General features: G+C 37.4%; 1 protein-coding gene across 8 annotated transcripts; it reads left to right on the plus strand.

The window, feature by feature from the left end:
• The first annotated feature begins 9251 nt into the window (after positions 1–9251).
• ZMAT1 (zinc finger matrin-type 1) lies at positions 9252–43470 on the plus strand. Of its 8 annotated transcripts, none has more exons than XM_027608996.1 (6): positions 9252–9560; positions 25117–25223; positions 29063–29237; positions 30962–31246; positions 39095–39194; positions 40922–43470. In XM_027608996.1, the coding sequence occupies exons 1-6, from the start codon at positions 9284–9286 to the stop codon at positions 42243–42245; spliced, it is 2268 nt and encodes a 755-aa protein (XP_027464797.1). In that variant the 5' UTR covers positions 9252–9283; the 3' UTR covers positions 42246–43470. The 8 variants fall into 8 exon arrangements, with proteins under 8 accessions (XP_027464797.1, XP_027464798.1, XP_027464800.1 ...); XM_027608997.2 differs by having other exon boundaries at positions 30965–31246; XM_027608999.1 differs by having other exon boundaries at positions 30965–31030.
• Positions 43471–62189: the final 18719 nt, after the last annotated feature.

Below are 62189 nucleotides of genomic sequence, written 5' to 3' on the forward strand. Positions count from 1 at the left end.
ACAGAATATGATCAAATATGATCAGGCTAGTGCATAGATCAGTGCCACACCCTAGATTTTGGGCATATTTTGGTCTGTTAGAAAAAAGTGCCTCCTAAAATTTTAAAGGAAGAAAGACATATATGTACAAAATAATGGTTGATACAACGAAGGGATGGAAAATGATTGTAAAGATGAAAATTATAAAAGATTTTATAAAGGAATTGATAAGATAAGAAGTTGTTTGAAAAGAGAAAGAAGAAGATTTTTAAAAAAAAAAGAAAAAAAAGGGAGAGAATGTGATCAGGCTGGAGAGTAGAACAAAGCCATACACTAGTGATTTAGGGTATATTTTGATCTGTTAGAAGAAACTGTATCTCAAAATTTTAAAGAGAGAACAACTTATATATATATATGCCAAAAATAAGGGTGACTACTACAAAGGGATAAAATATGACTCTAAAAATGAAAAATAAAAAATGTTTTTTTAAAAAAGGGATGGATAAGATCTTGGTTGAAAAAGGGAAAAATAAAAAATCAAAAAACAGTTAAAAAATTACCTTTGAAAAACTAATGAATCATGGTATAAAAGCCATGAATTCTATGTGCAGTATTCCCCTAGCGCTGGAGTTCTCCCATTCTTCTTGATCGGTAAACTTGGTCTTGGGTTGCTGGCTGTTCATGCTGATCTTCTAGGGGAGGGGCCTGTTGCCGTGGTTCCCAAATGTCTTTGCCGGAGGTGGAATTGCCCCGCCCTTGTCGGTCTGGGCTAAGCAAGCTGCTCACGTTTGCTCTCAGGAGCTTTTGTTCCCTGCAAGCTCTCAGTATAGCTTTGGAGAACCAGGGTGAAAATGGTGGCCTCCCAATCTCCACCTGGAGGAGCTGAGAACTCGGGGCCCCACTCCTCAGTGCGCCCCCAGAGAAAAGCAGTCACTCCCGTCTCCCTGGTCTCCAGCCACACTCTGTGCTCACCCGGCCGGTGACCGAGCTTTTCTATCTCTGGCACCCGACCCCGGGTGGAGTCTCCAAACCCAGCAGATTCCTGCGGTGCGCTCCTGTGCCGCTCCTCCTGGGGGAGGAAGGGGAGTTTCCCCAGCTCTGCCGTTTGTTGGGTCCCTGCTGGAGGAGCAGTGGCCCGACTGTCGCCGATCACAGTTTATGGCAATCCCAAGCTGAGAGCCCACGCTTCGGCTCCGTCTTTGCAGCCGGCTTCCCTGCTCCGATACCTGGGAGCTCTGCTGCACTCGGGCACCCCCGGTTTTTCTGTGACCCCGAGGGTCCTGAGACCACACTGTCCCGTGAGGGTTCCACTCTCCGCTTAGCCACTGGAGTGACGTCCCTCAGCGGAGCTGACTTCTAAATGTTCCGATTTTGTGCTCTGCGGCTCTATCACTTGCCAGAAGTGGCCGACGGAGGCCCCCTCCCCCGCCGTCTATCCTCCCGAATATCGCCTCGGATTCACTTCTCCGCACGTCCTACCTTCCAGTAAGTGGTCGCTTCTCTGTTCAGAGAGTTGTTGCTACTCTCTTCTTCAATCTCCTGTTGAGTTCATAAGTGTTCAGAATGGTTTGATCCCTATTCAGCTGAATTCCTGAGACCAGACGAAATCCAGGTCTCCTACTCCTCTGCCATCTTGCTCCGCCCCCTCATTCTCAAATCCATTCTTTATTAATTTTCCCCCCTCCACATTTTAGTTATATAGTTTCATATTTTACAACCTTTTACTTTGTGAATCTCTTGACTTATTTTTACATGAATACTTATTTTTACTACTTTTGTGTTTCCTACCGTGCATACTCCCACTTATGGTCTTTCCTTTCCCCTCAAAGTTTCCCCTTTAATATTTCTTTTAGGGGTGGGTTAGTGGTTATGATCTCTATTTTTTGTTTGTCTGGGAAACTCTTATCTCCCTTTATATTCTGGATGATAGCCTTGCTGGATAGAGTATTCTTGGCTGCCCATTTTTTCCTTTCAGCACTTCATATATACCATTCCACTCTCTTCTTGCCTGTAAAGGTTTTGCTGTAAAATCAGCAAATAGACTTATGGGGTTTTCCTTGTATGTAGCTGGCATCTTTTCTCTTGCTGCTTTTAAAATTACCTCTTTAGCACCAGTTTTTACCACTTTAATTATTATGTGTCTTTGTATGGACCTCCTGGGGTTGGTTTTCTTGGGGGAATCTCTGCCCCTCCTGGATCTGGATATCTGCTTCCTTCCCCAAATTAGGTACATTTTCAGCTATTATTTCTTCAAATAAATTTTCTGCCCCCTTTTCTCTCTGTTCTTCTGGGATCCCTAAAAGTGAATGTTATTATGCTTAATGGAGTCACTGAGTTCCCTAAGTCTATTCTCATTTTGCATAATTTTTTTTGTCTCACCTTCTCAGCTTGATTACTTTCCATTATTCTGTCCTCTAGGTCGCTAATTCATTCCTCTGCTTCTTCTAGCTTGCTATTTATTCCACCCAGTGTATTTTTAATATCATTTATTGTGCTCTTTATCTCTAACTGGTTCTTTTTAATCTCTTTGCTAAGGATCTCACTGATGTCCTTCACTTTTTTCTCAAGTCCAGTGAGTGTCTTTATATTATTTTAAATTCTCTATCAGGCATGTTACTTATTTTATCCATTTCACTTAGGTTTCTTGCTGTGGTTTTGTTCTATTCTTCCATTTGTGCCATATTCTTCTGTCTCCTCAATTTGCCTAACTCTCTGTGTCTGTTTCTCTGTGTTAGGAAAGGCAGCTATGTCTCTTGCTCCTGAAAGAGAGGGCAGGACCTGTACTTTTAACTATGTGGCACTGGTCCTCCTCCACAGGAAACACATAGCCATCAGGGAGACCTGGGCCAGCTGGGACCACTCCACAAAGCAAGCACAGGTGGGCAGGTGGGAGCACATTGCCACAAGCTGTGTGCACCGGTCTTCCTCCACTAGGGAATGCACAGCTGCTGTGGAGACCAGGATGGTACGATGGAGCTATTTTAGAGAAAATCTTTCCTGAAGAAAAGACTTTTGATGAGTGACTCCACTGAAAAGAATTTTAAGAACCTGGATCTGGGGGCACCTGGGTGGCTCAGTTGGTTAAGCGTCCAACTCTTGGTTTCAGCTTGAGTCATGATCTCAGAGTCTTGAGATCAAGCCCTATGTTGGGCTCTGTGCTCAGTGGGGAGTCTGCTTGTGATTCTTTCTCTCCCTCTCCCCAACACTCCCCCTGCTCTCTTTCTCTCTCAAATAAATAAATTAAATATTTTTTAAAAACTGGATCTGGTTTATTCAGCACACACACAAACTCATGCACACATGCACCCCAGTATCAAACTAAATTCTCAGACCCTACTTGTAGCATAAAATCTTGTGTTCTATAATCATGCTAAATTTTTTGAAATGCCCATGTGAAGTAATACTCTTTAGCAGTAAAAAAAAATTGGCTACAGTGGCTTTTATTCTCACCTTCCATACATCCAGAAAATAATTATTAGCTGGGTGGTAAAATTTGTTCTAAAATTTAAAAATCTTCTAATGCACACTGTTACTTGTGCAATTACATGTATTTAACTTCATTGTCACTTGAATGCAGGGAACAGTCTCTAGCTGAAAGAACAACTCTAGATGAGACCTAAGCTGATGTCTCTTAAAGCAAGAGCTGCATGGTGATATAAAGAGAATGGACAGCACAACATATAAAAATCAGACGTCAGGGGAGCACATGAAACAAGACAGAATGAGGTGCTGAAACCGTTGCATGACTCCACACTCCATTGGGTGATTAAATAACAAATACCTAAACGTATTCTTCCCCTAACCAATCATATAAAATAAATTTATATTATGGAAAACACTTCCCTATAGTTCTCAAGCAGTGAGAACTTTCTGGAACTTTCTAGTATTTATGTAGCATAGGAACCATTAAAGTGATTTTGGTAGAGGTCTGGATGCTAAATCACATCTAGGATGTTCCCTTCAGACTCTCTCTAGACTAACAAGAAAGTTATTTGTGTGTTTGTGATGGAGTTGGGGAGCAGAGAACAAGAAAGAGAGTATATGAAGGTGTATACCGAGATAAATACATTAGGCATACACAGATATATTTTCTGTACAAGCTCTGTATAATCTCCTTTTCACACATATATATATATATCATGTCAATAAAATATATTTTTATTGACAACTTTTCATGTCAATAAAAATATACTTCCAAAACAGCAGTTACCAATCAGATACATCCTATGCTATCATACTTTTATCTGTAACTATTACTGCTTAAATAATGGAGAAATATATAAATCATCTTATATTTTCATCATAACCCTGATTTGCCATATGCTCTCTACTCTTAGTATTTTTTAATATATTCTCCAGATATATTTTATGTGTGTTTGAATATAATTTAAATGCTATATATTCATATGTAAATATGTTTATTTAAAACTAGGTAACATTAGGGGTGCCTGGCTGGCTCAGTCAGTTAAGCACCCAACTCCCCTTTTTTTGGCTCAGGTCATGATCTCAGGGTCATGAGCTTGAGCCCTGCATCAGGCTCTGGACTCCGTGGGGAGTCTGCTTCTCTTTCTCTCTCTCTCCCTCTCCCTCTGCCCCTCCTGACACTCATGCTCTCTCTCAAATAAATAAATCCTTTAAAAAATAAATAAAGCTAAGTAACATTATATATACTATTTTATGCATTTCTTATTTGTATATCGCAATCCATTTGCTTTTCTTTAACTTCAGTGTTGTTCAACAACTTTGGATATTTGATTGCCATTGTTTTTCAACTTTGATTTATTTGTTAATAAAACTGAACATCACTGTTCTACTTAGATTCGTTTTTATGTCAGTTATATTACTTATATGCCACTATATTATGTTTTAATTATTTCTTTCATTTTCTGATGGCTTTAAGTGTATTGTGTTTGGTGATATTAAAATTTTAATTTCCCCTCATTATTCCAAACAAAGTATATCATATTTCACGGTAAAAATAGTGAAAGGAGCACTGGTATACCTTTTTTATTTTTTTTAGTGATTTCTCAAATATGCAGATATATTCCTTCATTTCTTTTTGGTATCTATGACCTCCACCTTAACCTTTTACACATGCCGTTATCTGCATTTTCTTTCTATGATTTGGTGAGTTGGTAATTAAAGCTTAGTTGAGGCAATGCAGTGTCCTCCCTGTAGCCCAGTGATGTAAACAGATTATTTCAATCACTAAATTAAAATCCAGGGAATAGTTAGTGACATCAACAAGGTTCCATTTACATTCTTTAAATGGGATTAATGAGCCCAATATAACATCACTGTTGTGAGAAGACAAAAATTATGGAAAACATCCAGTCCGTGGCAGGGTTTTGTCAATTGTTACTTTCTGCCACATCCCACTTCCTCTCTCCTGTGAAAGAAATTACTCTAGCATTCTCTTAGTAGCATTACTGTCATAGAGGCAATGATAAGTGTAAAAGGAAGAAAGGAAAGTATGTGCTCATTGTCATAATGTATGACTGAGATTTGGTGGCATTTTTTTGTGTTATGACACATCACCAAATGGAGCTGGGGAATGAAGAGAAAATTAACTACTTTCTTTTATTTCATGCATTATCCTCTTCCCCTTTTTACTGTTTGATTGAACAGCAGGGACATAATTTTCCATGGAGCTTAAGAGGGCAGAATTAATTCCATAATTTAATAAATATTTGTTGGTGCACTGTTGGGGAGAATGCAAACTGGTGCAGACATTGTGGAAAACAGTATGAAGTTTCCCCAGAAAGTTAAAAATAGAACTACCTTATGATCCAGCAATCGCACTACTGGGTATTTACCCAAAGGATACAAGAATACTAATTTAAAGGGATACATGCACCCTTATGTTTATAGCAGCATTATTTACAATATCCAAATATGGGAGGACCCCCAAGTGTCCACTGATGGAGGAATGGATAGAGAATATGTAGTATATATACAATGGAATACTTGGCCATAAAAAAATAATGAAATCTTGCCATTTGCAATGACATGGATAGAGCTAGAGAGTATAATGCTAAGCAAAATAAGTCCTTCAGAGAAAGACAAATACCATATGAATTCACTCATATGTGGGATTTAAGACACAAAACAAAACAAGCAAAGGGAAAAAATAAGAAAGAGAGAGAGAGGCAAATCAAGAAAAAGACTCTTGACTATACAGAAGAAACTGATGGTTACCAAAGGGGAGGTGGGTGGGGAGATGGGTTTAATAGGTGATGGGGATGAAGGAGTACACTTGTGATGAGCACAGGAAGTGTTGAATCACTATATTGTACACCTAAAACTAATATAAAACTGTATGATAAGTAACTAGAATAACAATAAAAACTTAATATTTATTGAATGCTATAGTCCAAAGACAGGAAATTATAACTACCACACAGAGGTCAGGGGACTGCAGAAAACTATTGTTAATCTTACATGTCCTCCAGAGCCTTTGGGTATAAGACTTGTGGGAGAATGCTAAAGTCACCACAAAAATTCATGTTTTATATCTTTTGGAATCCATATAAAGAATGGCTTTTATCCCCATTCTATTTTAAAATGTCATACAAATGTATATCATCAGTAGGACCTAAACCATATTCAGAATCCTGCTGGCCAAGAAATCTGAGAAATGTAATTCATAGGCTTCTAGCTTCTGCAATACAGGGGAGCACATAGAAGGGGGTACAAAGACTTCCCAGTGTTAGCTGACAATAATTGGAAAAGTCCTCTGAGTTTTATTCCTCTAACATTTCTGATGATTTTTTAAACATACCAGATTTCCTATATTAAATATTTTCTGTTTAAAATACCTAGTGCAACTGGGTATTTACCCCAAAGATACAAATGTAGGGATCCGAAGGGGTACATGCACCCCAATGTTTATAGCAGCAATGTCCACAATAGCCAAACTGTGGAAAGAGCCAAGATGTCCATCGACAGACGAATGGATAAAGAAGATGTGGTATATATACACAATGGAATATTATGCAGCCATCAAAAGGAATGAAATCTTGCCATTTGCAACGACGTGGATGGAACTGGAGGGTGTTATGCTGAGGGAAATAAGTCAGTCAGAGAAAGACATGTATCATATGACCTCACTGATATGAGGAATTCTTAATCTCAGGAAACAAACTGAGGGTTGCTGGAGCGGTGGTGGGTGGGGTGGCTGGGTGATAGAGATTGGTGATGGTATGTGCTATAGTGAGTGCTGTGAATTGTGCAAGACTGTTGAATCACAGATCTGTATCTCTGAAACAAATAATACATTATATGTTAAAAAGAAGAAGAAGAAGAAGATAGCAGGAGGGGAACAATGAAGGGGGAGAAATCGGAGGGGGAGATGAACCATGAGAGACGATGGACTCTGAAAAACAAACTGAGGGTTCTAGAGGGGAGGGGTGTGGGAGGATGGGTTAGCCTGGTGATGGGTACTAAAGAGGGCACGTTCTGAATGGAGCACTGGGTGTTATACGCAAATAATGAATCATGGAACACTACATCAAAAACTAATGATGTAATGTATGGTGACTAACATAACATAATAAAAAAATAAATAAAAAAATAAAATAAAATACCTAGCGCAGTTTCTCTTTTGCTGACTAAATCCTGAGTGATGTACACTCCCCAAAGATTTTGACTGAATAGTTTTTATACAAGCAGATGGTGATTCATATTTTGAGAAGCCATGTTTTTGAGGGATTTCCTCCCCCCCACACACACAATTTTGGAAGGGATAAAATTACATTCCCTCTTTAGGCTTACCTTGTCCTATTGGCTATTTCAGTGCCAAATTTTCAAATGCTTTTAAGAAACTTTTTCTTGATATGAAATGACCCTTTCAAATATTGACAAGGAAGTAATAAACAATTTTACTGTTAATCAAAACATATCTGTGTGCCAGACCTAGGGACTTAGGGACCTAGCCCTAGGAACCATTGGTTCATGACTTTGGCTCTAGGACTTTACTGTGCTGGAGCAGAAGGATTCAAAAATAAAACAAATTGTCTTTTGTATCAAAATGTTTCCAGGCTATGGAGAAGAAAGGTACACAATACTAATATGCACGGGATATGGGGGCAGCACAGAGGAGGGTGGAATTAAGTCTAAGTAGGACAAAACAGGCTACTGGAGGAAGTGATGTATTATCTGGGTTTCAAGGGGTGTGTATAAGGGCTCATTAGACATGTGCCTAATGTGGGGAAAAGGGCATTTCAGGAAGAGAGAACAATATATACAATACTGCATAATGAAATGAGTCTTCATAGGAATCTGTAATTAATTTAATATTGCTGAATCATAAAATAAGAGTGGTGATGTGGGGGCAGTGGAAGGGATTGAGATCAGAGGAAAGGAGACCAGTAAGAAGCCATAGTTCTGACAAGAGATGATGACTTGAAATAGGGTAATGGAAATGAGACTGGGAAGGAGAGCATACCCAAGAGAAACCTTTGCACAGAAGCACCAGGACACATATCCATCAACAGGGAAATGAATGGGATATTATACAGCATTAAAAGTGAATGAACTACAGCTACATGGATGAATCTTAGAAACAAAATGTTTAGCAAAAGAAAAACGTCTCAAAATGCTACCTAGAAAAAGATACACAATGCTGTGAAATTTAAAACAAAAGTAAAAAACATTGTTCAGGCATACACGTATGTGATAAGAATATAGGTAACAAGAGCATGGAAATAATAAAAATAAATCAGGATATTGGTTTCTTTAGGGCAGTTGGGGGAAAATGTTGAGAAGTTTTAAATTATCAGTAATATTCTAGTTCTTTGGTTGGGTACCAGATTCACAGGTTTTTACTGTAATTAAAAAGGTAGATGGATATATAAGTAGTCGTTTACGGCCCCATGACGAAAATCATGACCGAGTATTCTGTTTATTTCTGTTCTCTGTACAAGAAAGAGATATTTGGGGGGTGAAATCAGTTGGTTTCCAGACATTTCTTTTTAACCTAAAATTGGTTTTAGATCAGCTCCTCCAAAGGAAGATGCCTCACTGTGTGAGGCCCACGTGCTTTTACATCCCGCGCTTTTTGCCCTTTGCCCTTGGCCATCATCGCTTCCCCTCCAAAGGGAAGCGGGTGACGACAAGCAGTGGGAGAAGGGGGAGGGGCAGCCCGCGGGTCTAAAGCGTTCCTATTGGTGGGGAGAAGGAGCGAGAACGAGGCTCAAGCTGAAGCGTGGAAAAGAGGGGCGAAGGGGCGGGGCTAAACGGGAGGCGGGGCTAAAAGGGCTTAACGGGAGCGAGGCGCAAGTGCAATTGTCCGCGCTTCGCTGCGATGGCGGCGGCGCCGAGCACAGTCGCACCGCTGGCGGCGGAGTCTTCCCCTCAGGAAGCTACCGTCTCTGCCGCCTCCTCCTCCTACACCGCCTGCGCGGCGGCGGCGGTGGCGGCGGCAGTGATTGTGCCTGCCTCCTCCGCCACCTCCACCCCTGCCAGCCCGCCTGCCGGTGGCTGTGGCGACGGCGGCGGCGGCTTTGGCGGCTCCACTATGGCGGCGGCGGGGAGGGGGGGCAGTAGTTTTAAAGTAGACACCCGCCCTTTCCTCAGAGAAGGTGAGTTCCCGTCCCGGGGTGTGGGGGCGGCCCCATCTCCTTCGCTGCCTCTCTTCAGCCCGTCCGAGATCGGACTGGGCGCGGTTCGCCACCGCCCCACCCCCCACCTGCTGTGGCGCAGTAAAGGCCAAGCTCGCCCCGCCCCGCCCTGCCGTAGTAGTCCCGAGTGTGCAAGATGGACTGAAGCAGAGAGGGGCTTCCCTACTTCTCCCCCTCAAAAGGATGGGGGGTGCCCAGGAAAAGGAGCTGCAGGTATTCACAAGGCAGGAGTTTAAAGGGAAGAAAAATACCACATAGTTTTTCTCCCAGCCAGGGTGCCTCAGTATGGTCTACGAAGCTGAGGTGTGAGTTGGTAAAAAGAGGAGGCAAGGTAGAAGTGCTGTGGAGCTGGAGGGTCAGGGAAAGGGAAGGGGGACTGACGGAGAAAGGGGGCAGAGATAGAAAAGGCCGAAGAAACAAGAAACAATTTCACCCGTTTGGTGAAATTCAGCATCCTGCAGTGTAGAAACTTGGAGTAGGATATTTAAAGAGAGATGAGGTTAGGAATTTGGGGAGGTTAGAATGTATACTGGAGCTTTAAAGTAGGAGCTGTTAGATTTTAGGATCATAGGGTCTGGTGGAGGGGGTTGTACAAGGAAAAGAATAAAGGAAGAGAGTGTGGTAGAAGCACAGATTTCAGAAATCACTTTGGAGAGTTTTCTTTGGCTATTTGAGGGTGTGACCTTGTAGAGCAAGGTTTAGGGGCCCATCTTTGAGATGATTTTGATTTTAATAAGTGCTGTTGTACCTACCAACACATACTACTCCTAACATAGAAGAGATATTTCTTGACGATTTCAGTAATAAGTGGTTTCTAGTTCACACAGAATACTATATACTAGTAAACAGCCTACTAATAGCAAACTGTAAAATTTGCCATTGAAATGTGTTTTAAAGCAGTGTTTGGAAATGCCTCTTAGATTGTTGAGACCGATTCCACTACAGAAGAGTTCAGTAAAGCATTTTGCCATCGTTAATTTCGTAATTAATTTCCAGTATTTGTGTGTTACCTTATGTTGCTAACTTGCCTCCAAAGTGAAAGACGTGGACACTAAAATGGAGTAGAATAATTTAAGTTCCTTTTTCTTAGGAGAACACCCCATTAAAATTACCCCATAAAAATGATTTTCTCTTCACATTCTTAAATGGTACATCCCTCTGTGCTATTTCATAACTTTTCACACCTTTCACTTTGGAGGAATGGCAAAGCAGTAAAAAAAAAATCCTTTACAATATTGGTCATAGGCACATTACATAAATGCCACTTACTGAATATGGAAGTTAGAAATACACTGTGATATGGTGATGTCTTTTTATTTATTAGCTCTCTTACTGAAGGCAACTTTTGAAAGACTAGTGTCTTTAGTCAGCCTGGATTTGTACAGTTGTTTCAGGATGAAAATATGAAATCTGGAATTTTTTGTTTTTATACCAAACTATGTATAACTAGAAAGGAGAGAACAGATTTTAGAGGTGGTCGAGATCACAGTTCAATCTCGCTGTCGTGGCCTTTCCACAGTAAGTTTTAGGACCAGTATCTCATGGGTATCTCATGGAGCAAATGGCTTTTTGCCTGTCTCTGTGACTGGCTTGGTTATAGTATCTTTGAATTTATGTAGGTATTGAAGGCTTTAAGAGATAGAAATTCATAAAGTAGCAGCAATACCCTGTATATACTATTACTAGCTGGCAAAATGAGGAGAGCTCTAGCAGAGGAGTCTGGTGCAGTGAACTTAGGTTCTGTTGTTTATCTGCTAGATTTTGTGACCCTGAACAGATCACAGACTTCTTGGATTTGGGTTTTGACATTTCTGAAATAGAGGTATTGGACCAGACGTACTCCAAGGTTGATTTCAGATTTGAAAGTATGAACCATGATTTTGCAGTTCTGCATTGATACTCTCGATGGCATTTCCGTGGCTGTGCATTAGGACAGTAATTCATAAACCATGAGAAACTTTGACCATAGTTATCATTTGACATTCAGTGAGTGATGAAATCTGTGTTGTTAGTGTTGAGACCATTTACTAGGATATGAAAAACCAAATATAATTGCTACCTAAAAATGATCTCTTACCATTTCATTTTAGGTAAATATCCTTCGTTAACTGTTCACTCCAAACCAAAACTCTCTTACCTTTCCACCTAACAACAGATAAATATGTGATATATAGTACACTGTCCAAAACATTAGGTCAGAAAAATATTTTTGTTTAGATATTTATAAAGACTATAAATGATTGCCAGTTGTATGATAGTAGATAAAGGAGAAGAGAGAAAAATATTGCTTGATGGTGTGCCAGTATCTTTTGCTTGTTTGTTTTTTAAGCCCGGGTTAGGAAATTGGTCTAAATAGTGACAAAGAATTGTCAAGATTCCAGTTATTCCAAGTCCACTCCAGATAGGACCATTAAAAGTGGTTTGATCAAGTATTTGCTGAACTATTTTCAACTATAGCCAACATCTTTCTTAGGGTTGGTAATGAGCAGATGTCAGTGGAGATTAGAAATTGGCAAGCAGGGGAGATTAGAAGCTTTTGAGGTTACAAATGGGAAATTGGGTAATAAAAACAAAACAACAAACAAAAGAAATGCCATATAAATGGACATATGACAAAACACATACCTACCCAGAATTCATGGAAAGGAGAGTCATGAGATTTTGTAGGACACTTCGTATTTCATTCAGTAACATTTTCAAAAATGTTTAATGGCTCAAAAATGAATTTTCACCCAGTATTAATGTTCCAGTGTAATCATAGTAAAAATCAGAACAAAAACAAATCCCTTTTATTTACCTCTTCTTTTTAAGAAAAATAAATTAAGGGGATTGTTTTAGATTGGAGGACACGCTGGCTTTTTATTTAGTTAATTATCCATTTGCATAGCAATTACCTAACAATTACCTTTGTCTCCATATTATTCGGTAAAGTTTCAAGTCCACCATAAGAAAACCTAGTTAATGGCCTTTCCTTCATTTACTCAGGAATCATTTATTGAACACCTGTATGTGTGTGTGCCAGGCACTATGCTCAGTGATGAGGATATAGATGAATTAGACACAGCTATATTAAAGAGCTCAATAGTAGTGCTTGGTAGTAAAATTATAAAATGAACAAATAAATAACTGGGAAAAATACAATTTTAAATATCACTTGTCAAACTCTTAAACTATCAGGACTGCCTCATTGTTTATTATAAACCTGTATTCTACCCATGGTGTCTTATATACTACAGGCACACTAAAACACATTATATTATAAATGTGGTATCTAAGAAGGAATAATTAGCAAACTGTTAGAATTAATTTTTAATTCTTTACATTTGGCGGGGTGGGGATGTCTGGAGAGAGGTTAATGACCACTGGTTAGTTTCTGACCCTCTGTCTTTAATTAGGTGTCAATATGTGATAATATTGACTAAGCATGCCCCTTCCTATATTCATCACATATCTGTTAGGGTATGAACTTTGATTCTTTTCCACCTGAAACCAGTCTTGTAGATCCATTCACATTTACTAATCTGTTGGAATGAATGGCATGGTGGCTTTCTGACACCAAGTAGGTATGGGATCAAGTAAATTAATGGATATACACAGTACTTGAATTCATTTTATAACTTCACAAGCAGACAGGACTCCAGAGCTAACTAGCCACAGAGTACTTATATTATGAAGGTCAGGGACTTAGTTTAAATAAAGACAAAGTAAATATTAAACATATAACTAGTATTCCCAGTTATTTTATTAATTACATTTTATTTTGGAATTAATATGCTATAGGAAAGCCTTTATTATATTTTTTTGTAACAATCTGTGTAAAATAGCCAAAACTTGCCAAACTTATAGGTCAGGTACTAATTTTATAAACTGAGAAAGTAAGGATACTAGATAGCATTATAACTGAGTGTTCATAACGGTCACAGGTACAAATCTGCATTTCTGGAACAAATAATATTTCTGAAAATTCCTTAAATGGGTTGTGACATTTAGGGGGCAAAAAGAGTTAAAACACCTTGGCAAGGTTAACATGATCCATTTTCCACTATAACTTAGTGTTGAGCTCTATTTTTCTTTCCTTTATATGATGCCATTAAAAAATTGCAAAGGTCAAGTCAGCTATTAAAAAATCCTTTTAAATCAAAATGTTTGAGGGAGGCTATCTCAAAAGGTGTAATCATGGAGAATATAGCACATATGCTCTTTGCAGAATTAAGATGATGATTTTTCTGGTTTATTGACTTTATATTAACCTGACTTTATATCTGTGACTGGTTTATTAATTTGACTTTATATTAACCTGACTTTAAATCTGTGACTAAGAGTGAGATTTATGTTTATATGATTGCAGCCAACTCTTCTGAGGTTTGCTCCATTCTTGTCACTTCATTAAAATAGGATGCAAAGAGTTTTTTTACAATGCTATTTTTTTTTTTTTGCATCAAGATCAGTTGGACTGTGAAATTCCCACTTCAACAAAGCATTAAAACAGTTAATAGCTAGTTATTGCTATAAACATCTGATGGGTTGTCTTGAAGAAATTTGGTCTTTTGTACAACTAAATCTAATTGTCATGCAACAAATAGAAGTCAGATTCATTTTGTTAATTATAGCCATTTATATACAGAATCATCTACTTTGAATAAGCTTAAACTTCTTATCAAGATAACCGAAGAACATTTAATTGGAGTGAACAGAGAAAGTTCTCATACTTAGAACTGAAGGGATGTTACAATCTTCCTTTCCTCAGAGATCCTGTATGGTTGATTTTGGGGGTTTGTTTGTTTTTGAGAGAGAGATAGCCTGTGCATGTATGGTGCCTGGGGAGGGGGGTAGAGGGAGAGTGAGGGAGAGAATCTTAAGGAGGTAACCCTGCCCAGTGCAGAGCCCAACACAGGGTTCGATCTCAGGACCCTGAGATCATGACCTGAGCCAAAATCAAGAGTCAGACACTTAACTGACTGAGACATGCAGGCACCCCAGATCCTGTATGGTTTTTAATTTCATTAGTGAGAGTGGACCAAATTGTGGGCATAGATTCATTATTTTTTTTCTGACTCATGCCATAAATGTTTTTCTTTTATTACAAAAATCTTTTATCCTAAATTGTCTGGTGTTACCTAGTAGTACTAGAAGAAAGTTTCAAATAGGATTTGGATTTCACACTCAATTGCATTTTTGGATACAGAAGTTAATGGTATTTTACTTTAGCATAATAATGCAGCTATTTGGAGGAGGTACAATCCAACAAAGGTCTCTAAAAATGAGTTTCTGAGAAGCGAATCCCCTTTGCTTTTTATATCATCAAAGGCAGATACTCGAACAAGCTGAATTGAATATTTTTATATCAACATAAGGGATTCTAATCCACAGAATGTTAATTATTTGTACTCACATTTGTATTTCACTTAAGAACATCCCTCAGCTATTACTAATGCCTCTCCTCAGACTTCTGGAACTTTTTCATAGTCCAAATCCACCATTTATAAATGGCAAATCCAAATGAATCTGGAATCATATATTTTAACTTCCACAATCCTTTGTTTCCTATGACCTCTTTGGGCTTGCTTCCTTATTTTGAAATGAGAACATTAGACTAAATCAGCTATAAACTAGAAGCAATTTTGCCCCACAAGGGACATGTGTCAATGTTTGGAGATATTTTTGTTTGTCACAACTGGGGAGTGCTGCCAACTTCTAGCTGGTAGAGTGCTGCTAAATGTCTTACCATGCATAGAATAGCCCCTCACAACAATGAATTATCTGGCCCAAAGTGACAATAGTGCTAAGATTCAGAAACATTGGACTAAATGATCTCTAAAATTACTCTGATCTGATAAAAAGTTTTATTATATATAATATTAAGTAAAACTTTCAGCTACTGAATTAGTAAACAAGCATACTTTATCAAGTGATAACGTGTGTTAAACATTTTTTTTTAATTTTGTTTCATTTAATAGTCACCATGTTCTGGGAGAGACATTGTGTTTCTGTACTTTTTAGATAAAAAAAAAAAACTGGCTCAGAGTGGTTAAATAATTTGCTCAAGGGTATAACAGAGGTAGAGAGAGGATTTGAATCTGTTTGACCAACTCAAAAGCTTATTCTTTTTTCCTACTACCCAGTGCTGTAGGTCATAATTTTTCCCCCATTCCAAATTGTTATGAAAGGTTTGCTTTCTCAAGTCATGTAAACACTCCTGTAGGAAAGAAATAAAAAGACTAAACACTTGGGACACCTGGGTGGTTCAGTCGGTGAAGCTTCTGCCTTCGGTCAGGTCATGATCCTAGGGTCCTGGGATTGAATCCTGCATCGGGCTCCTTGCTCAGTGGGGAGCCTGCTTCTCCCTCTGCCTGCTGCTCCCCTCTGCTTGTGCTCTCTCTCTCTGACTAGTAAATAAATAAAATTTTAAAAAAGACTAAACACTTTCATTAATAGAAAATTAGTTGATTCTTCCTCTCACCAACGGCTAAGGCCACACAAAAATATAGTCAAATTGTAGGAGCACCAAATACATGAATTTTCTTATCAGATCCCATTTATGGTTTGTCAAAAAACCACTCTTTCATTTAAAATAACCCTTATGAAAATTAACCCTTATAATTGTTATTCAAGAGAGGATCACTTATGTGATAATAGCAAAACAAAGGTTTATTACTTGCTCATGCATTTTCCTCTGGGTGATAAGTTGACTGCAGGGGAACTGCCTGCCCTTCATGCTGTGGTTGAGGGAGAAGAAGTTGCTTTTGTCTTTTATTTTAACTTTTTTTCAGTATTTTATTACATTTCTTATTGTAGCCAAATATACATAACATAAAACTGCCATTTTAAGCATTTTTAAGTGTGCAACTCAGTGGCATTAAGTACATCCACATTGTTAAGCAACCTTCACCACTATCCATCTCCAGAAATTTTTCATTGTCCCAAATTGGAACTCTGTACCTGTAGGTCATAGTTTTGTTATATGACCATATTTCTCCAACCTAAAGAACTTTCTGATGTGTCTAATATCTAGAAAATAAAATACTTAAAAGTTATGCTTAACTTGTTAACAGTTGGCAGTAAAAGTGTACTGTTTATTGTGACCACAGAGGACAGCATTGCAAAGCAGTTTTACTCTTAATACTCTGAATGTAAACAGGACCATGCAATAAACATGGTTTTATTTCATCTGTTCCATATCCTTTAAGCTGTAACTCCATTATCAGCCTTAGGTCTCTGACAATTTGAATCTAGTTTTTGATAGTGCTTTCTTATTTCCCATTGCTTTTTTTAGGTTAAAATGCAAAGAAATGTTATCAACGTGAGAAACTCCTGTATGTTTCAAAGACAGTATATCCCAGTCTTTATTTGAGAGGACACCATTGTATCACTAAGATCTCGCTATCAAGCTACACTAAGATGGGCTTTGATTCTGAGTATAAAATCTTGCTCCCCTATCCATATCTCTTTTCCAAGTTTATGATGGCATATAAAATTCAAATATGTCAGAGAATGAAGAACAGTTGAAAAGTACTATGCTACTATGCTAGGAATATTAAAGCAACGTCTTAAGATCGACTGGGAGATATTTACCTTCCCATGTTCAAAGAACTTTATTTGCTGCAGGTGAGGGATGAAGTCACACTTACTTATTTTTATTTATTTATTTATCATTTATCTATTTATTTGTCATTTATTATTTTGTCATTTGATATTCTAATGTGTAATCTTATATTTTTAACCCTAGCGCTCCTAACTTCTAATTAACTTAGATTGGAAGATGCAGGACCATCTGCCATGAATTTGGTGTATTCATTGTTGGAAAAGAAAACTCAGCCACTTATACCTAAATTATAACTAAAATAATACCCTAATTTGCAAAAAAAAATTGTTGACACTAGCTATAATGACCAAAACATTATATTTAGTAATAGAAATGCTGTGTATGTTTTTGCAAAGAAATACCTTGGAGAGAACCAATTTTAGGGTTAGGACATAGATAAGGAAATGCAGATAATGGAGGAGTAGGGGAAGAAATATTGGGACCTTTTGAATTTTTAGGCCCTAAAGTCTGTACGACTGTATAGCTGCTTAAAAGTTCAAATCATCTTTTGTGTTTCCTGATAGACTTATTATTTGGAAGGAGCTAAGATATTTGGATCCTTTGTAAGTACCCCACCAAAATTTTGCTTCTCTATGTATTTCTATCTAAAATACAACCTTTTCTTATTGATAACTATCAATCCATGTATGGTCAAGTACAAAGAAACTTTAGAAATGGAAATATGAAAGAATGTATTATGTTCTTAGTCATATAGCTAGTTAATAGCAGGGTAAAGGTTAATGCAGTCTCTCATTCTAGTGCTTTTTACAACTCTTGACTGCTTTTGGAATTAAGAATCAGTGTGAGCTCATATTAACAACCAACCAATAAAAATACATTTGTTTCAAATTCTAACCAGTTTATAAAGAGAAAAGATGTGAAGAGAGTATAAAGAAGAAAAGGAAAAAGAGGAAGAAACAAATTGCCAAGTTTCTTCAGCTATTCATTCCTACCGGAACCAGTTCCAAAGCCCCAGTTCTTTGTGAGCACACTTATTTTCGTTCCTGACATATAGTGAGTCCACAATAAACATTAGTTCCTGTTCCAGCCATCTTCCTCACAGCCAACATCATTTACTCACATGACTCCTAATTTAACATCTATTCCCTGAAGTTCTTCTGCTCTCTAGGTCTTCCCCCTGAGACAGGCTGGAAAACGCACTATATATCACCAATTTTCTCTCCCACTTTCAGAATTGGCAATAGGCCATTTACTTCTGGGAGTACAAAAATCATGTCTCAGATAGTGGGGATGGGGGTATAGTAGGGTCTAAAGGAACATTTTTTAGCATCTCTTGTGAATCAGGCATATATTTCTTATATATGCCAAACCTAGAGAGGAAGTTTCTCATTCAAGACTTTGGCCTTTTTAAGAACTAGCTCTCGGAAATCTTGGGCAGACTTAGGCACTTACTAACTATGTAACTTTAGACAAATTGCTTGACCTTTCCAAGCCTCAGGTATAACCTTTAGAAAGTAGCGATCATTACATTCAGGTCAAATTTAGGGGAAATGCAGTTTGAAGAAAATTTGGCAGTGTGGGGTGCCCTCTGAAAAACAATACTCCATCATGTATGATTGTTCTCAGTAAAAAGCCAGCTTCCACAAGCCGCCTGTCTACAGATTCAGGATCTAAAAAATCTTGAAAGGCCATAATTATTGGTAGAATCTAACAAAGGAGAACTTAAATGAGACAAATACAAGTGTATATTGGGTCTTTTGGGGAGCCATAAACATTTCTATCTATATAACTATGTCCTGGAGCGCAGACTTTGGCTCCAGGTGAAAAAGAAGGTTGTATTTTAGAGGGCGCCTGGGTGGCTCAGTTGGTTAAGTGACTGCCTTCAGCTCAGGTCATGATCCTGGAGTCCTGGGATCGAGTCCCACATCGGGCTCCCTGCTCGGCGGGGAGTCTGCTTCTCCCTCTGACTCTCTTCCCTCTTGTGCTCTCTATCTCTCATTCTCTCTCTCTCAAATAAATAAATAAAATCTTAAAAAAAAAGAAGGTTGTATTTTAGTCAAAAGTTAGCCTAGCATGAGTCAATAGTATGATGTGCCCCCCCAAAAAATAGTGAAGCTATCTTGGGCTATATTAATAGAAGAGAAATATTCAAAACAAAGAGGTGAATGTACTTAACACTACTGAACTGTACATTTAAAAATGGTTAGGGTGGTAAATTTTATATTACACATTTTTACTACAATAAAAAATGAGTTGATCTCATTTTACTAGCTGGTTGTTATTGTGACCCCATTAGGGTGATTGTGCTTATGTTACACTTTATGAATGGCAGGGATTTAGGTAAACTAGTGAGAGGACTAGAAATCGTACTGCATGACAGACCTGGGATCAGTTCACAAAAAAGCTAGGGTGGGAGGGGCAATAAAGATGTAACGATTCTCTTAAAATATTTGAGGATTGCCATTTTAGGAGAGGGATTATATTCACAATGACTTTGAGGAATAGAACTAGGACCAGTGGAAGCTCTGAGACAGTATGAGACTGAACAGCGATGCATTAGCATCACCAGGGAACTTGTAAAAAATTGTACGTTCTTGGTCCGCCACCCCAGAACTACTGAATAAGAAGTTCTGGGAATGGGACCCAATAATTAATCTTTTAACAAGTTTCCAGGTTATTCTGATGCACACTAAAGTTTGAGACCCCCCTACTCCAGGAAAACATTTTCAGTTCAACAGATTCAGCAACAGATGACCTGAGAAGCTTTTAAAAACAAAACAAACAGACAAGAAACTATGATGGGGACCCACTCCCAAGATTCTGGTTAATTGGTCTGGGGTGGAGTCTGGGTATTGGTATGTTTTAAAAATAACCTAGTGACTTCAATGTGCAGCCAGGGTTGAGAACTACCTTTGTGAAAGGTTGAACTGGCATCACTAGGTAGACTGTTGAAGAGATTACTTGGGGACCCTATTTAACAATACAGATTCTTGGGCTTCAACTCTGGAGATTTATATAGATTTGAGGTAGTGTCAAGGAATACTTTTTTTCTTTCTCTTTTTTCCTTTTTTTCAAAAATCATTTCCGGTTAGACTAAAGCACAGTTAGCTTGATAAGTATCATAGATGACAAAACCTGTATATCAATCAGCTTAGTCACCAAATAGATATTGGACAGCCGTTATGTGTAAGGATCTGAGCCTGTCCTGTAGGGCAGTGATTCTCAACATGGTTGATTATCAGAATCACTTGTGGTTGGATTGGACCACCCACAGAGATTTTTAGTTCAGCATGTATGATTTTGAAAAACTGCATGTGAATTTGATATGATACCTAATTGAGAATAATTTTTACATGAACTTTTTTATCTGAAATTTTGAACGTAGATTTAATCATATTTGATTAGGAAAGCATGCTATTTAAAGAAAGTGAGGGTCAATCCTCCTAAGTACATTTTAATGTGCATCATCATTCCAGTATCTTCTTTTTTAATTACAGATTTTTGTATATTTTAGTTTTTGATTCACTGAAGTCAGAACATCAGCACATTCATTATATTATAATCACAAAGAATATCCCATTGACAAGTAGTTGTAAGTGAATTTATTTGATTTAAAGTCGAAGTTCCACTTTTTGCATCAGGAATAACATTGTGTAAGCTTAAATGTGATAGATCTAAAAGCTTATCATGTTTGTAGCAAATTCTAAGCTCCGGATTTAATGCCCCCTGGTTTTGATAGTTACATCTCTTATATCCATTCCTTCTTTTCTGTGCCTGCTGCCCCTCCTTTGGTTCAAGCCTCAATGACCTCTTGCCTGCAATTGATTCCTAACTTCTATCCCCATTTTGAGCTACTTCTTTTCCCTTTTTTGAATGCAGAATTCAATCCAAATGCCCTAGTGAAGACAGCTATGATTTGGCCTCATTCCAACCTTTCAATTATCGTCCTTCATATACTGCCTCTCCCCAAATATGTTTATTCCACTTTTTTATCTGAATTTTACACATGTTTTAAATCTTAGTTCAAAACCTGTTCTCTAGAAAGCTTTTCTCAAACTCCTCAGCAGGAACACATTGTACCTTGTGTCTTTTATCACTTATGACATTTGATTTTGGGATCATCGTTTTTTCTATACACTTACTAAAATTACTAAATTGTAAATTCCTTGAGATTAGGAATTCATCATTTCTAACATGTGGGACAGTTATGTATATAATGAAAAAAGTAGAGATAAAACAAAGTTTAAGTTTTAGCTCCACCAAATAACACATGTGACAAGTAATTTTGATTGTACCGAATCCCTATTTTCTAATCTTCAGAATATGTGAAATGCCACTTACCTTGCAGATTTGTTTTAAGGACTAAAGGGGTAAGCTGTTGTTTTGTTTGACACATAGAAGGCCTTCAATAGATGCTCATTCTTTTTCCTTATCTCTTTCCAAAATGTCTACCATAGTACTTTGAAACTAACTTCAATAAAGATCATAAAGCTAAATGATGCCTAAAGGCACTGATGGCCTGAACTAGAGTGGTGTTATGGAAAGTGAAAAGGAAGAGATGGATATGAAATGACATTATAAGCTAGAATTGACATGAAATAGTGATTTTCTGGGGAGAAGAATGGCTGAGATTTTGAGCCTGAAATATTGTGCCATTTAGTAAAGAAAAAAAAAACAAGAACTTGTTTGAGGAAATGAGTCAAAGGCAATAAGTCTAGGCAATACCATTCTAAAGAAAAAGTTACAGTGGTGCCAGTAACTTCATGGGCTTCCTGGAAATGATGTGGAGTATCAGTAATGAAAGGCTGGGTTAAAATACTCATCCTTTTTTTTTTTTTCAATGGAGCACTGGGTGTTATACGCAAATAATGAATCATGGAACACTACATCAAAAACTAATGATGTAATGTATGGTGATTAATATAACATAATAAATAAATAAATAAATAAATAAATAAATAAATAAATAAATAAATAAAATACCCGTCCTTGGTATTTCCCAACTTGAGTTGGGAAACAATTGAGTTTCAAACACTGAGTATTTAGACCTGAGGAAATCTGGAATTAAAGATTGATTTAAGAGAGAAATGAGTGTTATATTTTAGGAATTATTGAACCTCTAAATTAGTAGTTTCCTTTTGTCTTCTTAAAGGAAGCTTTCCTTTGGTAATAAGTTATATTGCTAACGAATTATAATATTTACTATTTAAGGATTTTAAAGGGAAATTCAAAATCTTACCAGTATGCTCAAATTGCATATAATAGTTAATTCTGAAACAAGGGAAGTCCTGAAATACATTTTAACTTCTTTACCTTGCTGATTTTAGAGTCAAAGATAAATCATATATTCTAAAACAATCCAAAAAAATAATTCCGAGGGGATACTATCGATATGTTATAGGGATAAATTTTTAAGTGTTTGTCAAGGCATTTCTGACATGTTCCTAATTACAGTTATTCTTTCTTTTTATTAAACTATAATTAACATATAGTATTATATTAGTTGCAGATGTATTATATAATGATTCAACAATTGTTTTTCAGTGCTCATCAAGATAAGTGTACTCTTTTTTTTGTTTTGTTATGTTTTTTTGGCTTTTTATTGTTATGTTAGTCACCATACATTACATCATTAGTTTTTGATGTAGTTTTCCATGATTCATGGTTTGCATATAAAACCCAGTGCTCCATTCAGTAGGTGCCCTCTTTAATACCCATCAGCAGGCTAACCCATCCCCCCACCCCCCTCCCCTCTAGAACCCTCTGTTTCTCAGAGTCCATAGTCTCTCAAGGTAAGTGTACTCTTAATGCTTTTATCTATTTCACCACTTCACCCAGCCACCTCCCCTCTGGAAACCACCAGGTTTTGATCTGTATTTAAGAATCTGCTTTTTGGGTTTGCCTCTTTTTTACTTTGTTCATTTGTTTTGTTTCTTAAATTCCATATATGAGTAAAATGCTATGGTATTTGTCTTTTCTCTGACTGACTTAAGTTAGCATTCTGCCCTCTAGATCCATCCATGTTGTAGCAAATGGCAAGATTTCATTTTTTATGGCTGAGTAATATTCCAGTGTGTGTGTGTGTGTGTGTGTGTGTGTGTGTGTGTGTGTGTGTGTGTACACATCACATCTTCTTTATCCATTTGTCTATGGATAGACACTTGGGTTGCTTCTACATCTTGGCTATTGTAAATAAGGCTGCAATAAACATAGGGGTGCAATAAACATAGTGTTTTCATTTTCTTTGGGTAAATACCCAGTAGTGGAATTACTAGATCATATGATAATTCTATTTTTAAGTTTTGAGGAAGCTCCATACTAATTTCCACAGTGGCTGCACCAATGTTGCATTCTCAACAGTGTATGAGGGTTCCTTTTTCTCCACATTTTCACCAACACTTGTTAATTTTTGTGTTTTTGATTTTAGCCATTCTCACAGGTGTAAAGTGATACATCGTTGTGGTTTTAATTTGCATTGCCCTGATGATTAGTGATGTTAATTATAGTTATTATCTTGGACAGGCAGTTTTTTAAGAAAGCCTTTTTAGTGCATACAGTGATACTGAAAATAAAGCTTAGTTGAAGATATCTGACATAACTTTTAAAATGAGTATCTTTAGGTGTGCCTGGGTGGTGCAGTCAGTTAAGTGGCTGGTTCATGATTTTGGTTCAGGTCATGATCTCAGGGTCCTGGGATTGAGCCCCCTGCATTGGGCTCCACACTCAGTGGGGAGTCTGCTTGAGGATTCTTTCTGTCTCTCCCTCTCCCTGTGCCCCTCCCCCTGCTCATACACTCTTTCCCTCTCTAAAATAAATAAATCTTAATAAAATAAATATCTTTAAAATTTTTAAATAGAAAGTTTTACATGTGTTTTGCAAAAATTAAAACAAGATAACTATAAAGAATAAAATGTTAAAGTTTCTCCCTTTGTTCCTTTTCTAGCCCCATTTCCCAGAGTTAACCTCTTTTAAATTTAACTTCTTTCCATATTTTTTCTACGTGGTATATAATTAATTTTTGTTAGTGTTGGGAACTGGATGTGTTATATTTTTTCTTCAACAGAAACTTACCTTTGGTAATAAATTATATTGCCAACAAACTATAATATTTACTAAAGATTTTAAAGGGAAATTCAAAATCTCACCAGTATGCTCAGTTTATCAATTTAATTTATCATTGGCATTGCTCCATAAATATGTGGTATCAACTTATTCATTTAAATAGCCAAGTAGTGAGCAAAATTTTGATGTTTTGTGATTTGAAACTTATGGATAAACTAATAAACTTTGGCAGAATACATTGCACCTGTTAAAAATCTTAGGTAGAAGTGTGGACCTCAAGTGTAAATGCAGAAAGTTTCGGTATGTGTTATTACTACAGTAAGAAACACTATAGCATAATTTCTAGATGTTATTATATGAACATAACTTTATAGCTTTGAGGGGCTTGTGTGAGACATGTTTTGCCAGATGGGTATGCTAGTCTTTTTACAATAATGGAGGATGTTTGCCCACTATGACCAAAGTTTCTTTGTGGTTCCAGATGATTTTTAGATAACATTATGGCCATAGCTCTAGATAAGTGACAGTCTTAAAACAATGCTTTTCTTAGGATTATCTCTTGTAAAACAAAATTCTAAGGCTGGGTTTTTTAATCCTGCCTTTCATTATTGGTGCCCTAGATCATCCCATGAAGCTCATGAAGTTACTGATAACCCCATAACTTTTCCTTTGGAATGATATTGCCTAGACTTATCACACTAAATAAGTAACTCTTACTATATCAGACATTAGAAGCATACTTAATATACCCATATTAAATTGCATCCTCGATAAGCAAAAAGTTATTACTGTAGCCTCACAGGCACTCAGATTTGAGGTGACATATGAAATAATAGTTGAAGAATGAAAACGATACTTCTAAATATTCATTAATGTGATATACAGTCTCACCTTCCTTTATTTTATTCATAGATATGACTTGGAGTGAACAGGAAAAGACTAAACTTTATACAGATAACTTTTGTAGTATTTGTGGAGTGGTGCTACAGTTTGAATCACAAAGGATTTCACATTATGAGGTAGGTTAAAAATCATGGGAATAGAGTCTAAAGGAGGTTTTTATTTTATTTCATTTTTTATGATTTAATGTATACATATATTTATTTATATATTTGTTTATCCTCCAAACTCATTTAAAGGAGGTTTTTAAATGTAGCAGATAAACTTCATATTTTATTGTTTTTGATTCTTATGAAAATCCTGTGAAAGAGGTGATATTATTTCCCTTTGATGGATGAGGAGACTGGCTCAGAGAGGGACAGCAACTTACTGGCTTAAGTTTGGGGAATTTGGGTTTAAAATCGGTCTTTTTGACTCCAAAGCTTCTTTCCTTTTCTTCACACCATTCTGCCTCCCTTTGTATTCATCAAGCCACTATATCCTTCATGTCCTCATAGTAAATATAAGGGAGCCATTATAAAGCTTGACTACGAAACTATTAATGTGAATAAAGGGATATTATAGAATTCCAGAGTCTTCCTTTATAGTAAATGAAGGCTGTAAAAACAAAATGAACCAGTCTTGCACTTGACTTAGCCAACATCTTTTTAATCACAGAAACATAGAATTCTAAAGCTAGGAGAGAGAATGTTTAATGTTCTTACTCCTTTGGTTTATTGATTAAAAAACTGAGACCCAGAGGGATCATGATTATTCATAGCATCATGGGTATGACTAAACTTAAAAATGATTTCTTCTGATTTCATGTCCAGTGTTCTTTTCTTTCATTTGGTGTTGCTGAACCAAATGAAAGAAAAGAACCAAATGAAAAAACTAAATGGTCCCCATTTCTGTATCATATGATTAGCTATTGGATTTCTTTCATATCTAGTGTCTGGGTTATCAAAAGTACTAGATAAATTCACTTTAAAAAATACAATGCCAACTTTACGTTTTTAAACGCACCTCATTTTGCCCATTGCTAATCTTATTGGCAGCTATATTTCAGTTCTTATGTTGACTGGGATTCAATTACTATAATTACAGAGGGATATTTTGTTGGCTTTGGATTAAGAAGACCTACATTCAAGCTTTAAACTCCATCGTTATGTAACCCTGGGCAAGTTACTTTACTTCTCTGAGCATGTTTCTTGAACCTGCAAAATAGGGGTGGTAAAATCTCACTGAGCTCATGAAAATTAAGTGAAATCAAATATGTGACAGTGCTGAGTACATCCTCAGACCCCATAGTTCAAAGATTTAGAGTTAGTAAAGAGAGACACACAATCAGGGAGCTCTGTGATAATTGTGGTTCGAACCATTTGAATTTAAATTTGAGAAAATAGCTTTTTGTGGGCTTATGAAGTACTATTCAGTGTAGAAAATATACAAAAATAAGAGAAAATCACATTCAGTTATAATGCTGTCACTTGTAGGTAACCATCATTTAACTTCTCTTTTGCTGATATGATTCCAGGATGCTTTCTGCACGTGCATGTGCACACACACACACTTTAACAAAAGATCATTGTATATGTTGTTTTTTACTTCTTTTTTCATATAAGAGCATATTCTGGACACCTGTCCTATCGTTACATCTTTTTATTTTTCTGTAATATTTTAATGGCAATAATATTTTAATGGCAACAAAGCATTATGTAATGTTATAGCATTTTTTATTAACAAATACTTATTGAGAACTTCTAATACTTCAGAACTTCGATGGTTATAAGGATTAAATTATAAATAATACAATGTCCTTATCTTCACAGAACTCTGCAAATAATGCAGGCAATAAAAATACATTGCAAAATAAAATTTATGATATTAAAAAGCAAACAGATAAGTTTACACATTGTATAATTACAAAATGTTTCCTACTAGCCTACAATTAAAAAGTTGGCACTTTATAAAATGAAATTGATATTTACAGCATTGTCAATTCTAGTACTTTGAAAGGTTATACATTTTCAGAAAGACTAGGTTTTAAAAATGTTTTATAGAATTCTGAACCTTTAAAAAGCTATTCTGCATGGAGCACTGGGTGTTATGCACAAACAATGAATCATGGAACACTACATCAAAGACTAATGATGTATGGTGACTAACATAATAATAAAAAATTTAAAGAAAAAGCTATTCTGCTCTGGGAAAATTTGGAGAAAGCAAAGCTAGATTTCCTAAGAGTCAGGTTTCCTGTTCACTGTATTATGAAATAAGTACTTTTAAACTGAATTGTTTGAATTCTAAAATACATTTTTTAAAAGCAATATGGTTTTAATAAGAATAGAAAATGGACTGTACATGTCTCTTAAAATTCCATTTCTTATCGATTTTATTATAGATTTTATAGGTTACCATTTTTTTCTCTTATTCAAATTTTTATTTAATTCCAGTTAGTTAACCTACAGTGCAATATTAGTTTTAGGTGAACAATATAGTGATTCAACACTTCCATACAACACCTGGTGCTCATCACAAGTGCACTCCTCAGTCCCCATTACCTATTTAACCTATCCCCCACCTACCTCCCCTCTGGTAACCATCACTTTGTTTTCTGTAGTTGATTCTATTTCTTGGTTTGCCTCTCTCTCTCTCTCTCTCTCTCTCTCTCTCTCTCTCTCTCTCTCTCTCTCTCTCTCTCTCTTCCCCCTCCCCCTCCCTCTCTTTTTTTCCACTTTGCTCATTTGTTTTGTTTCTTAAATTCCACATGTGAGTGAAATTATATGGTATCTGTCTCTGATTGACTTATTTCACTTAGCATTATACTGTCTAGCTCCATCCATGTCATTGCAGATGGCAAGATTTCATTCTTTTCTATGGCTGAGTAACATTCCATTGTTTATATATACTACATCTTTATCCATTCATCAGTTGATGGACATTTGGGCTCCTTCCATAATTTGGCTATTGTTGATAATGTAGCATATTTTTAAATTTAAATTTCAGTGCCATCTGGAAGTTTGGCGCTTATGGTTATTAAATCATCAAATCAAATCTATATATAACTTTCCATATATTTGAAAGCATTTCCATACAAATACTGTACTTGAAAAGGTGATTTTGTTTTTCCTCTTTAGTATACAGCTTGGTTAATACTATCAGACGATCTCAGTATATAGTATTTATTGCACATGTAAAATAGAACAGTACTGTAGAAGTTTTGAATGTTTCTTAAGTTATTTAAATTCCAGTTAACATACAGTGTAATATTAGTTTCAGGTGTACAATATAGTGATTCAGCACTTCATACAACAACACCAGGTGCTCATCACAACAAGCGCACTCCTTAATCCCCATCACCTATTTAACCCATCTCCCCACTCACCTCCCCTCTGGTAAACATCAGTTTTTTCTCTATAGTTAAGAGTCTTTTTCTTAGTTTGCCTCACGCTCTCTTTCTTCCCTTTGCTCATTTGTTTTCTTAAATTCTACATATGAGTAAAATCATGGTATTAGTCTTTTTCTGACTTATTTTCCTTAGCATTATACTCTCCCTCTCCTGCTCCATCCATGTCATTGCAAATGGCAAGATTTTATTCTTTTTTTTAAAGATTTTATTTATTTGTCAGAGAGAGAAAGAGGGAGAGGGCAAGCACAAGCAGGGGGAGCGGCAGGCAGAACAGGCAGAGGGAGAAGCAGACTCCCCACTGAGCAGGGAGCCCGATATGGGACTTGATCCTAGGACCCTGGGATCATGACCTGAGCCGAAAGCAGACACTTAACCAAGTGCGCCACCCAGGCATCCCAGATTTCATTCATTTTGATGGCTGAGTAATATTCCATGGTGTGTGTGTGTGTGTGTGCATAAGAAAATGAAGATGGATGTTAGGAATTTTCAGGTAAGTAGCCTGTATTGATGTCATAATTCTAAACTTTGAGTTATCAAGTCATTCTAACAAGATTGTGCTTATTTCAGATCCACAGGAGTGAAGTAGCAGACAGAAACAAATTTTGTGATCTCTGCAACATGATATTTAGCTCCCCAGTTGTTGCTCAGTCTCACTATGTGGGAAAAGTCCATGCTAAAAAACTGAAGCAATTAATGGAGGAGAATGATCAGGTATCTCCATCAGGATTTCAGCCAGAGATGGGTAAGATTACATTCACCTCTTTAGCTTCAATACAGGGTCTCCTTACCATTTTTTGTCCAACTTTGCTATCCATTATTTTATTGGAGAAACTTTCATTCTGGAGTAATAACTTGATTCTTCTTCTTCTGCCCAGTTAATTTCTTTCTGTATCTTTGTCATTTAATATAGAGATTATGATTGCTAGCTAAATTTTAAGAAATGTTATGACCCTTCCTTTTTAGTTTATTCAGTACAAATGAAAGCAGGTGATTTGCTGTGCTGCTATAAAGAAACAACAAAAAGCAGCCTGAGCTCTCCATTTTCTAATCAAATCATAAAATTTTACTTAGCTCCTTCTCTCCCTTGCCATCTATCTCATTTTTTCTTCTTCAGTATTTTCTAGAACATTATCTCACATGTGTGTTCACACCAGTATTTTTACCATAATATAGTTATGGTGCAGCATTTTCTGACTATAACTACAAGCAAAAAAAAAAAAAATAGTAAGTTACAGAATCTCCTTCTACCCTGATAGTTCATTTCTTTCTTCTAATAAAGTACCACCAACATCATCAATCAATAAGTAATGGGTACTTATTTTATGCTAGATCCCAAAGATACAGAGAACTGTAAAACACTGCCTCTTTCCTCCTTCCAGTGATGATGAGTCACCAGCACATGAGAAATCTTAACTTAAAGATCTCACTTCTGGCCTAAGGTGGCAGAGTACACCCTGGAAAATCAAACTTGTATTTTGAAAAATTTGTGTGCCAGAAGAAAAAATGAGATGATTAATCCTCTGGAATAAATAATTTACCACATTCTGACTAGCTTCAACACTTTAGGAATAAGGCATGACTAGTATGAAAAATTTACCAACATTAATTTCCAATCCATATTGTAGGCCTCATCCAAACTTAAAACGTACTGTTTTCTTAATGATGAGCACTGGGTGTTATATGCAACTAATGAATCATTGAACAATACATCAAAAACTAATGATGTACTCTACAGTGGCTAACTGAACATAATAAATAAATAAATAAAAGAATACTATGAATAATAATACTGTGAACAATAATAAAAAATTAAACCAGAATTATTTTTAAACTTATTCTAGTCTCTCTAATTTTTATATTTGTTTTTCTTCCTGTCATCTAAAGAGGGTTAGAATCTGTATGCTGTACAATATAAAGCATCTTGTAAAGTCTTATTTTCAGTCCCCCAAATTCATCAATTTGAGCTCAGGTAGGATACTAAATGTAAGAGCTCTGACATAACTATAATTGTGGAAACATATAATTTTATAGCCTTAAACAACTGCATAAGTTTTATTTTGATACAAACATCACAAATCTGGACTGGATAGACTTACTGGGGTACTCAAGAAAGACACCAACTTAGAAGTTGGTACCATCTGTTTTACCCTCACTGATTTTAAGAACCATCCTAAGCTCTCGTGCTTTCATCGATTTTTCCAATGAATATAATTAGCCAATGCCTGATGCTGAATATTCCTCCCTGTACCTTTGTTGAAGAAACTTGGGGACAGACTTGTATTCAAATTTCTATTCTTACAGAAGGAAATTCTTTTCAACCTGAGTACCTTTATCCAACAGCCCTATGTGGAAAAAAGTCCAAAAATAGCAGTTTTCAAAGAATTCTGAATTCCCCTAATACTTTGTAATGAATGCAGCTCTAATAGCTGAATATATGTTGATCACTTCTCATTACAACTATTTCAGCAGGTGGGCCTCTTACTACTTCTGCAGAATCAACTTTTCTGAAGCCCCTTGCTGTCAAGCCTCCTCCAGGTGGGATTAAAGACAAGACTATGCCTTCCTCTTCCAGCAGTGCTTTGGATTTGAATAATACAAACAAGTATTGCAAGCTCTGTCCTGCTTCCTTTAATAGTCCATTAATGGCCCAACAGCACTATGTTGGGAAAAAACACAAAAGAAATGAAGCTAGGAAGAAGTTTGTAGACAACATAAGAGAGAAACCTCTTCCAGCAAAATCAGATGCAAATGGTAAACAGTAAAAATATCCTAAAATTCTTTCATAGGAAGTTATTTTATAAAACATACTGGTTTATGTATATATCAATTTGCTGTAGTTTGATAGTAGTGATGGAATTATACAATTTTAGATGAGTAAGGACTTCAGAGTCCATCTAGTTTTGTCTGTTGGTTTTCTAGAAAATGAGACTCAGAAAGTTTAGATGACCTTTATGAATTATAGAATCAAATATAGGTATTCCCGTGGTTCCATGTTATATCATAGGTACATAAGGAAGTATTTTTAACTAGTGTCATGTGGTTACATTATTCAGTCACTAAGTATGGCTTAAGTGTCTCTAAGGTGCTAGGCTAGTCATTGTTGGGAATACAAATGATATACCATTTTCCCTGAAGGAGCAAGTGTCTAAACTAGTTGGGTTAATAACACTTCATTGCAAGAGGCTACAGACATGAATTTTTATGTACATATTTTTGGTAACTAGAGGAGTGAAACATCATGGTTCAGAAAACCTTCATAGAGGATGTATATGATTTAGATTGGTGGAAGTGGGAAGGAGAGAGAATTAACAAAGGAGCTAGAAAGACTGGCAAGAATTCAGGCACAGTAAAGATTCTGATCCTGACTGGAATAATCCACTTGCTCTTCTAACCATTTTTTTTTTTCATTTTTCCCCCACAGGCACCTTCTCATTACTAGTGTATTTTATTCCTTTTTCATATTCTCTCTTCTACCCACTTCTTTTCCTCCACTCACTGTTATTTTTCAATTCTTTTCTTACTAGACCTTTCTGCTTCATATGAAAATGTTCATTACTCCCACCTTGAAGCCATATTCTTTGTCATATGTAACTCCTTATGCTCTGGTTCTTCTGTGTTTCTATTTCTTTTCTCTTTTCTTTGGGGGCTCTTTTTTAATTCATTACCTAAATGTAGGTGTTCCTGTGGCTCCATTCTTGGCCTTACTCTACAAACATGATCTAAGCTGTTCCCCTGATTTCATCTCTTATCTGTATGCTTATGACCTTTCTGTCAAGCTTTGGACTCATATATCCAACTGGCAGCTACTGCTTTACCTGGATACCTCATATCCATTTCAATTCCACTCAGTTATTCAGAATAGAAACCTGTAGTTAACTGGGAATCCCCCAACACTACCTTCTTCGCTTTTTATATCTAATGAAACACCAAGCCATGACTGTTTTACCTGGTCCCTTATCTGCAGCCCTACTCTTCCCGTACTAGGTCAGGCCCTCAACATCTTTCCTAGAGCTTTGCTACTCAAAGTGTGGTTTGTGGCCAGCATCATCAGCATCACTTGGGAGCTTGTTAGAAAAAAGAATCTCAAGTCTCACTGCAGACCTACTGAAACAGAAACTGCATTTTGACAAGATTTCCTAGGGGATTTGTACTCACATTAAATTTTGAGAAGCATTGTTCTAGAATATTGCCACAGCCTCCTAAATACTCTTCCTGCCATCAGTTTTGTCTCTCCAAATCTACCCTCTATTTAATCACTAGAGTGTTTCACCTAAAGTGCACATCCTTCCATGTCATTCCCTACCTTAAAATCCTCACTTTTTTCTCCTTTTTCTGAGGATAAAAATCTAAGCTTCATAGCTCTTTACCATCATTCCCTGCCTATGTTCTCCAGGCTTATCCCCTCTTACTTCCTGCCATGATCTGTATAGGTCAGAACCTGCAAACTGCTTATGGTTTCCAGAAACCATTACCCTATTTCTTGTCTCTGTGCCCTTTTTCATGCTGCCATTTTACCTGGAACATCTCCATGTTCCTCTTCTTTATCTAATTCCTAACTCATTCTTTAACATACTACTTCCTGGGAAGCCTTTTCACTCCCTTCAAGACTTATCTTCTATGCTTCTTTAGCCTGCATGTCTAATTTTCTCTCTGTGTGTCTTTATCTCCCACTAGGATGTGTCAGGTCTTTGAGGGAAGGGATTTCACCCAACTCCTCTGTATTTCCAATGCTAGAGATAGAAACTGGCATAGAATAGGCCTACTTCAATAGCAATTAGTTTAATATAGAATCAGTGAACTACTAATCTTGATATATTGAGTGCTAACCCTGCGTTGGTACTATTTAAGTTTCCTAATTAATGTGATTCAGCATACCCCAAAAAGTTACATAGAGATCTGTGTTTTTATCTAGGAATTTGAAGAATGTTGATTTAGGCAAGTGTAGAAATACAAGTGGTAGGGCTTCTGAAAGTAGTAGATGTTTGGAGAAATGAGTCTTCAACTTGTTAGGATATTTTTCCTATTGCTGGGGTGAGGATATCTGAAATAAGTACCTTCTAGTTTAATAGTCAGCATTAGGTAAAATTGGAACTGAGTCATTTATGAGAAGTGTATATACTCTGGTCACTTCTAAAGGGAGAGTCATGTTAGCATTCTGAAGTTTCAAGGTTATTAGAATAAGAGAAGGGGGATTTTGGTGAAATTTTCATCTGGCCAGGGAGGGAGTGCTGACTAGCATAATAGAGCTCAAAGAACAAATTTTCAGCCCTGCTTTTAACTGTCCCATTTTAAGAACAGTAAACATTTGAGGATTAAAAAATAGCTGGAGAATTTGAATTAGCTAATGAGAATTTCAAAGAACAGAACAGCAGAAGCCCATATTATAAGCGAGCAAGTGGTAAGACAGAAACCATTCGATATATGACACCTTAACTATTTCATTCATCACCCCATTTTCTCCTTTCTGTCTCTGCCTTTTTTCCATCTGTTTTGTTTATATATGTTCCTACTATACCTAATCTCTCTTTCTTCATCATTCTCACTGCTTTCTTCATGTCCCTCACCCAGCCCAGATCTTATTAGCACAGGAATGGCTACCATAACGATATGGAACTAAAGTATGTATGTATTTTTTATTTATTGTATTTGTTTTGTTTATCTTACTAATTTCTAGCCTCATTATTGCACTTAGATATCTCACCTTCACCTGTAACTCAACATACCTAAAATTGAATTAATAATCTTCTCTAAAACCAACTTGAATTTCCCAAGATTCCTGTCTTTGCCAGTTGTACCACTATTAGTCACCTACATTTGAATCTTTGAGGGCATCTTCAACTACTCAATTTTCCTATATCCTGTCCATCAGCAAGTCTTATCAAGTCTTAGAACTATTCTTCCTTTCCATTACATTTCCACTACCATCATTTCACACTTGAATGTTATAACAACCTTCTGGAAGGCTTTACATATACCTCATTGTTAGTCTCTCACTCCTTAGTAGCAAGATTTCAACCCTGAATAAATTCCACAGTCCACCTTTTCTACTTTTACATTCAGGATACTGGGTGATGCTATGGAAAATTATGTAAAGCTAGAGATTGGGTACCTCAGCAGAGTCTTGGGATCCAATCTCTGTGGACTTGTAGTCCTATTTAATCCTTTACCTTTTCCTTCACTTTCCTGTCAGCAGTGATTTTAAAACCCACACCACCCTCCAGGACTCTCTTCCACTCTTCTACACTTCCCCTTCTCACATCCTTCAGATAAACTTATCTCCCACATTCAATCAGTTACCGAGTTTTGCCAGTTTTTATTTTTTTTTAGTTTTGCCTGTTTTAATGGTATATTTCACCAGTCTCCTTGCTCCTCTCTATCCCTACTGTGTTCTAGCTCATGCCCTCCTTATCTCCTGCCTCATCTAGTTATTTACATACATGTGGTCTCCTTACTTTGAGGCTTGTTCCTCTCAAATTTATCCTCCATATTGCAGCTAGAGGAGAGACTTCTCTCAAACACACGGCTGACCATGTCACTTACTACTTAAAACATTTCAAGGTTTCCCAATACACAGGATAAAAAGTCTAGGCTCCTTAGCATAACCTATACATCTCTCTGATCTGACACCTTTTTGCTTCTCCCATCTTATCCTGTTATATTTTATTCTACAACAATTCCAAATTTTAAGAAGTTCTTATAAACACTTCTATGCTTCTATCATGCTAGTCCCTCTCCATACAATACTCTTCTCAACTCTTTCCATCAAGTTAACTATTGTTCATCCTTCCAAGTTTAAGGCATCATCTCTTCCAGTAGCCTTCTTCAGACCCCCATATTCTGCTTCTTTGAGCTCCCATACCCTTTAAGCATACCTCTTACCTTTACCAAATGCAATTGAAATTCTTTGTTTATATGTTTCTCACTTGGATTTGTGAGCAACCTGCCCATTTTACTCATCTTGTACCCCTAGAATCTAGCATGATGCGAGATTAGCTAACGCTAAGGTGCTTAGTGTTTGTTGAACAGATTATTTGAAGTCAACACATCATGCTCATTTCTGTCTCTCCCATATCTGATACTGTTTTCATCCCCTGGAATGCCCTTATCTGCCTTCCTTACAATTCAAATCCTTCTTGTCCTCCAAGATCCATCATAACTTCCCTCACTGCTCTAGCTGCTGGTATTCTCCCCCTCCTCTGATTCCTCATAGACTTCACTTTTTCGTTGACAATTGCATTAATTTTAGCCCCTTAACTGAATTAGCCTCCTTGAGACAAGGGATTATATTTTATTCTGCAATATCCATCTCAGCACTTTATATGGTGTAATAAGTACATAGTTTTTCTTAGTATTTGCTAATTGTTTATTGAGAGGCAGTGTCATGTAGAAGGATAAACATAGATTGGGAGATATGTTTGAAGTCATTTACCCGGTTGTAGCTCAGATTCCTCAGGTGTAAAGTGAAAATAGGCTACTTCACAGTATTGTCAAAGGATGAAATGAAGCAGTACAGTATCCATTACAGAATAGGTCCTTAACAAATGTTACTTTTTTAAAAATGTTTTTCTCCTGTTGTAATTTAAAAACAGGTAAATTAGACTTTTTCTACTTTTTTTCATAAAGTAAATCCCACATTAAGGTGCATTTTTGCTTATATGTAGCTCTCAATTGACTATTTTCCATTTAAGCTAATAGACCAATGGTTCTCACCTTGACTACATGTTAGAATCATACAGGGAGCTTTTAGAAATCTCAATGCTCAGGCCATCCCTCAAATCAATTAAATTAGAATCCCTAGGACCTACACATTAGTGTTTTGTTTTCTCTTTTTTAACTCCCCAATTGATTAGGATATAGAGCTAAGATTGAGGACCACAGCGTTAGACTATTTAAAGACATGTACTTCCCCAATCTGTGCTTTGAAAACAAAGATCATATAGTCTGGGGAGTTATAAGATAGAGCTGTGATTAGGAGAAAAATGGGCACCACAAGTGTTAGGTAATGGAAGATTCTGAAAGCTATGAGATGCAAAGAAGCTTGAGTTTCTGAATGAAGTCAGAAACAAGGAATCCTAGCAGAGCTGAGGGCAGCAGAGCTGGACAGGGCCAAGGAGCAGACCAAGATGGGAGATTAGAAAGTGTAAGAAACATAGTGGATTAAAGAGATTTAGAGTATACTTATCTTGGTGAGCACTAAATAATGTATAAAATTGTTGAATCATTATATTGTATACCTGGAACTAATGTAACACTATATATTAATTATATTTCAATTAAAAAAGGAAAAGAAAAAGAAATATAGTGGAGGCAGGTTACAGAAGGATTAGACCAGGAATTCTGAACTTGGAGTCAATAAATAGACTTCATATCTTCAGAGAAAGTGTTTACACCATTTTTATATATTATTTTCTGAGATGTCTATATCTAGAAAAACCTAAAGGATATCAGTATTTGAAAAAGACAAGGGCTAAGGTAATAGTAATCAGACCAGAATTCCAGAACTGCCTCTGGACCTTTTATATGTGACCTGCAGCTTCTCTAAACCCCTATATTACCTATATTATAATCTTCCAATATAATTTGTAAAGAAACAAAGGAGGAACTGAGGAGAATATTATGTATACTATATACTTTATAAGCACTAAACAAATATGTAAAACCCCTGAAATATGAGTACATAATCATAATGAAGATCATTGGCTCGATATTAGGGCAGTGGTGCTCAACAATGGCTGTATTAAAAAAAATCATCTAAAAAAACGCTTTCAAAAAGTAAGAAAGCCTGGTTCAACTCCTAGAGATTCTGATTTAAATGGGCCTGTAACATGAATATTTTTAAATTTTTCACATGGTTCTAATGTGTAGCTAGCATTGAGAACCACTAACCTAGAGGAAACCAGGTATCCTGCTTATCTTGCATAACTTGGGTGCTCTCAAAATGTATGGTGTTGGCCAAGCAGATCTGAGTCTTAATTTTCACACCTGTTAAATAAGTATTAATTTTTTGAAAAGGTTTGTTCTGAGCATGCATAGTCCTGGATTTAGTCTTTAGCTTTGCAGGAAGTCCAGAATCTTCATGGTAGATCAGCCTCAAATCAGGGACTGACCAGACCACAAACAAACTTGGCAAACACTTATAAATAATCAAGGAAGCAGAAAGGTATTCCCTTAGTGTATTTCCCACACGTTCTCTAAGAATAATTACCTGTGGTATTGTTAAAATACAAATTCCCTCTCCTAGAGACAGTGGATCATGTTCTCCAGGGGAGGAGCTTGGGGATCTATATTTAAGTAATGCTCCAAGTAATTCTTATCAGAGAAGTCTGGGAAACATTGTAATTTAAGTTAATACGTTGTCATTCTGATAGTGATTTATGGTAGGAGAAGATATGTATTTTTTCAGTTCTCAGGGTTTTTAAAACTTGGATCTATCATCCAGGGATATCCCTTTTTTGGGATCAAAGAATATGGGAAACCAAATTATAATCAGAAAGTGACTTGGTGAGCATGAAATCAGAGCACTGGGAGAGAGGATAGTTACGAGGAATCATTCATTCAGTCTTTGGCATAACCTGCTGAGCTCTCCTGGGCCCACTAGAGTATCTGTCAATAGTACGCAGAGTCCTCATGTTCTTCCAAGTTAGTATCTTTCTTTCCCCCTTGACAATATTCTCTTGTTTCTATGAATAATCTTTGCTTGGACAAGACACATACACTTGATAATGATTAATTTAGAATCCTTTGAATGATTAAGGGGCTGTTTGATTTAAAAGATGACCTCGCTTGACCCTAAAATTACTGCAGCCACCAATTTATTGCCCCTTCTTTAGGGTGGGATTATTTTATATTTGGCTTATGAAATTTATTAATTTGCTACTTCTGACCAAAGAGAAAGTAGAAGAATAATGAGGTTAAGAAAATAAAGATTAATTTATCCCCTGCTTTCAATTCTACCTAAGAAGCAGAGTAGAGAGGTAGCTGGTATACCTATTCTATAGTTCTTGACTCTTTTGAAGTGGTAACTAGTAGTTTTGTTTTAGAATTTTGCTTTCAGCTTTTATCCTTAGAGTGGGGCTCACTGAACCTCTCTCCTTTCTAAAATCTGTCTGTGGAAATTACTTTTGGTAAACTAATGCACTACAGTGATTTCAGGTAAGAGAGTAAAAATTTGCTTTTGTTTGATCTTTTGGGAACTTTCAGGTTTTTGTTGGGTGGAAAGAGAATTAGGAGCAAGCAAAAAGGTTGGTTAAGGGATTAAGAGGCAATCGTTGGTTGGATGTACTAAATTTGAAGTGCCTGCTACACTTTCATGTAGAAACAATAGGCAGGCAGATAGCAGTTTCTTAGGAAAGAGGCCAAGCCTAGAGAAGCAGTGTGGTGTAGTGTAAAGAATTCTGGGCTCTAAATTAAGAAATATGGGCGCTGAGAGGTTATCTCTATTACTAACTGGCTCTTTGACTTTGACCAAGTCATTTGACCTCTCTGGGTCTTTTTAAATTGGGAAATTTCAGTAGATGATCTCAGTAAATTCCTGTCCAGCTTTGTGATTCTAAGTGTGTCCGTATTAACCTCCTTAACTTGGACTCTCTATTTTTTCAGCATTTAGTATGAGAACCTACGTTTGCCATATTTGTAATATCACCTTTACATCTTTAGAAATGTTCCGATCCCATATGCAAGGAAGTGAACACCAAATTAAGTAAGTATTTTTTTTACCAAAATCCTCCTGTGAGGATTTTGAGCAGGACTTCTGTCAAATACCCTTGCATGTATTTTACAAACTTTCTAGGCATTCATTTCCCTATGAGTTGATACTGCTATAGGTGATGGTATTTGTAGGTGATGGTATTTGATACTGCTAGAGGTGATGATATTTGAATCCCCTAGGGACTTTTCTAGCCATGATAGTATACTGGCAGAGCTGGATAATTGGCACCCCTCCTGACCAGACAGCATTGTCCTTCTCTGGGGAGATGCTGAAGGATCATTCTCATTGAGCCATACAAACTCAATTAAGTCCTGGAAGGTTCTTAGTTCCAGGAGATAAAGTGATCTGGTCATCATCCTTCCAGCGAGGTACAGTAGTTAAGAAAAAAGGTCTTGCTCTCACTGATATGAGGAATTCTTAATCTTAGGAAACAAACTGAGGGTTGCTGGAGTGGTGGGGGGTGGGAGGGATTGGGTGGCTGGGTGATAGACATTGGGGAGGGTATGTGCTATGGTGAGCACTGTGAATTGTACAAGACTGATGAATCACGGATCTGTACTTCTGAAACAAATAATGCAATATATGTTAAGAAAAAAAAGAAGAAGATAGCAGGAGGGGAAGAATGAAGGGGAGTAAGTCGGAGGGGGAGACAGACCATTAGAGACGATGGACTCTGAAAAACAAACTGAGGGTTCTAGAGGGGAGGGGGATGGGGGGATGGGTTAGCCTGGTGATGGGTATTAAAGAGGGCACATTCTGCATGGAGCACTGGGTGTTATGCACAAACAATGAATCATGGAACACTACATCAAAAACTAATGATGTAATGTATGGTGATTAACATAACAATAAAAAATTATTTAAAAAAAAAAAGGTCTTGCTGTTGGACAGACCTGGATTGGAATATCAGATCTGTCTTTCTAACAAGTGTATAACTTTGGACAGCTCCAATATGAAGTTGTTATAATGAAATATTAAAAATCTGTGTAAGGTGCCTGGCCTGGCATATAATAGGAGCTCGATAAATATTCCATTCTATTTTATTGTTTTAAGGAGGAGAGGATTAAGTGGACAATTAAGGACTGGATAAGTCAGGTAGCAGGACAGAGGGGCACTTAACTATTGTATTTTTGGTTTGTTGCTTTAAAAATCAAAGCTTAGTGTTTCTGTTACATTATTTTATTCTTGTAGGAACTGTATCTACTTTGAGTCTGAATATTTAGGAGCTAAATTGTCTGATTCACCAAATTAATCTTCAGACTCTTTTTTTTTTTAATCTCAGAGTTCCAGAATAAATAGCCATTATATTTATAGATCTATGCAAGGAACTAATTAAAACTTTTAAAACAATGTGACATTCAGATCAGACCATCTTTGGGGCATTAAATATTACTGGTCCTTTCCTGCCTATCCCAACATGCCTTACATTTTAAGTACTAAGACAGTAGCAGCTATGTCTGCATCTTCCCTTTTATCTCAGCCCTGAAAATTTTTTGTGTGTAATAAATTGTGAGGTACATGGGAAATATCTGACTATCCCTGCTCCTTCTTTTTGGCATAAAAAGTGATGATTTATAGCTTTTATATTGCAGTAGGTTTTTTAAATTTGTTTGGGCTTTTGTTGTTTTTGTTTTTCCAAACTAATCTTTTTGAAAGCAAAGAAAATATTCAGAATAAAATAACCTAGTAACAAGAACTTTCTACTGCCTTCTTTGCAGAGAATCCATTGTTATCAACCTAGTGAAGAATTCAAAGAAGACACAAGACTCTTACCAAGATGAATGTGCAGATTACATCAAAGTGCAGAAAGCCAGAGGATCAGAGTCCAAGACTTGTTTCAGAAAGATGGAAGAGGGTTCTTTGGAAACCCGTGGGTACAGGGAAGTAGTTGATTCCAGGTCCAGACATAGAATGTTTGAACAGAGACTCCCATGTGAGTCTTTCTGGACATACCCAGGATCATACAATATTTCACAACCAGGAGAAAACCAATTACCTCATTGCTCACCAGCTCATTCAAAGAGGACCTATGACTCTTTCCAAGATGAACTGGAAGATTACATCAAAGTGCAGAAAGCCAGAGGACTAGATCCAAAGATTTGTTTCAGAAAGATAAGAGAGAACACTATGGAAACCCGTGGGTACAGAGAAGTTGATTCTGGACCCAGACAAAGAATATTTGAGCAAAGATTTTCACTTGAGATTTCCCAGACCTACCATCAACCATATAATATTTCACCAGTGGAAAGCCAGTTATATCACCGGTTACCAGCTCATTCAAAGAGGACTTATGATTCCTTCCAAGATGAACTTGAAGATTACATCAAAGTGCAGAAAGCCAGAGGACTAGAGCCAAAGACTTGTTTTAGAAAGATTAGTGATAGCTCTATGGAAACCCATAAGTACAAAGAAATGGTTGATTCCAGACCCAAACATAGAATATTTGAGCAAAAACTCCCATTTGAGACTTCCCAGACCTATACAGGATCATACAGTATTTCACAAGCACTAGAAAACCAGTTACCTCATTGCTTACCAACTAATGACAGCAAACAGAAACTAGACTCCATGATCTCTTGTCAACCCATCAGAGACTATTTCCCAGAAAAACCAGTACCCCTGAGCCTTAGTCAGCAAGAAAATAACTCTGGCCCATACAGTGTAGAATCTGAAGTTTACAAGCACCTCTCCTCAGAAAACAGTACCAGTGACCATCAAGCAGATCATAAACGGAAACATCAGAAGAGAAGAAGACACCTGGAGGAAGGTGAAGAAAGGCCAGAGAAAGAGCAGTCCAAGCATAAAAGGAAAAAGAGTTATGAGGATACTGATCTAGATAAGGACAAGAGCATCCGACAAAGGAAGAGAGAGGGAGATAAAGTCAGTGTCAGTTCAGGAAAGCTTAAACATCGAAAAAAGAAAAAAAGCCATGATGTATCCCCTGAGAAAGAAGAACGTAAGCACAAGAAAGAGAAAAAGAAATCTGTTGAAGAAAAGACAGAAGAGGAAATGCTTTGGGATGAATCTATTCTTGGATTTTGAGCTTTTAGTTTTTGTTTACCCAAGGATGAATTGAAGAAATCAGTTAAGAACATGGATTTAGACAAACAGGAACATCTAGTGAAGAAAAGGAGCAGTGGATACAGTCAGTGTCAGTTCAGGAAAGCTTAGTTTTTGTGTGTATAAGTTGAAATTGAATTGAAAGAAGAAACAAACAAGCTTAGACCTACCCTCTGAGAAAGAACATAAGAAAAACATAACACAACAAGAACATAAGAGAAAAGGAAGCCTGTTGAAGAAAAGACAAGAGTCAATGTTTTGGGAGGAGTCTGTTCTAGGAATTTGAACATTTTATTTTGTTTACCTAAGGATGAATTGAAGAAATCAGTTTAGAAAATGGATTTAGACAAAAAACAAAAACATCCAATGAAGAAGAGAAGAGGTGAATATGGTTATTGTCAATTCAGGAAAGCTTAGTTTTTTGGGGGGTGTAAAAATTGAAAATGACTTGAAAGAAGAAACAAGCATAAACCTAGCCTCTGAGAAAGAAGAATATAAGAACACAAGAATAGAAAAGGAAACCTGTTGAAGAAAGATAATGCTTTGGGATGAGTCTACTCTTGGATTTTGAACTTTTTAGTTTTGTTCCCTTAAGGTTGAATTGAAGAAATAAGTTGAAGAGTTTGGTTTCATGAAATTGTTATTTGAATTTTCCTAAATGAACAGTTAACTTTAACCTCTAACAAAAGCCAAGTGAAGTAAAAGTATTCAATATGCCTTTTCCTTAAGTTACTTTTCCTCATTTTCTTAAAAAAAAAGAAAAAAATTACGTTTCTTACATATAATGTAATTTTGCTTAATGAGGTTGTCTCTACTTCTATTCATCAAATTGCTGTGGTGGTGAATTATTTACCCATGGGAGATAATTTATTTTAAGTGAGAGAATTACCAGGCATTAGAGAATCCATTCCTTGTTTGGGTTTGTGATAGTGTTGGTATTTTTTTGTTGTTGTTGTGTGTTTATTTGTTTCTTGGTTTTCTCCAAGAAAAATGTATGAAGCGATTTAGACTGATTTTTTTGTTTGTTAAATCTAATTTGCAGTGTATTTTTATATTTTCTAGTTCTGAAAGTGAAAATGAAACAGTCTATAATAAGTTTAGATTATATATAGTTTTAAAAAGCTCTCAAAATGTACTGATACAAAATCAGTCTATATTCTGGAAATGTTTATATTATATTAAAGTGTTTTAATTTCTATATATTGTTTTGTGCAACCAATCATTTCCCAGCCAAAGATGATTTTATTTTGGGAATGAGAGGGGAAACAATTATACAGTTTGCACCTCTTGGGAGATCACAATGTAAGGTTGTAATAATTTCATTTATTTCACATCTTACTTAGTAGAAGAAGCAGACTTGAGTTCAGTTTTAAGTTAAATTGACCAACTAAATAACTTGAAACTGAAGAAGGAAGAATTTTCTAAGTGGGAGAGGGCTGTGAGAGTATATTACCTTTATTTTTTTATATAATAAAAAATTCTTTTGAGTTTTTTTTCCATGCAGAACGTGCCCTCTTTATACCCATCACCAGGCTAACCCATCCTCCCACCCCCCTCCCCTCTAGAACCCTGTTTGTTTCAGAGTCCATCATTTCTCATGGTTCGTCTCCCCCTCTGATTTCCCCCCCTTCATTCTTTCCCTCCTGCTATCTTTTTTTTTTAAACATATATTTTATTATTTGTTTCAGAGGTACAGATCTGCGATTCAACAGTCCTGCACAATTCACAGTGCTCACCATAGCACATACCCTCCCCAATATCTATCACCCAGCCACCCCATCCCTCCCACCCCCCACCACTCCAGCAACCCTCAGTTTGTTTCCTGAGATTAAGAATTCCTCATATCAGTCAGGTCATATGATACATGTCTTTCTCTGATGGACTTATTTCGCTCGGCATAACACCCTCTAGTTCCATCCACGTCGTTGCAAATGGCAAGATCTCATTCCTTTTGATGGCTGCATAATATTCCATTGTGTGTGTGTGTGTGTATATATATATATATATATATATATATATATATATATATATATACACCACATCTTCTTTATCCATTCATCTGTCGATGGACATCTTGGCTCTTTCCACAGTTTGGCTATTGTGGACATTGCTGCTATAAACATCGGGGTGTATGTACCCCTTCGGATCCCTACATTTGTATCTTTGGGGTAGTGCAATTGCTGGATCATATGGTAGCTCTATTTTCAACTTTTTGAGGAAACTCCATACTGTTTTCCAGAGTGGCTGCACCAGCTTGCATTCCCAGGGTACATTACCTTTAAATTGTCGCATCTTGATTATTTTTTTTTACACTGGTGCTCCCTTTAATGATTAGCACCTCTTATAAGTATTTGAACATCACCATGGTACAGTAGAAAATCCTGGGAATCCAAATCCCAGGATTTTGGTCTCAGTTGTACCATCAAGTTGCCATGTGACCTTGTGGGAATATTATCAGAATCCAACCTAGAGTCATCAGGAATAGGAAAAATAGGCTATAGTATTCCCTTGGTGTGTTAAACTTATCAAAAAGTAAATAATTTTATGGGGCACCTGGGTGGCTCAGTCGGTTAAGTGGCTGCCTTCGGCTCAGGTCATGATCCCAGGGTCCTGGGATCTAGCCCCGCGTGGGGCTCCCTGCTCAGCGGAGAGCCTGCATCTCTCTCTCCCTCTGCCCGCCGCTCTGCCTACTTGTGCTCTCTATCTCTCTGTCAAATAAATAAAATCTTTTTTAAAAAGGTAAATAAATTTAGATGGTGATGTATCTGCATGTAGGCAACACATTTAACAGTGGTTTTTCCTTGAGATTTTGTTGAAATGGTAAATATGAGCTGAAGCATAATATGATTGGCTTTATACCGGGTTTAATGAATAGTCTGAAAGGGAGTTAGATAGTTCCCAAATTAACTTTTCTTCCACAAGACTGTTAGTATAAGATTATTTGGTACTACAATACTACTTCTCTTTAACACATCTGGTATATTGGTGAAAGGAGGGGGAAAAGAACCAGAAAAGAGCAAATAGACTGAATTACCCACACAAATGGCAAAATCTCTTTTCTGAACTTGGCAAAAAATGCAGCTTTTTTCCACAGAAAGTGCAAGACAAGATTATTGAATTGTAAGCATTTTTAGAATTGATAAATTCTTTTGCAGAAGTCCATTTTTTGTTAAAAGGTGGAGGGTAGGAATTCAAAACTATACATCATCAGACTATCCACTAAGACACCAAATTGTTATCTTTTCCAAATAACTGAAATAGATCAATGATTTATTAAAATTAGCAGCACACAATTTCATCAATATTGTGTAAATCATACAAAATTTTAACCTTAAAATCATCTAAATTAGGTGGGGTGGCATGTTGGGGGAGGGATAAGGGTGTGCTATTGACTACATTCTTGGAGAAGTTACCAGTGATTTGCTCTAAAAAGTGGTTTTGAAAATTTCTATGACAAAAACTTCTGGCAAAAATAAAGTTTATGTTAACTCTATCATAAAATTAATTTTCTATTAACCAGAAAGTATTTTCTGGTTGAAGCTGAGGACAAGAACCTGGAGTCTGACTTTGGCACATTTGCCCCGCTCCCAACTTCTGCCTCTGAGCACTAGGAGGTTACAGTAAAAGTCAAGATATTTAAATATATATGCAGGATCCAAAATTATCTCTACTTCTGGAGTTGAGGCTGAATCTAGTAAGATGAAATTTAGTAGTATAACTATTAAATCCTGCATTTGGCTATAGAAGACAATACAAAAATATATTTGAGGAGGCATAGTTTTAAGATACTGCATGTGAAAACAATGTTGAGATTTTTATTACATGCTTAGTTTGAAAGACTAATATGCTCATCCAGACATAAGATCACATATGATCTAAGACAAATGGTTACTTCAGACAAGTAAATTAATAGCACTTAGCTTCATAGGTATATACTCAATATATATTGGATATTATTATGGGGGGGCAAATTTTGGAAAATAATTTTCAATAATTGTAGCTATAGGGGAAAAAATGGAATTGACTGCCTTGTCATATGCATGCCTTAAACAAATAAGAGCTGACTGTCAGCATTGAGCCAGGAAGGAACCTGAGGGGAAAAAAATGAAGAGCATAGGTTCTCTTCCACAAACAGCTCGCACTCTAACAGAGTAAATGGACCAATAAATAGGAAATTGCAATATACATTCGATAAAGGCTACAAAAGGAGTTCTGAAGGATGCTGTGGATAGAAGGGTAGCAAGCTTAATGGAATGGGAAGTGGGCATTCAGGAAAGGCTTCCCAAAGGAAGTGACATCTAAGCAGACCTTTTCCTCTCAGTTCAAAGACATTTCTTTGATACATCCACTTGACTATCTAATAGGTACTTCAAACAATATAGATAGCTACATAAAGTGCCTGCTTCTGCCATTACCAGCCATTTCACCTCCCAGTTTCCCCCATTTCTGTAAAACTGTCCAATTGCTCAAGCCAAAAACCATTTTTGAGAACCTCTTCACTTTACATTAGTCCATAAGCAATTCCCCTTGATCATATCACCAAGATATCTCTCTTAATGTTCACTTCTCTTCATCCTCGCTGCCACCACTATAAACTGAGATACTATTTCTTGATCAAACTAGAAAAATAGATTTGAGAGCAACTGAAACATTCATAGAAGCCATCAAAGGTTCTGAATTATGGTGAGTGGAAAAAAATTACACAGAATCAGCAAGAGATTAAAGAGTGTTGTGGTGAACTAGGCTCTTGAGGATTTCAGAACTATCCAGCATAGTGTTTCCTACAGAACAAACCCACATACAAAAAGAAAACTGCTAGTTTCAGAAATCAAATTGAACAGGACAGAAACACTGTGGGTAAGGGGAAAGGAAAGTTCAGATAGTAGTGGATAGGGGAAGATTCCAGAGAAAGCAGATCCCAGGAAGTATTATGACAGCAAAATAAACTTCTGAAAGTGAGAGTAGCACTTTGGAAGGCCAGACCTAGTAGAATGTGAACGCACCAGAGAAATGCAGCAGACACAAAGTAAATGAAAACTAACCTAACCCAGTATTTTAAAATGAGCTGAAAGAAAGAAAACATGTCAGAGCTTTGATACACAGTAAAAATTCAGAAAGAAAACCCAGAAATAGACAACAGAAAGATGTAAAACAAAAAGTGACAGAACTAAGTAAATAAATTTAAAAAACAATTAGTGGAGATTAAACTGCCAGGAATACAAGAGAGAAGAGACACTATGTTAAAGACAGGGAAATAAAGAATAAAAAAAAGGAAAATAAAGACAAATTTCTGAAATTATATACACTGATAGAATAAATAAAAGACAGCCAGTGGGAGATAAATTTGTTGTAATGGAACTGTGTTTGAGCTGCCCAGAACCACCCTTGCCCCAACATCTCAGGACAAAGGCATTCATTTCTCCAGCTTTTGGGGGAATTGGCCTTGTCTGAAGGGAACTGTGTCTTGTAAGATCATGCCCTCTCCTGGGGGCAACCTGTATCCTTTGGTGGGATAATGTAGGTATATACAAATGCCAAGGTCTCCTGTTTCAATTTTGGGCACTTCTAAAAGGCCATCTTAGTTCCAGAGCTCCCTATGGGATCAGTCGAGATCTTTGCTGTAACTGTACCACGGTTCAATTTCTCTGCTAATCCTGCTTCCCTTACTACCTCACAGTGTTGTTCTTCTGAACATGCCCCTATAAACTACCTACAAACAAATTTCCATTTCATCATTATTTTCCCCCAGAGCCTTACCTAAGACCGGTGGTAACAGGAGTAGTCCTAGGAAACAGACTCCAAAAATGGGATTTGGGGAGCAGGAAGTGAGGATCCTGTCAATCATGGTAGTGGGTAAAATACTGGTAATAAGTAGTCCGTGGTGTGCTACAGCAGTACAATTGTTAAAACTTTCACCAGTGATACTAGTGAAAAGAAATGTACGTACAAATATAATATCTCAAGCAGTTGAGAGGATTGGGGGAAACAGCAATTATATAGAATCTGCTGACTCTTGCTGAGTGTCATTCATGTACCGGAGAGAGAAAATGAAAGGTTTAGAGAATTAATTACCAATTTAAAGCAAAATATGAAAGCAGGCATCTTTGGTAGCATATAAAGGGATTTCCAGCTCTTTCTTGAAATCTCATCTCCCATGAGCCCTCTATCTTGAAAAAATGGACCAATTCTAGGATTGCCAGAAAAATACACAGAATGCCCAGTTAAATTTGAAGTTCAGAAAAAGAGCTATTTTTGAGTATAAATATGTCCAATGCAGTATTTGGGACACAATTACACTAAAACAAAATTTCATCATTTATCTGAACTTCAAATTTAACTGGATTTTTGTATTTATTTTTTTGCTAAATCTGACAATCCTACCCATTTCTCCCAATTGGTTGTTAGCATTGAAGATGATATTTAGCCCTCTGCCTTGCCAAACTTGTCCCCTCCTCTAGCATCTATCCCCATGACTCCTGCTGGCCACCAGACCAATAACTATAATCAAATCACAACTTAACCTGGCTTGAGAAGTGTTGGTCTGATCAGGGTAAAAAGGGTTTATGTGCACTCTGAAGGAAGGAAAGTCCTAGGAGGAGGCTTTCTGGGACTGAGCTCAGAGGCCAGAAAATGTGTGGCCAGACTGTAAGAGGGCTAGGTGTTTCCAGGAAGAGCCCCATAATGCAGGGAGGTTAGAGATAAAGATAGAGAAAGCAGCCCGCTTGAGGGTACGTAAGAGAGAATATGCACAGGGTGAGTAGGGTACACCTGAAAGGCCTTGACAGAGAGGGTTATAGTCTTTGCCTGTTAAGTAACAGGGGTCGTTGAGGATTTCTAAGCAGAAAATGAGAAGGAGTTGGACTGGATGGTCTTAAATGGGTCTAATGTGTTCATTCAAAAAAGAATGTTAGTGTGAAGTTGGAAGGGTGGACAGGGAAGAAGACAGACACAGAATCTGTATGGTAATCCAAATGTGATATCAGGGACTAGGGTGATGTCAGAGAAAACTGGGATTAAGAGACAGAAAAAGACTATGAATTTCTCTTGTAAAGACTCTGAAAGACTAGGGCTGGGTTGTAGATGTCTGAGAGAAAACTTAATTTCAGACAGGCTAATTTCACAATGACTGATACCAAGAAAGTCAATCTAATGTCATGATGCCATGAAAGGAAAGAGATAGCCTTCAGGTTGAAAGAAGCCTAATAATATAACTACAGGCTCAAGTTTCTTGTGACTTTTTAATCAAGTCCAGGGAGGATTAAAAACTTTAAGTATGTAATAATTGACCCATGGGACTTGTCAGTGTAACTTCACTGTGTACCTCAGTTTAAGATAAGCACTCAGAAAACAAGTGTTTGGGAGTAGCAATAATTAATCATATTCTGGAAAGTTAGAAAAGGATTTTCCACAGGTCTGCTATTCTAAAAACAAAATAAAATTATTAGTATAACCTTGCTAAAGATTTGTCTCTTCATGTCTCCTTCCTTTTGTTTTTATATAATTTTTAGGTATATTATAACAAGATTGAAGAGGGAGAATTCATGAAATCTTTAATTGGCTCACTGAGGATAGAACAGTGTGTCAGGGAAATCTGTGTAATTCTTTCCAAAAGATTAGCTGTACATCTATCTTACTGCACCTATAATATATACAGGTCAAGGGGATTTGTTAGAAAAAGGAAGTGTATCTGGTACTCCCCAAAGAGATAGAAAAACAGGAAGTATGCAAATACTCTTTCCCTTTAGTTTAAAGAAATGCTCTAAGCAAGAGGTTTATTTGGTTCCTGGAATTTTCAACCACCATAAAATGGGTGAATCTATAAATTCTATAAAGGGACATTTATGGGGAGAAGTGAGAGCCATGGTTTATCAAGCTCTCATTTATCCTGAAATACTGCATGAAGTAACCAAGAAAGTAATCCGCATTATGGTTTTCTTTTCCATAGCTGATAGCACCTTTAAGAGGTTAGGTGGAGCAGGGCTCATTCCCATCCCAGAAAAGAAGAAAATTCTGGCTTTATAGATTTCTTCAATGCACACCCAGTGAAGTCAGGCGGTGATTCCTTATGTTTTCTCTGAATTCACTTCAGTGTAATATCTGTTATTCAATAACTGGCAGAAACCTATCAAATGCACAGGTAGCTTTTAGTGCAGTAGGAGAAGAAAAAATCCTATACATTATGGTGAAATGACATGGAGTATTGCAGGCACTGTATTCAGATTCAGGAAACCTGGGTTTGATAGACCACTCTCACACTCATTTGCTTTAAGGTAACTGAAAGGAGGTCATTTAGCCTCTTGCAACCTTACTTTTCCTCATCTATAAAATGGGGATTTTAAAGAAACTCATCTCACAAGGTTATTTGAGGATGAAATTGAAATAAGATAATGTGTCAACGCAGTTTTGACAGATACTGAACTCTCAATACATATTGATTAAATTAGAATATCGCATAGAGAGTAACAGTTGGGAGACAATTATTAAATGCTACATTACAAGGTGATGACCCCAAGAAAAAGTCTTCTCCAATGGTCATAGCTGTCCAAAGGCAAACTGGCTTATCTCAAGAGGCAATGAATACTGGCAGGGGTCAAAGGCAGACTAATTATTAGACTAGGTTATGTGGGGAGCTCTGAAGCATTACATGTAGGGTTCAATGTCAAACTTACTCTCATTATCCCTCATAACTTCACTCTTATTTTTTCTACCTAACTTTCCTTTATCTACAATTTCATTTTAAAAAATCCTGTCATCAAGTCTCTATCTTTGTAAGCTGCCTTGACAATTTTTTGAAATAAAGCCTGACATAAACAAATAAGCAAACAAATTTCAAAACAATCATAAGTGGAATTGAATCTAGGAATTAATATTTTTTGTGGTTTCATTTTTTGTACTAGGAGTGATTTTGTAGGGAAAGTGTGCCTTCAGGGAAAGTGAGAATTAACTAAGAATCACAAATTCCTTCTATTGTCATAGTTTTTAGGTAATTGCTTTGTGGGTAGGCATTTTGCCATCAGCTATGACTTTATAAGAGTGGATTTATAAATTAATAATTATACTGCCACCCATTGGTTAAGTTCAAGTTTTTATTTTATTTAAAAATTTTTTTATTAACATATAATTTATTGTTTGATTCAGGGGTACAAGTCTGTGATGTATCAGTCTTACACAATTCACAGCACTCACCATAGTACCTACCCTCCCCAATGTCCATCACCCAGCCACTCCATCCCTCCCACTACTCTCCACTCCAGCAACCGTCAGGTTGTTTCTTGAGATTAAGAGTCTCTTACGGTTTGTCTCCCTCTCTGGTTTTGTCTTGTTTCATTTTTCCCTCCCTTCCCCTATGATCCTCTGTCTTGTTTCTCAAATTCCTCATATCAGTGAGATCATATGATTCTTGTCTTTCTCTGATTGACTTATTTCACTTAGCATAATACCCTCTAGTACCATGCACGTTGTTGCAAATGGCAAGATTTCATTTTTTGATGGCTGCATAATATTCCATTGTGCACATAGCACATCTTCTTTATCAGTTCATCTGTTGATGGACATCTAGGCTCTTTCCATAGTTTGGCTATTGTGGACATTGCTGCTATAAACATTGGGGTGCATATGCCCTTTCGGATCACTACTTTTGTATCTTTGGGGTAAATACCCAGTAGTGCAATTGCTGGATCATAGGGTAGCTATATTTTCAACTTTTTGAGGAACCTCCATACTGTTTTCCAGAGTGGCTGAACCAGCTTGCATTCCCACCAACAGTGTAGGAGGGTTCCCCTTGCTCCGCATCCCCGCCAACATCTGTCGTTTCCTGACTTGTTAACTTTAGCCATTCTGACTGGTGTGAAGTGTTATCTCATTAAGGTTTTGATTTGGATTTCCCTGATGCCGAGTGATGTTGAGCACTTTTTCATGTGTCTGTTGGCCATTTGGATGTCTTCTTTGGAAAAATGTCTGTTCATGTCTTCTGCCCATTTCTTGATTGGATTATTTGTTCTTTGGGTGTTGAGTTTGATAAGTTCTTTACAGATTTTGGATACTAGCCCTCTATCTGATATGTCATTTGCAAATATCTTCTCCCATTCCGTTGGTTGTCTTTTGGTTTTGTCAACTGTTTCCTTTGCTATGCAAAAGCTTTTTGTCTTGATGAAGTCCCAAGAGTTCATTTTTGCCCTTGCTTCCCTTGCCTTTGGTGATATTTCTAGGAAGAAATATCTGCGGTTGAGGTCGAAGAGGTTGCTGCCTGTGTTCTCCTCAAGGATTTTGATGGATTCCTATCTCACATCGAGGTCTTTCAACCATTTTGAGTCTATTTTTGTGTGTGGTGTAAGGAAATGGTCCAGTTTCATTCTTCTGCATGTGGCTGTCCAATTTTCCCAACACCATTTGTTGAAGAGACTTTTTTCCATTGGACATTCTTTCCTGCAATGTCAAAGATTACTTGACCGTAGAGTTGAGGGTCCATTTCTGGGCTCTCTATTCTGTTTCATTGATCTATGCGTCTGATTTTGTGCCAGTACCATACTGTTTCGATGATTACAGCTTTGTAATAGAGCTTGAAGTCCGGAATTGTAATGCCACCAGATTTGCTTTTCTTTTTCAACATTCCTCTGGCTATTCTGGGTCTTTTCTGGTTCCATACAAATTTTAAGATTATTTGTTCCATTTCTTTGAAAAAAGTGGATGGTATTTTGATAGGGATTGCATAAAAATGTGTACATTGCTCTAGGTAGCATAGACATTTTCACAATATTTTTTCTTCCAATCCATGAGCATCCATTTCTTTGTGTCTTCCTCAATTTCTTTCATGAGTATTCTGTAGTTTTCTGAGTACAGATCCTTTGCCTCTTTGGTTAGATTTATTCCTAGGTATCTTATAGTTTTGGGTGCAATTGTAAATGGGATCGACTCCTTAATTTCTCTTTCATCTGTCTTGTTGGTGTATATAAATGCAACTGATTTCTGTGCATTGATTTTATATTCTGCCACTTTACTGAATTGCTGTATGAGTCTGGCAGTTTTGGGGTGGGGTCTTTTGGGTTTTCCACATAAAGTATCATAACATCTGCAAGTAGTGAGAGTTTGACCTCTTCTTTGCCAATTCAGATGCCTTTATTTCTTTTTGTTGTCTGATTGCTGAGGCTAGGACTTCTAGTACTGTGTTGAAGAGCAGTGGTGATAGTGGACATCCCTGCTGTGTTCCTGACCTTAGGGGGAAAGCTCTCAGTTTTCCACATTGAGGATAATATTCGCTGTGGGTTTTTCATAGATGGCTTTTATGATATTGAGGTATATGCCCTCTATCCCTACACTGTGAAGAGTTTTAATCAAGAAAGGATGCTGTGCTGTGAATTGCGTAAGACTGTTGAATCACAGACCTGTACCTCTGAAACAAATAATACATTGTATGTTAAAAAAAAAAAAAGAAGATAGTAAGAAGAGAGAAATGAAGGGGGAAAATCAGTGGGGGAGACGAACCATGAGCGACTATGGACTCTGAGAAACAAACTGAGGGTTCTAGAGGGGAAGGGGGTAGGGGGATGGGTTAACCTGGTGATGGGTATTAAAGAGGGCACGTACTGAATGGAGCACTGGGTGTTATACGCAAACAATGAATCATGGAACACTACATCAAAAACTAATGATGTAATGTATGGTGATTAACATAACATAATAAAATTTAAAAAAAGAAAAGATGCTGTACTTTGTCAAATGCCTTTTCTGCATCTATTGAGAGGATCATATGGTTCTTGTTCTTTCTTTTATTAATGTAGTGTATCACATTGATTGATTTGAGGATGTTGAACCAAGCTTGCAGCCCAGGAATAAATCCCACTTGGTCGTGGTGAATAATCATTTTAATGTACTGTTGAATCCTATCGGTTAGTATTTTAGTGATAATTTTTGCATCCATGTTCATCAGGGATATTGGTCTGTAGTTCTCCATTTTGATGGGGTCTTTGTCTGGTTTTTGGATCAAGGTAATGCTGGCCTCATAAAATGAGTTTGGAAATTTTCCCTCCATTTCTATTCTTTGAAACAGCTTCAGAAGAATAAGTATTAATTCTTCTTGAAATGTTTGGTAGAATTCCCCTGGGAAGCCATCTGGCCCTGGGCTCTTGTTTGTTGGGAGATTTTTGATTACTGCTTCAATTTCCTTACTGGTTATGGGTCTGTTCAAGTTTTCTATTTCTTCCTGATCCAGTTTTGGTAGTTTATACATCTCTAGGAATGCATTCATTTCTTCCAGATGATCTAATTTGCTGGCATATATTTGCTTATAATATGTTCTTATAATTGTTTGTATTTCTTTGGTGTTGGTTGTGATCTCTCCTCTTTCATTCATGATTTTATTTATTTGGGTCATTTCTCTTTTCTTTTTGATAAGTCTGCCCAAGGGTTTATCAATCTTATTGATTCTTTCAAAGAACCAGCTCCTAGTTTCGTTGATCGGTTCTACTGTTCTTTTGGTTTCTATTTCATTGATTTCTGCTCTGATCTTTATTATTTCTCTTCTCCTGCTGGGTTTAGGCTTTATTTGCTGTTCTTTCTCCAGCTCCTTTAGGTGTAGGGTTAGGTTGTGTATTTGAGACCTTTCTTGTTTCTTGAGAAAGGCTTGTATTGCTATATACTTTCCTCTTAGGACCACCTATGCTGCATCCCAAAGATTTTGAGCAGTTGTGCTCTAATTTTACTTTGTTTCCATGAATTTTTTTAATTCTTCTTTAATTTCCTGGTTGACCCATTCATTCTTTAGTAGGATGCTCTTTAGCCTCCATGTATTTGAGTTCTTTCCGACTTTCCTCTTGTGATTGAGTTCTAGTTTCAAAGCACTGTGGTCTGAAAATATGCAGGGAATGATCCCAATCTTTTGGTACCAGTTGAGTCCTGATCTGTGACCCAGGACATGATCTATTATGGAGAATGTTCCATGGGCACTAGAGAAGAATGTATATTCTGTTGCTTTGGCATGGAATGTTCTGAATATATCTGTGAAGTCCTTCTGGTCTAGTAAGTCCTTTAAAGCCTTTATTTCCCTGTTGATCTTTTGCCTAGATGATCTGTCCATTTCAGTGAGGGGGGTGTTAAAGTCCCTCACTATTATTGTATTATTATTAACATGTTTCTTTGATTTTGTTATTAATTGGCTTATATAATCGGCTGTTCCCATGTTAGCGGCATAGATATTTAAAATTATTAGATCTTCTTGTTGGATAGACCCTTTTAAGTATCATGTGGTTTCCTTCCTCATCTCTTATTATAGCCTTTGGTTTAAAATCTAATTTGTCTGATATAAGGATTGCCACCCCAGCTTTCTTTTGATGTCCATTAGCATAGTAAATGGTTTTCCAACCCCTCACTTTAAACCTGGAGGTGTCTCTAGGTCTAAAATGAGTCTCTTGCAGACAGCATATCTATGGGTCTTGTTTTTTTATCCAATCTGACACCCTGTGTCTTTTGATTGGGGCATTTTGCCCATTTACATTCAGGGTAACTATCGAAAGATATGAACTTAGTGCCATTGTATTGCCTATAAGATGACTGTTACTGTATATTGCCTCTGTTCCTTTCTGGTCTATGTTACTTTTAAGCTCTTTCTTTGCTTAGAGGACCCCTTTCAATATTTCTTGTAGGGCTGGTTTGGTGTTTGCAAATTCTTTTAGTTTTTGTTTGTCCTGGAAGCTTTTTCTCTCCTATTTTCAATGATAGCCTAGCTGGATATAGTATTCTTGGTGCATATTTTTCTCATTTAGTGCTCTGAATATATCATGCGAGTCCTTTCTGGCCTGCCAGGTCTCTGTTGATAGGTCTGCTGCCAACCTAATGTTTCTACTGTTGTAGGTTACAGACCTTTTGTCCCGAGCTGCTTTCAGGATTTTCTCTCTCTCTGAGACTTGTGAGTTTTACTATTAGATGTCAGGGTGTTGACCTATTTTTATTGATTTTGAGTGGGGTTCTCTGTGCCTCCTGGATTTTGATGCCTGTTTCCTTCTCTATATTAGGGAAGTTCTCTGCTATAATTTGCTCCAATATACCTTCTGCCCCTCTCTCTCTTTCTTCTTCTTCTGGGATCCCAATTGTTCTAATGTTGTTTCACTTTATGGTATCACTTATCTCTTGAATTCTGCCCTTGTGATCCAGTAGTTGTTTATCTCTTTTTCTCAGCTTCTTTATTCTCCATAATTTGGTCTTCTATATCACTAATTCTCTCTTCTGCCTCATTTATCCTAGCAGTTAGAGCCTCCATTTTTTATTGCACCTCATTAGTAGCCTTTTTTATTTCAACTTGGTTAGATTTTAGTTCTTTTATTTCTCCAGAAAAGGATTCTCTAGTATCTTCTTTGCTTTTTTCAAGCCATGCTAGTATTTTTATAATCGTCATTCTGAACTCTATTTCCGACATCTTACTAATGTCTGTGTTGATTAGGTCCCTGGCAGTCGGTACTGCCTCTTGCTCTTTATTTTGAGGTAAGTTTTTCTGTCTTGTCATTTTGTCCTGAGGAGAATAGATGAAAGAGCAAACAAAATGCTAAAAAAATGTTAAAAATGTAACAACGACCCCAGAAAAATATACACTAAACAAATCAGAAGAGGCCCACAACCAGGGAGAAAGAAAGGGGAAAAAAAAGAATATGATCAAGCTAGTGAAACGAACAGAGCCACACACTATATTTTGGGTGTATTTTGGTCTGTTAGAAGGAATTGCCTCCCAAAATTTTAAAGAAAGTAAAACTTCTATATATACAAAAATAAGGGTAAATACAATGAAGGGATGGAATATGACTGTAAAGATGAAAATTTAAAAAGATTTTTAAAAAGTAATTGATAAGAAAGTTGAAAAAAAGAATGAAAAAATTAAAAAAAAAAGAGAGAATGTGATCAGGCGGGAGACTAGGACAATGTCATACACTCAATTTAGGGTATATTTTGGTCTGTTAGAAGAAACTGTATCCCAAAATTTTAAAAGAAAAAAACTTATATGTACAATAAATAAGGTTAGATACAATGAAGAGATAGAAAATGAGTGTAAAAATGAAAAAAATTAAAAAAGATTTTAAAAAAGGAATTGATAAATGTTGGTTGAAAAAGAAAGAAGAAAGTTTCAACTAAAAACATAGAAAAAGAAAAAAATAAAATTGAAAAAATTAACTTTGAGAGACTAAAGAATCATGGGGAAAAAGCCATGAATTCTTTGTGCAGTATTCCCCTAGCGCTGTAGTTCTGCCCTTCTCATTGATCAGTAAACTTGGTTTTGGCTGGCTGTTCTTGCTTATCTTCTGGGGGAGGGGCCTGTCGCCGTGGTTCCCAAATGTCTTTGCTGGAGGTGGAATTGCCCCGCCCTTGCCTGTCCGGGCTAAGCAATCTGCTCGGGTTTGTTCTCCGGAGCTTTTGTTCCCTGCAAGCACAGCTTTGGAGAATGAGAGTGAAAATGGCAGCCTCCCAATCTCCGCCAGGAGGAGCTGAGAACTCGGGGCCCCGCTCCTCAGTGTGCCCCCAGAGAAAAGCAGTCAGTCACTGCCATCTCCCTGGTCTCCGGCCACACTCCGTGCTCACCCGGCCTGTGACCAAGCGTTTCTATCTCTGGCACACGACCCCGTGTGGAGTCTTCAAACCCAGCAGATCCCTGTGGTGGGCTCCCGCGCCGCTCCTCCCAGGGGAGGAAGGGGAGTCTCCCCAGATCTGCCGCCTGTTGGGTCCCTGCTGGAAGAGCAGTGGCCCGACTGTGCCGCGGACCACGGTTTACGGCAACCCCGAGCTGAGAGCCCACTCCTCGGCTCCGTCTCTGCAGCCGGCTTCCCTGCTCTGGTACCTGGGAGCTCTGCCGCACTCAGGCACCCCCGGTCTTTGACCCCGAGGGTCCTGAGACCACACTGTCCCGCGAGGGTTCCACCACCCCCCGCTTAGCCACTGGAGCGACGTCCCTCAGCAGAGCCGACTTCTGAAAGTCCCGATTTTGTGCTCCGCTGCTCTAGCACTTGCCAGAAGTGGCCGATGGAGGCCCCCCTCCCCCGCCGTCTATCTTCCCAAACATCGCCTTGGATTCACTTCTCTGCACGTCCTACCTTCCAGTAAGTGGTCGCTTTTCTGTTCAGAGAGTTGCTGCTATTCTTTTCTTCGATCTCCTGTTGAGTTCATAGGTGTTCAGAATGGTTTGATCCCTATCCAGCTGAATTCCTGGGACCAGACGAAATCCAGGTCTCCTAATCCTCCACCATCTTGCTCCTCCCCAGTTCAAGTTTTTAAAATGTCTTCACATTCCCCCTTCATTATCCCAAGTTCAGAGACGAGCAAAGTCAGGTTTTGAGTGATTTGCCTCAAATCACACAACTCCCTACCTGTAGGCAGTTAATATCTATAAATCCACTGTAGTGTGTCTGATTTGTCAAACATCATATCCTTTGAGGAGGAAGGCACCACTCTGCAAGAGTGGAATGCCATCATCTACCAGAGATCTTCCCTCACCAAAAGCACATGCCAATGCCCAAAGTATCTGGAGAGAGGAGAGAAATAGTCTTTCTAAAGTGTTCTTCTCCCAGAAGGAATAGACTTTCAATTCCATCAAAAAACTTTTAAATCCTATGGGCTAAAGACTTTCCTTTGTGAGAATGCAAACACTACTCAAGGGGTAATTTATTCAGCCATTACCAGGCACTAATTTCCCCTGTGGAAAAGTGGCAAGAGAGAAAATAGAAAGCTCAAGGAAAATTTCAGGATGAGAGAGAATTGGAATGAGATTTGAGTACTAGTATTGGGCTAGGCACTTTCACATTTGTTATCTCTTTGAATTCTTAAATTAGTTCTGAGAACCAAGTGGGAAAAAGAGGGAGAATGAATCTCAGAGAAGTTAAGTCCATTGGCCAAGATCACAGAGTTAGGGGCATAGCTGAGAATTGAATCACCCTTTTTCTGACCTCTGAAGCTGTTCTGTACCTCTCCTGACCCAGAATGCCTCTGGGTACAAAGACCTTAGATAGGCCCTGGGTGATCTTATCCATTAAGCACAGTCGGCACAATGCCTAGGAATCATGTTACTTTTAGGAGTCCACGAAAATGGTTTAATTTAAGGAGGTGATGCCACTCAAAATGGCAGAGTAGCAAACTCCAGGGCCCGGCCCATCTACAAAAGCAACTAAGCTGGCAAAAATTGTTAGACTCAATTTTCACAGAATTCTGGAATCTAGTCAAAATCTTAGAACAACCAGGGGAAGGCTTAATGAAGAAAGAAGCTGCAGCATATTAACAAGAGAGAGTGGCGGCATTTTAAGCACCTCTCTTACCCTGCCCATTCCCCGAATCAGCAGCAGCCATGAAGACTCTTGGTGCAGGTTACTAAGTACCAGAGGGAACAGTACAGACCTTATTCTCAAAGAATGGTGGTTGTGTGTGTCGGTTCCATTGGCAGCTCCTTGAAAGACCATCTCAAGGGCTTTCCATTGTTTCTTTTGACTTGGAGAGTTCCCAGGGCTGGAGTGACTTCCCAGGGAGCATTTGCTGAAAACATTTGTGATGGTTCATTTTATCTACAAACTTGGCTGCGCCATGGTGCCCAGATATTTGGTCACCCATTATTCTGGATGTTTCTATGAAGATTTTGGGGGGTGAAAATAACATTTAAATCAGTGAATTTTGAGTAAGGCAAAAACCCCTCTATATGGGTGGGCCTCATCCAACTAGTTCCTGGCTTTAATGGAAGAAAGACTAATCACCCTGAGCAGGAAGGAATTCTGCCAGTAAACTGACTTTGGATGCAGACTGGGTCCTCAGCCTGAAAGCCTATCCTGCAGATTTTTTACATACCAAGCTCCCGCAACCATGTGACCTAATTTCTTAAGACAAACTAATAAATAAACATCCTGCTGGTTCTGTTTCTCTGGAGAATCCTAATACAAATGTTGGTCCTGAGAAGTGAGGTACTACCTTAAGAAATGCCTAAAATGTGGAAGTGGCTTTGGAATTAGGAATGGGTAGAGGCTGGAAGAGTTTTGAGATGCATGCTAGAAAAAGTCTGGATTGCCATGAAGAGACTGTTGGTAGAAATGTGGACATTCAAGGTGATTCTGGTGAGACTTTAAAGAGAAAAGTGGAACATATTATAGGAAACTGGAGGAAAGGTGATCCTTGTTACAAAGGGGCAAAGAACTTGGCCAAATTGTGTTCTAGAATTTTGTGCAAAGCAGAAATTGTAAGTGATGAATCTGGATATTTATCATAGGAGATTTTGAGCAAAATGTTGAAGACATTGCCTGGGTTTATCATAAAATATAAGAAGAGAGAGGTAAATTGGAGCAGGAATCATTAAGCAAAAAACACCAGAATATTATGATTGGAAAATTCTGTCTGTCCATATTGCAAAAAACGAGAAAGCACGTTCTGGAGAGAATAACAAAGGTGTGATTGGACAGTCACTCCAGAAGGTAGATGATGGGCATGACTCATAGTCTAACCAGGAATCTCAGCAGAAGCCAGAGATAGAGATGGAGTTATACCAGCAGGAACACTGCTAGCTTCGCCTGAAGAAGACAAAGATGAGAAGAAATGAAGAAAAGCTATTGGACTTCTGGGATTCTACAGGACAGAACAATAGACCTGTCCAGCTGTAAATATGTATGACCCTTCGAGAAAAATTAAGAATGGCCCCAAAATGGGGCAGTATCTTCCTGGGTTTAAGAGGGCAGGGCCACCTCTTTGGTTTCAGAGTGCAAGGCCTAGGGTCTTGGGAGTGGAGCTGCCACCCAGAGACAAGGGGGTGGGGCTGCCATCTCAGTGGGCTCAGAAAGTAGAAATTCTACTTCTGTGGGCCTGGAGGACAGAGCACTGAGCCAAAGAGAACTATTTCTTGGGGCTCCAAATCAAATGGAATTTTCCAGCTAGGTTTTAGACTTATTTGTAATCTGTAATTCCTTTCTTCTTTCCGATCTTGTCCCTTTTGGAATGAGTATCTGTATCCTATGCCTATCATACCATTGTATTTTGGAAGCAGATTAACTTATCTGATTTCACAGGTTCACAACTGGACAGGAATTTTGCCTCAAGATGAATCATCTCTTGTGTCTCACCCATACATGATTTAGATATTTAGGTGAGATTTGGGACTTAGAGTTAATGCTGGAATAGGTTAAGACTTGGGCTGTTGAGATAAGGGTGAATGTATTTTGCATATGAATTTTGGGTATCCAGAGTGTGGATTGTTACGGCCTGAATTATGTGCCCTCAAAATTCATATGTTGAAATCCTAATACCCAGGGCCTCAGATTGTGATTATATTTGGAAATAGGGTCTTTAAAGAGGTGATTAGATAAAAATAAATAAATTAAAAAAATAAAATATTGTATCTTGTGGCAAAAAAATAAAAATAAAATAAAGAGGTGATTAAGTTAAAATGTGACTTTATGATAGGCCCTACACTGATTTGGCTTGTGTCCTTACAAGGGGAGGAAATTCGGACACACACAAGAGATACCAGGTATCTGTGCACACAGAGTAAAGACCATATGAGGACAGAGCAAAAAGTCGCCATCTGCAAGTCAGGAAAAGAGGCCTCAGAAGACACCTTGATCTTGGAGTTCTAGGTTCCAGAACTGTGAAAAAAATAAATTCCTATTATTTTTTAAGATTTTATTTATTCATTTGAGACACAGAGATACAGAGAGAGAGAGCATGAGTAGGGGGAGAGGCAAAGGGAGAGGGAGAGGGAGAGGGAGAAGCAGGCTCCCCGCTGAGCAAGGAGCCGGATGCAGGCTCGATCCCAGGACCCTGGGATCATGACTCGAGCCAAAGGCAGACGCTCAACCATCTGAGCCACCCAGGTGCCCCTAAATTCCTGTTATTTAAGCCACCAGTCTGTGGTATTTTGTTATGGCAGCATGAGCAGACTAATACAGCATTCAAACATGAAAGTATTGACTATTTCAGCCTAGAGCA

This window comes from Zalophus californianus, chromosome X, assembly GCF_009762305.2.
Source record: "Zalophus californianus isolate mZalCal1 chromosome X, mZalCal1.pri.v2, whole genome shotgun sequence".
Lineage (NCBI taxonomy): Eukaryota > Metazoa > Chordata > Mammalia > Carnivora > Otariidae > Zalophus > Zalophus californianus.

Coding starts and splice junctions, on each gene's coding strand:
- ZMAT1 (XM_027608996.1), top strand. CDS start 9,284: ATGGCGGCGGCGCCGAGCACAGTCGCACCGCTGGCGGCGGAGTCTTCC. Junction 31,247..39,094: donor AGCAAAATCAGATGCAAATG/GTAAACAGTAAA, acceptor CTATTTTTTCAG/CATTTAGTATGAGAACCTAC. Junction 39,195..40,921: donor GGAAGTGAACACCAAATTAA/GTAAGTATTTTT, acceptor CCTTCTTTGCAG/AGAATCCATTGTTATCAACC.